The sequence below is a fragment of the Semicossyphus pulcher genome, unplaced genomic scaffold, assembly GCF_022749685.1.
Source record: "Semicossyphus pulcher isolate SPU_LCO1_2020_fin unplaced genomic scaffold, fSemPul1.0.p SCAF_11, whole genome shotgun sequence".
Classification (NCBI taxonomy): Eukaryota; Metazoa; Chordata; class Actinopteri; order Labriformes; family Labridae; genus Semicossyphus; species Semicossyphus pulcher.
The window spans coordinates 17738575-17792416 of NW_027211615.1; the positions used below are offsets into that span (position 1 = coordinate 17738575).

Consider the following 53842-nt stretch of genomic DNA (forward strand, 5'->3'; position numbering starts at 1 on the left):
AGCGGAGCATCATACATTAACAGTCTGCAGTAGAATTGGTTGGAAATGTAAAATAATGTTTAATACTCTCCAATAATAGTTCTCCACTAAATTAATACCTTAATTAAAGTCATGTACAAAATGACATAAACATTGTTTTTACTTCTTAAGCACCAAGCTGCTCCACTGATACAGCTTGCTTTGGTTGAGAGGCTTCATCCATCTTTGTTATCTCCTCCACTGAGGCTGTTTTTCAAAACACACACTGGCCCAATTACCCCATAAATCACAGTGGCTGTGAAAACCCATCTGAGCCCTCCTAATAAATGTAGGGGCACCTCGGAGCGAGTCAGTCACGCCCTGCAGAACGAGCAAACATAGGTCTCAACATGGCAGGAATCACTGCAACTGTCATTTAAGAGGTGATCAGGAATCAGGAATGACAACAAGAAGAAAGGCTTCATTTAAACAGCAGTTGTTTATAGCACTCATACCAGACGTTTTGATGATGTTATCTGTAGTAAACACATGATTGTGCACAAAAAAAAAGCATCAGTGTTGAGAACCTCAACTCTGCAGCGTTTTTGCAATCACTAAACAAGCAACACTCTGAGGGTACAAGTGCATAAACAATGCAGAAGAGCCAAAGTGTTTAAACCAGGAACCAGATCCAGAAGTGGGCCCAGAGCAGCAGTGTGTTGGCAGGCCAGGGAGCTCTTGTGGGCTGACCCTGGCAGACAGGATGTCATTATTATGAAATATAATAAAAAAGGACTACTGTGTTTGTGTGTTACTTTTATTCTTCCTCTCCAGGCAGCCATCTTTTTTAGTTTTACTGTGCTGCAAAACCTTATCTACAAACTGGCATATTTCATCATGTTGTGAAATACAGTCATTTTTAGCCTTTTAACTGTGATTTTTTTTTTTTACGATTATCCAATTGTTTGGCTTTATAAGAGAATTTACTCAATCCGTGAAGAAACTTAAATTCCTCATTGTTTTTTTTAAATTCACAATCAGACTGTGAGACATGCGTCTTTCACATTCAAGGGTGCGCAGATGATTGAGCTGAGTTTTTATAGAATGTAACTTGTATTCTTGTGTGGTTAATTTAAATGCACATTAGGCACAATGAAACTCTGAGATTACACAAACAAGTTTAAAGAGTGCATGCAATAGCATGTATTGCAAAGTGTGTATCAATGGTAGTAAAAGGGCTACAACACATACAAAAGAATGTATGGTCCTGTTCAAGCACTGTAGGCTACACACACGTCTTCAGAGGCAAGACTGTGGAAAACTTGGGCAGTAGTTCATGAGACTAAAAAGCTTCCTTAATATATAATTTAATGGCCTAAAAAGTTTTACACTTTTTAACAATTCAATATAATGCAAATTAATGCAAATTTAGAGACCAGACCTGTATAGATAAAAATTCCTAGTGTTTGCTTTAGCTTTCATTACTCATGAGTACATCCCCGTTAGAAGCTAGCTTTCTTAAGTATAGTGTATTATGTTGTACATTTATTATAGTCTCTATATATATCTTATTATCTTATTCATAGAGAGAAAAAGAGAGAGAGAGAGAGAGAGAGAGAGAGAGAGAATCTCAATTCCCTATGTTCTATGTTGCAAGCTTTCCAATTAAACTGGCGCGCGCTCTCTATCCCAGCTCGCGCACATCGGGAAGGCGCGCGAATCCAAAAAACCCCAGCCGCTTCACGACTCTGCTGTTTTCACATTTCACTGACTGGAGACGAGGGGAGGTAACTTGTGTCTGGCACTATCATGCAAAGTTTCGCCGGAGTGTCACATCTCGTAATGGTTCTTTTGCTGCAGCGGGTACCTGCGCAGGTAATACAACGTATCTCCACTGCTATCTTAAATGCTACTTTTTTTTTGTAATATTGCTAATAGCAATGCAGGTCTGAGTTTCTGGTGTTTTAGGAACCGTTTTGACATGTATAAGTAAAATATCATAACTTAATATTTGTAATTTATGATTTGAAATACAGTTAACGCTGTAATACTCTACATGCTAATGCTTCAAAGAGCACGTTTTTCTTTATCAGGAGAAGACTATGTTTTTACTTTATTGGCCTACTCTGAACGTGACTCCTATTAGCTCCTCACGTGAAACAGTGAAGCTAACAAGAGTCACATCTTAGTTTTTACTGTGAGAGAACACATCTGTTCCACTCTGCAGCTTTTTTTACACACTCTCTGTATTTTGACTGGCTCTGCCCTAACATGAAGCTATCATCTGCATCCAGAGCTCAGCTAGAGGGGCCTCAGTGATGTAGACACAGTTGCTGCTTTGCATTAAACAGCGCCAGGTCCTGCTCTTAAGGCTGTAATGAGCGTATATCATCCTTAAAATCTCTTTCTGGTTTTGCTCCCTGTATTTGTAACAGCATCTGAAACCAGGACCGACAGACACATTCAGTATCACCCAGCTGGAAATTAACAGCACCGTGATTTGAAGTTTATTTCTGGATTTTATTATACATGGGGCTTAAGTTGAGGTAAATCTATAAAGCTGGCTCTCGTATTGACTGTGGAGTAAAATAAAATCTTTTAATACACAGTGCAGTCCATAAAGCTTGTTACAGGAGTAGTGATGGGAGATGAGTCTGCCAGAATAGAAGGTTAAAGCAGCCTTGAAACATTGTGACATGTAATTTTCTCATTTTCCAAAGTACATTTTCTTTATCTGCATAGTTGAATAGTTTTTTTTAAATGTTGTTTGAAGTTAGTATAGTTTTAAAAACGGGAATAACTCCTATTGTGAGAGTTCACATGCAACCACATGGAGGGAACAATGTATCTTAGAGTGTGACGACTGTTACTGCACAATTAAGTGAGAAGGTCTTATAGGCGTGAATGCTTTACAGAAGGAAAATTTGGAGCGGTCAGTTCCTGTCATGTACCGTTCATGTACCGACAAACACATCTGGAAATATAGATATCTTTGAGAAAGTCCCATTTCTGGGCTGCTGTCTAAAAATCGAAACAGTCACATTAATAACAAGCATGACGACATCTATTTTCCTAATTGCTTGTTCTGTGTAGCTCCCATTATATCTCCCATCTCATCTCCCATCACCCCAGAGGAGGCCTCACTTCAAAGATTTTAAGTGCAGTAAAAACAGCACACCCAACAGTTTTAGTAGCCAGACACGCACTGAAACACACACTTGACATTTAGAAATCCCCTTGGGAGAGATATGAGGGAGGGAGTGAGAAAGACAATGGAAAGAAAAATGCCAAGAACAAAACTGATCTCATGTCATATTTATTTGACAGGAAATAAATAAAAATAAGACTTTGAGAAATGAAGTGCAAAGTTTACATTTTGAACTCTTACATATGTTTCCTTTTTCTTCAAACTAGCGGCTTCAGATGCAACATTTGAAGCAGCTCATGTCCAACAGCAAACCACTTTACCACAACTGTATTGTTCATGCATGTCTGTATATTTTCAGACTAATTACAGCTGTTGTAATGCATCTTTATCCATTGTTGACTCTTTGGCGACGGTACAAACTACCCTTTCAGCATAAAATCCCACAATCAAACCTGCCGTTGCCCGAGCTCTGAAGCATCCCCCGTGTTCCCATCAGTGTGCACGGAGCGAGGTGAGGAGTCAGAAACGGATTGTTGATATTCAAAAGAAGAAGAGAGCCAAGATCAACTTTGCACTTTGTCTTTCCGCTCAATTTGGCTTTCAGAAAACGGGGGAACGTTTCCATCTTGAGTTTGGAAGCCGGGCTGTGAGAACTTACCAAAAGTCATGCTGTGTCATGACACTTTTCAGCGCTGCCTTTGTTTCCTCTGTGCTCATTGTGTGCAAATCTCCCCTGAGTAATGAGCAGCTATTCTTTGTTGTTTTTCTCCGCATACTTTGAAGGTTTTCGGTGTTACAATAAACCCTCTAGTGTTACAATAACTGCGAAATCGAGCGTGTTTTTTGTTTGTGGCTGGCTCATTTTACTGCTTTTTGCTGGTTTGCAAACAGCGGCACAGTGGTGCACCGCGCTGCATCATTGTTTTTACTGGATCATTGGGAGTGCACTGCTTTTCCTCTGCCACAAGAGGGCGTCCTGCAACTGCTCAATCCAACCTTTACTATGACAACTCTGTCCTTATTTTATCATCTGTATCATCTTCCTGATTGTATGCAGCTCCTGTCTAACTCCAGCTGTGTTTAGCATTGTTTGTTATACTTTTATTAAATGAGAATGTCTCTGTTGCAGATTTCAAACCCTCCACAAGACGGCCACTCAAAAGGCAAGCCCTCTACTTGGTCATACCCCTCTGAAAAGGCATTTCCACCTCTTATAAAAGCTTTACAGACTAAAGATTCGTCCTTGTCTTGCAGTGATGGCCTTCCAGGAGGTGTGGGCGAGGAGCATGTGTCGACCCATGGAGCAGTTGGTGGATGTGGAGCAGGAGTACCCTGGAGAGGTGGAGTACATCTACATGCCGGCTTGTGTCCCACTTTGGCGATGCTCGGGTTGCTGCGGGGACGAGAACCTGGAGTGCCAGGCGACCCTTGAACGCAACATCACTCTGCAGGTAGAGCAAGATGTCTTATCAGAAAAGGATATTTCTGTTTTCTAACATAATCTATTTCTGGTTTCCCTTCTTTTGTCTCTAAGGTTATTAGGATTCACCCCATGATTTCCATGCATCATGTGGAGCTCACATTTGTGGAGCATCAGACCTGTGATTGCAGGTAATTCTCTTTCTGTTAAAACAGATGCCAATGATTCCTCTTATCCCACAGCTCATTGTCGGTTGTTTGTGTTCCCCCCTTGTTTTAGAGCCCGACAGAAACTCCCGAATAATAAAAGGTCAGTAGAGGAATGCTTTATCTACCAGACATGAAAACATCAATATCTTCACCGCACTTTGCTCTTCCTCCACAGCAGCAGTGAGTCTATCAGGCACAGACCTCGCAGGAGGAAACACAAGAAGACGGCAAACGGCTGTGGCAAGTAAGAGATGGATTGCCCCCCTGCGGCGCACACAAACACGCACATACACATACACACTAAGTCATAATGTTTGGACATTTACTGCTACATTTATCACTGTTTCCCCCACTCTGTCAGACAGCCAAGGACAGATGAGATTAAACCATATCACAATATATATTGTGTGCTGTGTAGCTCTCCTCTAATCCACACATGAACTTCAGTTTAAGGCCACAGAGTTTTTAGCACAATAATCCAAGGTTGCTGATAGAGCCAACCAAGGACTGCCAGTGTGACGGTTCAGGCTGAGAATAACCAAATATACAGTTCATATGTACATCTTTACCAGCCTAATACAGTCATGGGTTTTTGAAGTCACATGCTTGTCTGCAGCAGCTCAGTCATGTACAGTCACGTCAAATGCTGTGTGCTTAATTTCATCTACATTAAAGCTAGTCTGTTTGCATCCGACCAACCCTGGAGATAAAGGTACACCTGGAGTGTATGCCCTCAAACTCTTCCCTTGATATTGAATCTGATTGAGTAACAATTTAAGGACAAGCTATTCAGAGCAACCACAAGCCGTCATTTTCAGTCAGATTTAAGGGTTCATCTGTCGATAGTTTGTCATTGTGTTTGTCTGTGGTTTCACTCATGAAGGTCAAAAGGTCAGCTTGTGTCACAGGTAATCTCTCTGTGCCTTTCTCTTGTCTTTGTGTGTTGTGTTAACAATTATGAAGTGTGCAAAGAAGGCGCTGCCGTAATAAATGAGATGCCCAATAGTAAAAAGTGGTACTAACAGGCTACATTATGAGTTTAAAATTGTAACCAGGTCTGTGGGGTGTAGCAAAGTGGTCCTCTTTAAAGGAATGCTTCAAGGGTTTAACATGTGATGATCAGTTTACTTGCCTGTATTTGTCCTCATCCTTCCAAGGCATTTGACTGTGGGCGACTGGGACCCCAACAAAAAACTGCTGTAAGAAACAGCCGTCAGACCAAAATAATGACTTTCTTCTTAAAACATTATAATATACAGTAGGTAATTTATATCATATGGAGAAACAAACCTGATTGTTTTGAATCTAGGAGAGTTACGGTAAATGTGCTTTTTTTTTTTTTATGGAATTGTGTTAAAAAAAACTTCAAAATTCATATGTGACATATGTGATTGGGACCCATTGCAAACAAGCGGGACTCGATAAATAGTGCCACCTTATACACTGTGTTCTGAAAAGTAATTAATAAAGAAAACAATGTTATGTTATGTATGTTTCTTTATTTGAACAGGGACAATGCACAAGTAACTCATTCATTTGGAAGTGCAATATTACATATCACATCTTTGTTTAAAACGAATGTGTGTATTGGAGGATAGAATCCATGATCCTCTTCATGTGCACTTTTGCATTACCAAGTTTAGCTAGCTAGCTAATATCTTATATGAGGCGTAGATATGCAGATGTGGTTGAGCAGTCAAATCAGTTGGATTGTGCCCATAACTCATCTGAGCTCAGCAAGGAACACCTTGAACACAAAGACGATTAAAACTATCATAAAATAATTTTAGAAGATATCTGATATATTTGCAGCCTCATATTAACAGTAGATAGTATACACATGATATTTTAATCCCATTATGGGGCGATCTGTACAGAGCCAGTATCAGTTGCAGTTACAGCTCTTTATTTCAAACATACAGGCGTGTAAGTATTTTTGCAAGATGGACTGGAAAAAGAACTTGCCTTTGATCGGTCTTTAAAAGACATGAAGTTTTCCCTTGTTGGGAACTCGACAGCGAGGTCAGCTGACTTAAGGTTTCACCACGTCCTCTGATAAGAAGCAGAGTGAGGGGGCGTCTTATCCAGCAGCCTTAAAAGAGCTGCAAAGAAATCCCTCCTCTGAATCAGACAAGCTTAAAGCCAGACATTGGACTTGGGGTCATTGTGAAGCAGCGCTGTGTCTGATGGTGGTCTGTAGATTTCCCCACGTTATATTTTATCATCCGCGTTTGAAACTGGGTGGTCGTGTTATTCTGGCTGTTTTCAGGTCAAGCTCAATGTTAATGCTGCTCCATAACTTGACTCCTGTTATTTGTAAACCATCTTTAGGGTTAGTGACCCATCATCTCACAGCCCCTCCACCCCATCTTTAGTGGTCGGGGGACCACACAGTTGCAGATGTTTTAATTTCTTCCAGCAGATTCAGGGGGCTCAAATTGTACGATGCTAGTTCAGAACGTAAACTGAGTTTAAGTACAACTTCCTACATAAAACATGCAAAATAAACATTCACTCTGGTGGATTCACGGTGGCTTCATTCTTTCGACTACCCTCAATGTAAATGTTTGGGATTTTACTTTGGTTGTTCAGAATATTTGGCCTTTTCATTCTGTGATGAGAAGTGTAACACACGGAGGATCTGTCTTAAAGGGGGTATTATGCTCATTTCAAGCTTCATATTTCACTCTGTGAAGTAGCTTAGCATAACTTACAGTTAAAAAACCTCTTTCTCACACTGGTGCTCTGTGCAGGCCCTCATACAGCCTCTGCCTGAAACGACTCCGTCAGCTCTGTCCCTTTAAGAAACCCCGCCCCTAGAAGCCCACTTTCTTCTTATTGGCCAAGGCTGCACTTTGTGACATCACAAAGTGCAGCGTGTAGAAAAAACTGTGTGAAACTTGGCGTTCACAGCAGCCTGCAGGCTGAGCTGAGAAGCCTGTTGATTACTCCAACATACATTCACTTTAACTATGGACACCCAACATTGTCACATTATATACAGTATATTTCTTAAAATGTCAAACAGAATAATACCCCTCTTTAAGTGACCTCTGACCCCATGGACCTGTGCTCTGTAGGCCTGTTCTGTAGTCCATCCACAGCAGTGACAAAATTATCAGTTGGGTGGTTATTTTTTACTGCTGACAGTATTTTAGCACATTAGTGTTCACTTACAATTTCGTAAAAGCTGAACTTACAAATTTAGGAAGCTCATTTGTTAGTGAAATGTCAAAATATGGATTTACTTAACTCCCAAAACATTTGCATACTAATACAAGTGGCCATAGTCAATGACATGACTCTCCAAATGGTGTTAAAGATCACATATTCAAATCACAAAACTCCTGCTAAAAAGTGAAGCATTGTGGAAGCTGAGTGGTTTTTTCCAACATGGGGATGTCACTAAGTGCTCTGTAACACAAAACAGTTCCTGCTCATTGTTTCTCCAATGTTTTGATCTGATTGAATGTTCCATTGGACATGCCATTTAGAATTTCCTCTCTGCGTAATGTCACAGAGAGAGCAAATGTTCATATTCGACAACCAGTTCTTCCTTTTTTCTGTCTGAATAAGGTTTGTGTACTGTTAAATACGGTCCTACCTCTGTTTGAATAGCCACAAATCATTTATTTATGGAACCAACAATAAGACCAGCAAAATGCAGTGGGAGCTCATGAATAATGTTGCTAATGAACACCAAATGCTCTGCTGCAACATTGGAAATCAAATGACATTTGGTGAAATCAAACTGGCTAAAAATGTGTATTTCAGAGCATTATAACAGCATCAATTATAGTTTCTCTGCTTGTTTGTTTGTCTTTTTAGGTGCCAGTTCCCTGAAAACAAGATCAATCTTCATTGATCCTCACGTCTGTTCAAAGTTACATTTGGAGAAGTTTGGAGAGGTGAACATCGACACATTTGTGTATTATCCCTCGGTCCATTTATTTGTTTCCTCATCCTGTGCATCCATCAAACATCAGACTTCCAATCTTGTCAATGACACTTGTTTCTTATTTGATTAATTGTGAAAGAAAAAACAATCATGAAAACTTGTTAGACTCTTAGTGCAGTTTTTAATGGACCAAAGTCAATATCTGTTACGGGTTTTTAAATGCCATGGGTGTGGTTTTAAACGCAGACACAGGACACAACAGGTATAGAAATAATTTGGAAATGCTGCCAGCTGATTAACTGCCAGGGGAAAGGATTAAGGGCCTCATCCATCCTGAAGTGTCCCCTGATTAACTGTCTGATCATTCACAGACACCAGTCACAGAGAAGCACAGGACCTTCCCTATCACTTTATGTTCACTGTGACTTTTGCAGATTGACTCCTGTTACAACTCTGTTGTGGCTGCACAGCTACAAAAACTGATAAAAGATGTCTTCTTTCTGACTTTCTGTAAACTGAGTTTCTTTTACGCTGGCTTAAATACATTTGAGGAATAAAATTATCTCAAAATACAAAAAGACTTTGTGTCACCTACAGTTGCACTGGTGGGCCATGAGAATGGGTAACAAGCGAGGACACTGTGAGCTCTTTATCTTGCCTGGCCCTGTACTTGGCACATTGTTATCCACTTATTTGTATTGCATCCGCAGCCCTCCAGAGACATGTGAGATGATAGAGGTGTGGCTAGATATATCAACAAATACTGCTCATTTAGTAGTTCACAAAATGGGATGATAAAACATGCCAGACAACTTTCTGAAGTGAAGCAATAATTAAATGGTATGAGTTATTACACAGGCAGAACCAAATTGAGGTTTTGTATTATAGATTTAAAATAATGCCACCAGGAACTGTAACTTCTACTTTGTTAAAGTATCTTTGTAAAGTATGTAGAAAGCCAATTAAGTTAGTATGTTATATGAAATTTTGTTGGTGTCTTTTCTCCTTTACGTGTGCACACTACCATTAGACCTTTTACCACATGATCGCCAATTTTTTTTTATTGCAGGCATGAAACTTAGCTGTGGGAATCAAAGTATAGTAGTTAAAAGCATCATGCCTACACGTGAGGACGTTTTGTTCTAAGAGCAGTGTTTTGTTTACCTATTCAAACATGCAGCAGAGAAGACTTACTCTGCCTAGGTTAGCTGTAGGCCAGCCAGGCTATTATGTAATACACAAGAACATTACGCTCGAAACCTCCCGTCACGGGCTTTCCCGACAGTACATCTGAGATGCCTGCACTGTACAGCAGAGCACACCTCCTAACTGCACAGTGAACACAATGTCCTCAACTTGCCACACATTTGGCTGCTGTCACGTTTTTCAGCTGCTGGCTTTGCCGACCAATCAGAAGACAGGAAATAGACCAGGTGGTAGGCCGTCACTACGTACAGAAGTGACGTGTACGGTACTCCAGACAAGACCACGCCCATGACTTCCAAATATGGCAGCGTGGCAGAACTAACGAATAGCCTGTTCTTAGCATTTTTCACCGTCTGGGGACCATAGTCGATCGATGACCGAAAGCGTATGGGTGGTCAATAGCCTACTTTACGTTTTGACGCACGCAGAGGACAATTAAAGTGCAGTGGTTAACGGATGTTCCCACCGTGCTCGGCATGTGACCGCGCGGACAGGGGAGGGGCTGTCTGTCTCGTGTATTGTACCGTGGAACACAGAGTTCTAGTCAGCGTAGCAGCAGGGCAACACAGGCAACCGTCGGCAACGGCCACACCAAGAGGTAGACGACAATAGACGCCACGACCAGCCTGCAAAACCGCAGCTCATCCCTCAGACTCGAAGACAGCGTCGTTGGGACAGACCGAAGGACAAAGTAAGCACATTATGTTTCTGTTTTTAAAACGTTTTGTCGTGTTTTTAACTTACTTACGGTGTACTTGGTGTGAGTTAACGCTGTGGCGTCAGTTATCCCGCAACGGCTAATCAAAGTGTTAACGTAAACTGTGTTCGTCCTGTTTGTAGTCTCTTCTAGCTACTTAGGCCGTCTTACATTAAAATATATAATTTTCTGCCTTTTATGTCATGCATAATGCACGTTTGTGAGACCAAGGACTAAACATTATGACTATACTATTACAGATTTTGCAGCGTCTTCTTGATATTATGAGCTAACTAAAAATAACTTTAAACTATTTTGTGTGACAACTTTGAATTTTTGTGGTTTTATTCACATTAGTAAAATAGTACAACACTAAGGGAGGTTAATAGATATGCTGTCTGTACACACCTCCATATTCTGTCATTGACATGAACAGGAAGTTATTTTAACTGTTGTTCTTAATACCAGTCTTTGATGTGCTGATGTAGTTGCAGTGAGACGTTATCACTGCTGCAGGAAGGAGATGAGCACCAAGAGGAAGGCTGAGAGCCACTCAAGGGCAGCCAACAGACCTCGCTTCATGAAGTCTGGAGGCTCCCGGGCTGATTCAGAGAGAGACTCCGGGTTCTCAGGTCAGACCATGCTCTTGCCACAGTGCTTTATGTGCTCAGATAATAAGGTATCTCTTTTTAGTTCAGCCCCAGTTACTCTTCTTTCTGCTCTTCAGATGCAAGCTCGGAACACACGAGCGCTATGGATACCACAGACTCAGAGGATTCACCCCGCCCAGCTGTACAGCAGGGACCACAGAAGTCTGGCTCGGGGCCCCAGCCCTCTCAGCTAACTGTGGTGGGAGGCTCCTACTCCAACCTCTCTCCTATGATCATCATGAACAATGTCGTCCTCAAGCAGGTAAACTGCTGCTACTCAGCAAAACCTTTACTCTGTAACGTAAACATAAGCATGAAACACCATCTGTGTAGATGAACTCACTCTCGGCTTGCACCCAGGCTCAGCCCCTTAACCTTTTAACCGTGGGCAGAGGTATGAGCAGGTCACAACAGGAAAGCTGTGGCCAAGTTTTACTGCGCCTGTGCTTATCTTGAATGTGCCTTAACATTCCAGTCAAAGCAGCCTGGAATTTGACACCAAAAAAAAGATAATCAGCAGAGACATGAAAGTTAGTCAGATGTGGCTTAAATTTTATATAGATTGTATTAAATAATGAAAATAGGAAAAGAGATTGATTTATGGCGGTGTTGGTTGTTTATGTTTATGACTATTATTTTCCCTCAAACAATTTATGAAGCAGACCAGTGTTGTTAGACGTTAAATAAATTAAACTAAATGGAGTCCACAGTGCTCTTCCTATGTAAAGGCTATTACAACTTGTAGGCTTCTGTTTAAAGAGAATTGTTGGAGGCTTAGTTTGTGTCACTCAAACAGAGTTATTTTGTCCTTATTCTTTAGTATTTCACATTGGTACTAGTCATACCTCATTCTGACAGACACAAAGGTGTGGGTCTAACCTGCGTCTGCAGTTTGTCTGCATGAATGGTCTGCGCGTCATACCCCGTCCTCCAGATGGGTTCAACAAGGGTGTCAAGGAATGGAAATCGATTTAGCTGTATTGAAGTACAAAAGTCATTTCAGTGCCTCCGAGGACAAAGAGAGAGAGAAAGGGAAGCATGCATGTGTGGGAAAGTGAGTGAGAGTCAGTTATTATTACATTATGTAATGTAATTGTATGTTTATAGAACTACAATGCAGACAGCAGTCTCTGCTAATGAAAACCAGAGATTCACCTGTAACAGCTGTCTCACAAACGGGTCAAAGACAGGTTAAATGCATGGTCTGTAAACACACATCATATGCCAATCCCTGAAAAGGGAGTTGGTTATCATCATACAAGAGTTCAGGTTGCAATGTTGCCATGACAACACTGTGTGTGGTGGTGCTGAAACTACTACTGAACCTTAATCATTAGAGAGAATATAACACTATTAATAAATTGAGTTATTTGTGTATTTCAGAAACTTAATGTGTGATTCAAATAATTTTAACGTTTACTTTTTATGGTTTTATTTTGTATGAGGAATTTGACTCAGAAATACACATATGCTTAAAACAAGAACAACAAGTTTGACAAAGGTGTAATAAACATTTAACTACCATATACAGGCCTGCAGATATAAATATACTGCATATTTATAGACTAAATGATTTATTGGAAAAGTATGTTTTTGTTCCTGTTTGTATGCTAAGATTGTTGCAATGCCCCACATTTTAAATAGTTTTTCATTGATTTTCATGGTAACGACAAAAAAGAAACTAAAGTGTTAACTAGGGAAGTGTTCGAAGTAGCTCAATTTGGACTTTTCTGCTTTTGCAGCCTGGAGATAATCCTCCAGCCCTGAAGCCCTGGGGATTCAGTCCCACAGTGGAGGTGGTCCAACCTGTGGTCCAGCAGCCTCAGGTGGTCTTTCTCCAGCCTGTGGTCTCCCGTCAAGCTTCCCCCGCATCCAAAGAGGCCTCCTCCAGACACAGACGCCCTAAGAAGTATCTTCCGATCCTGAAATCCTACCCCAAGATTGCACCGTATCCCGGAGACAGCTCCAGTTCCTCAGGGAGAGGAACTGCTTCCTCATCTTCCTCCACCACCTCCTCTTCTTCTTCAGAGTCAAAGAGGGGCAGAAGTGTGACCTCCACCCACCGGGAACACTGTCAGAGAGAGAAGCAGCAGAGAAGTCTATGTGCTGGTGCCCCTAACTCTGGCTCGTCCACTCCCAGTCTTCCTGCGAGCCCCAGCCCCATGTCTCCTCTGCTGCAGAGCCGACTTTCTCTCCACACAGCAGAAAGCAGTGCCAGCAGCAGCCCTACCAGGGAGAGGCCTTCATCAGTTGTCAGCCAGTGTGAGTTTACAACCTCCCTGTCTTTCTCTGAAAACACAGGCTCCAAAAGCCAGACTCTCCCTGTTCCCTGGGGGGATAACCAAGAGAACAGCTCATCGGGAGAAAATGACGCTGATACAAAGAGGAAGCGCTTCTGCAACACTTACAACATCCTGAGCAAGTCGGGCCTGCTCGACATCGCACTCCGCACCAAGGAGCTCCACCGGCAGAACCGGCGCACCCAGACCGACCTGGACCGGCTGAAAGAGCACACAGACCTCTTCCTGCAGGCTGCGTGGAGCGGTGACACCAGCATCTATAAGAAGCTGCAGGCCAGCCTCCAGGAGGAGGAAAAAGAGAGGGAGAGAGCTTCTCAGACCAGCTTAAAGGCAGATTAGACCGAGCCTAGCGCAAGACAATAATCCTTTAGACTGAGATGGGGGGAAAAAGGAAGGCCGGGTTGGGGGTTGGAGCGTGCAGAGACAGATGGACCGAAAGTAATGTGCTCCACAATACATACACACACCCCCAGACTCGATGCTCACACACACATAGTGAGCTGTGGCCTACATTTGGGCTGCCGGCTGCCTGAGGGCCCTGACACACCAAGCAGACCTAAAAGATTTGGTGCAGATACAGACTTTTTGTTGCCTCCTGTCCTCTGTTTAATGTGGCACTTGTAAAGTGTAGCTGATGACAGCCAACATGCACATATGTTCTGCACCTGTGTGAGGGGAAATATTTCAGTCAGCAGTCTGTACATGTAATCCAGGAAACATCAGAAAAGCAAAGCATAGTAGACATAGCATGGCATTCTTTGGCACAGAATGGTCCGACTGTGCGCTCAGATTATGATCTGAGAATATTGCATCGAAACTGTGCCCTTTGCTGTGCTGCACCCTGAAGTTGCAAGCATGTGTTGTTGGAAAAAAAAGGTGACAAAAGCTGAAACCGCACTGAACATCCCAGATTTGCCACGTCGGTAAAAGAACTTTCTCAGACTGCAAGTCCAGATCCTTTTTTTGGTTTATCCAAATTATACCAAGATAGATTTTAGAGAGTCTTTAGAGCACAAATTCACATAAAATATGATTTTTGTAAAGCAGATCCAAACCACATTTTGATGGTGTTTGAAATGCAATTTTTCTCTAAATATGCACCTCAGTCTGGACGCTCTCGCCACTCAAATCTGAGTTCAAAACGTCTTTTGGCGACGCTCACAACGCCACAAACGACAACAACAAATCCAGAGTGAGGGAAGTACAACAGACACAAAGAAAAACAATCTGTGGGATGTGCTAGATGATGGATCTCCAGCGTATGTAGTTACTGACCCCTACAACGTTACCACAGTAACCCATGCAGATAGGTGTGCGATGTCTGGACACAAATCCAATCTGATCACTTGCAAATTACAGTCTAAAAGGTCCGATATGCCTGTAGTCTGAACAAAGCCTAATTGCCCCCGTCACTGATTCAACAAGCTTGTCCAAACAGATAAGGTCCGACCAGTGCGGTCGGTTCAAGACGAGATTAAAGTGCTGCCGAGTGTCTGCTCGGTGTGTCAGAGACATAAAGTCAAGTGAGACAAGATCCACAGCTCCCTGTTCTGCCACACTGACTACATGTCTTCCACTGATACTTCTGCTCACAGAGATCTGTTGCTCCTCAACAATCAAGACCTGAAGCTATTTGGGATTTGGATCTAAGGCACAAAATTATGAATATAAAACTTTATTTTACTGATGCACAATACAGGCAGACAATCCAAAAGCTTGATTTAAACCCCTAAGACTTAAAGTTTAAACTTAAAAAGTGCAAGGCAATGTGTTGTCATCTTGGACTGAAAAAACATCACATCACAACAAAATGTCACAGTACATCATATGATTAGGTTGACAATTCTGTTATTGAAGTGTTTTGAATCATTCATGGTGGATCTAACAGCTGTGATACTGAAGCGTTGCAGTCACAGGGTGTACATAACTATAATTATTAATATGCAGCAGCCACAGTTATGTAAAACTGATGCTTCTGACAGGCTTGAGGGAACACTCTCATGTCACGCTGAATGCGTCCACAGCCTCTCACCAGTCAGCATCCTTAAAGAGACAAACATTTGCCTAAAGTGTCTTTTTTAGTTCTGCTGCATTTTCAGACTTGATGTGGAAGATTTGGCACGTCTCGTTATCGGCTTCAAGTTTAGCTTTCCCATCATGTTGACGGCAGCTGTGCTACAGTGCAAACTGGCTGGAGGAAAGCTCTTAAGAGCCATTAAGATGCTTCCCTGACAACATCCCAGCGTAAAGGGTGCTTCCTCTCCTTCTACATGTGTCAGTGACTTGTGTGTGTGTTCTATCAATTGTTTTTTTATACACGATTTAATTTTATTTAATGTGTCACTATTGTCCAACTTACGTGCAGACTTTTCTGTTTCCGTCTGTATGAGGTATTCATTGTGTGAACCTTCTATGACCATCAGAAGGTTTCTTCACGTCAGCTTTCACTCAGAGACACAGAGAAAGTCCAACAATTACAACGTCCAAATTGCGACCAGTAGTAAAGTTTTGTATGATGTTTATAATTAAGGCCTTAATATTTATACCGGATGCATTTGCACCAAAATAGTCTGAGAGTCTCTCTGAAGCATCTTTGGGCAGAATTTAACGGCAGCTATGGTAGCTTGTGTGACACCGGCTGCAGTGCAGAAGTTACAGTACTTGAAGTGCATTGTGAGGCTAAAAAAGAAAACAAAAATAGCAGTGTATAAATACTATTCCAATAGTACAGCCATGCATAACCATTATGTTTTTGTTTTTTTACAGCTTCCTCAATATGCATCATGTTTTTGCATACTCTATCTTTAACCTTGTGATGATGTTATGATTTTGCTTATGCTGATTTAAAAGGGATCATGTTTAATTAACTCAGAAGTTTGGGTTCTTTTGTGAATGAATTGTGGTCGTTCTGAACAAAGAAACTTTTGCTGGAACACGCTGATTATTTTTCAGCTTTGATTTTGGAAACTGCCTGTTAAGTCAACAGTTGTGTTAGTTTAACTCTGAATAGGGCACAAGAACAGATAGTACGATCTTTATCTTAAAGAGCTCCTTGTGTCTTTCCACAACAAAGCACTTACAAGTTACCCAACAGGTTTTCTTTGTAGTCATTGAAGTTTCCAGAGTAACAAACATGCCAAGGCCATGTCACAATGACATTTTGGACTTTTCTACTTTGTTTAAATTGTGGCAGATGTCCAGACGACCTCAAATTCATTTATAGAAGAACCTTTTTTTTTTTTTTACTTTTTTCTTTCTGTTGTATATGCTCATATATTTTGTTTGTTTTTCAAACGTCAGTCAAGTTCCAGGAAAAAAATAAATTCTTACATGACAAATGAGCAAACGTTACAACCTTTGTTGTTAATCTTTTTTAGCTCTAAAATTAAGGTTTGTAAAAGACGTGGCTGGCTCTTTGCTAGAACCACAGATCAGTTATTAGTTTTTCTATGACGTGTCCTTTTAATGACGGCCTTTTTCAGACACTCAGCCAGGACAGCAACAAGACTGCGCGCACAATTGTGCTGTTTTTGCTAGCGTTTTTGAGCTCTAACGGCAAAGTGTCTTGCACTGTAAACATCTAAAATCATTACAGAATTAATTTGAACTCTTTTGTGGACCAGCTCTTCATCAATCAAACGCATGAGGGACACATGATGGTACTGGTCAGTGAAGTTTTAGCTGATAATAGCACAACAACACCGGTCGTGTCCATGTTTATTTAGAGCTTTCCTTGTTTGATGCCATCTGCTTTTACCTTCGCACATTTATCTCTCAAAGTTAGCATACAAACACGCTGTAGTCAAAAGTTTGGTTTGTTTACATGGATCCACACTGCTGTGGGGACTGTCTTGGATCCAGTCCATGTGATGGACTATTGACTGAACTGTATCAAACCATAAGTCTGATTATATCTACTATTGTATCTGCTACATGCTGTGTCATGGACTGCCGTTATTATAAAATCATTTGATGTCTGAACCATGAAAACAAAAAATGATAGAAAAAGAGTAAAGACTTTGTATGCTTGTACAGAATGACACCTGTGATTTTATAACACTGGATTTTGAGTTTTTCATGTAAACGTCGGCAGCTTCGTTTCCTCAGTGCATTTCAGTTTGCCTTCTGTCATTTTTACAGATGCTGAAAATGTTTGTGAAAAAGGTTGCGATTGTTTTTATCAACATGTTTCAGTAGTGCACCAGCAACATGATCAGGAGCCCAGTAATCCATTTAGTAGAATCAGGCAAACTGAATGTAGTGTGGCTTACTGGCAACCTTTTTTCTATTCTGAACTTATACGTGTAAAGTTGATGAGACTTACCACTGTGGAGGATTTAACCAAAACGTGGAACTTGTTATGAATACTGATATGTCAGCTATCCCAATCAAAGAACAATAATGATTAAAAGGGGTTGATGTAATGTAATTTAGGGCTCTTTTTGTACAGTTAAGTTTTAAGAGACTCATTGTTTGTGTAATAAATGTCATTCCAAAGAACATGTTCTTGTTTGTTTTTGTAGATATCACTAAGAAAAAATGTTTGTTACAGCTTCTAAAATATATTAAATCAATTCAAATATCACTTTGGGTTACAGGAGGAGGAGCGTTATGTTCTGAATCTTTGATAGAGGTGAGAAAGAGGGGGACTGAGACATTTATTTTCAGAGATTTCCACACACCTCTTTCATCACACTAGCAAGCTGAGAGACAGCAAGTAATTTGCAGACATGACAGATTACACCTCAGGAGCTATTCCTCTGCTGTGAAACATTTTAGCTAGAACTCAATGCTTCTTTGTTTTACACTGTAAACATATTGAGGACAAACCATTAACTTTCTCCAGTACACCTGGCCTCCATAAAGCTTTAATTTAGCAATGTTTTTAAATGTTTTGCATAAATATTTAGATTGAAAGCTCTTAGTAGAACCCTGTCCAGCTGTCTAATGAGGGCAAATGTCATGACAAAAGACAGAATACTTTTTTGTACCTTCCTGTAAGTCTAATTCCCCCTCTGATTAAATATTAACCTGAGGAATTAAGCAAATGTTGGTCATAACTGGTGATGCCTCCTGGTCAGATAAAAAAAAAGTCAAACATATAATTCACGTTTCATTTTTCAGGTATTTGGGGATGTATATTTATCTATTTACTTAACCAAAAGCAACAATGCCTCCATGTGTATTTGATTCAAGAGTGAAACTAATGTAGTTTACAGTTTTCACCACTAGGTGGCGTCGGTGATACAGCATCACCTGTGTGGGAAAACGCGGAAGTGCTCTGACATTGTTCCATCCGAGACTCCGTAGAACAAACCTGCTACTCTGTTTTGGGACAATTGTTTTCTATCTGCTGTCACGCTGTAGCTTCAGCTGGACAACTATTACAGGGTTAACAAATAATTAACATGTTATTTAGGATTTAACGGCATTAAACATTTTCGTCAGCGGCCAGGCTTTGACACCAGCTAACATCTGTCTGTTAGCCCCGGTAGCTAGTTTATTAACTGCTAACCCTGCTAGCTAAGTTAACCACGCAATCTTGTCATCTGTCTCTTTCATCGTTAACAGTTGAGACTGGCGCAAGGCTTTGTAGCTTACTTTACATTTAGATACATTGTTAGTTCGGCGAGTTATTTTCACTTTTAATAAAACACTTGTAGGTACTCGCTGTCCTCTTGTAAATCAGAGGATAATCTGACGTCTCGTCCTGTTGTTTGACCGCAGATTGTGTGACGGTTATGACTCCAAGATGACCTGCAGCCTGCGTGAATGACCGACAGAGAATCTCACACTCAGCAGGTCACATTTGAGGTAAGTGTTATTTTGTTTAGACTTAAGCAAATGTTAACAAATGTGTGTGCGTTTGATGGATCAGTGTTATTCTTATTATTCTGCAGGTTTCACACAGGGTGACCCATGCTGTCTGATGAGCTTGACTCCAAACCAGAGGTAATCCTATTATTATTATTATTTTTAAATATGAAACGAACCTCACATCCTGACTGTTAATTTGACGTGGCTCTTTTCGTCTTGTCCTCACAGCTGCTGGTGCAGTTTGTGCAGAACGCGTCCATCCCTCTGGTTCAGGGTCTGGAGGACTCTGAGTCCAAACACTCCTGTCTGCCTCTGTTGACTCCCACTGAGAGCTCACTGTGCAGCCCTCTGGAGCTCACAGGTCAGCATCTTATCACTCTCCTCCTGTCCATTAGTGGCATAAATACTAGCAGTGGTATTCAGAGTTAATGCATTTCAGTGAAACCATTCCACTAGTGATTCGTTTTTTTAATAAAACTATCTCCTGTGTATTGAGCCACGTAGTTTAGCTGTAGTAGAACAACTATCCATCAAATGTTTGACAGGTCCACTGTCAGAATAGCATACAAAACAGTGTAGCTCAACAGCAGATTGTTCACAATATGCTGTGAGTTTACAATTTGTAGTAAAAGATCTCTGCTTTATCATGCATATAGTTATAATTCAAGAAGAAACAGATTACTTTTGGAAAGCTTGAAACAGTTGTGTAAGTGTCTTTATCCACTGCAATTAAAATACTTTCATCACACAAAGCATCAAACTGACAAAAAGCTGAATTGTCAGAGCAGAAAGGTTTCACTTTTAAATGTTTGTATTGAGTTAAGGCTACATCTGCCACACAGTTTCTGAATCATTCAAAAACTTTATTTGAATCTATTTGAAAAGATCTCCAAGTAATATAAATTGTATTTTCATTTTTATAATAACTATGGATGTGATTATGTCCTAATGAAAATGTAAAAATAGAAATGTGAAAGCTGTTGCTTGTAGTGATGAAGCTGCAAAGAATTATCACCTATTTCTGTAGCTCCCCTCATCGTTATGGAGCCCTACAGCCAGGTCAGTTTTGGTTTAGCTGTCTGGCTATCAAATGTACTATTTTGGTCACCGTTACTGCTCTCATGCAGCTGTTATGAGGGAAAACCCAAACCCAATTGTAACAACTGCCCAGCACCTGACACGTTAGTGTCTCAGTGTCTCAGTGATTCATCTCTGAAAATAGTGGAGCATTTAGCAGCAGGTATTTCCAGCGTGAGTTGGTGGTGACCCAATCCCTAAACCCATCAGCTATCTTTTGACGACGATATTGCCTCTGGGAGTGGCAGCCAATTTTTGGGGGGCTTCTGGTGTAGCCAGATAGTGATAAAGGATTTCCAGGCAAGACTTTCTTCTCTGTGTGCTGCATTGTTTACAGTCCGACTAGCGAGTTGAGAGGCGAGAATGGAGTTGGAGTTGAGATACGGCATCTAGGAACGCAGTGGCATGCAGATATCTGTTGATGGAGAGTAATAAAAAGCTAAATCGCGATGACCGCCGATGGCATTGCAGCAGATTGCGTTCCGCCTGCTTTGCTCTCTATATGGACTCTTTTTCCTGCATGCAACCGAAGCCTACTGAGACACGATTGGTCAATACTACTCGGACTACGAGCGTACTACAAACGCAAACCAGAACACTTCCGATACCAAAATCTTGCGTCTACAGATTCTACATGTTTATTACATTTACCTGCTGGATGAGTAAATCAACAAGTGCCTTCTCGGTTTAAAGGTGATGTTATGTCAATATTTTATTCAGAACTTGTTAAGCTCTCATATATCCCAGCAAAAATATTAGAACCTTAACCCAAATCATCTTTTTACTGCATCTGGATCCAGTTCTGCATCATCATTCTTAAATTATTGATAGTTGTGGAAGAAATGTGCCGTGTTTTTAAAATGTAAGTAGTCCTTGACTAACAGTGACTATGTATAATAATGCAGTTTTTAAAACATCTTTGGATCTGGATACCTGCACTTCTATGGTTGCAGCAGTTTTTCCATATTGTTTGTTTATATTCTTTTAGCTTTACAAAAATCCCCATGTGTAGATTTGGATCCACGTTGTTTTCTTTCTATTATTAAAATGATCTTTTACAAGCTCAAACTCTGCTATGGAAAGAAGGTTTTTAGGTATAGCTATAAAGCTAATTTACACCTGTGGTCCCTGGGCAGGAAGATTTAAAAACACACATTACAATACAAACAATTAAAAACAATACAAATGAATAAACAAAACTAAAACAAAAGTGTTTCACATATAAAAGGTGCCCTCGAAATAAATCACAGATAAATTTATATTCTTATCAAATGACACTGTGTGCATCCCATGAATGTGTTGAGCTCATTTTTCTTAAAGGGGCCTCATGTTTGGGTGTTTATTGTTCACAGTGAAAAAGTGAAAACTGCATAATTCCGTGTTTTTCCAGAATGACATTTTTAAAAAGGTCGCCTCTGAAATGGGCCATTCAGAACAGCTGCAGGTTTCTACGTAGAACCTTGCTTTCGCTGAAATCGACCAATCGACATTCACCGTCATTCACCTCAGGCTGCCTTCTTGCACGAGCTTGTGGTCAAGTCAAGATTTCAACTCACCATTCCGATACCTCCTGGCGATTCTGACTCGTACATATAAAGCCGAATAACCGATCCTAGAGCAGCCATGTTTTCTACAACTATGAAGCGACAGTGCAGTGCTGCTGCTCCCCCCCACGTGGGACTGCGCCCGCACACAGTCACTCCAATTACTGTCTACGGTCTGACCTTTGAATGGCAAATAGACTTGTTGGTTTCAAGAGGAAGGAGAGGCTCTGAAAAAAAATGTAATTAAAATATGTACACAATTTGTCTGCTAGTCCACACTCATGCCATTATTGCAGTCACTGTATGTCACTGTATGTGTATGATTGACATGCAAAACAGAATAACCAAAAGCTTGATGATTTGGGGTGTTCATTTGCAGGTAACTTTAATCAGGAATAAAACACGTGTTTTCTCCTCAGATGGAGGCCTGAGCCATGAGCCTGAGAGTTCTCCCTCCCTGTCAGAGTTCGGAGGTGTGTCAGAGCGAAGCCCTTTAGTGGTCCAGGCACACTCCCATCCCCAGGCCTCACCCAGCCCCCCACCCATCCTCCATGACCTGCAACAGTCAGACAGCACCTCCTACGTCCTGCTCAACCTCGCAAAAGGTAAATAAACACTAAAGGACCACCAACCAAATGTACACCTCTCATACACCCTCCTCCTTCCTGCAACAGTTAATCAACAAGTGATCAGCATTTCCCCATCTTTGTTAGAATGAATCAAACCCTTACCCCTGCACGATGACTCACTTTCTGATGGATTTCAAACATCGTTTTCAAAAGGGTGAGAAGTTTTACATCAAAACTTTAAATCTGTTCTCGTGCTTGCACTTTGTGTCTCGCACGGCTCCCGATTCTACACACAGCGCTGAAAAGAAATGGGGTGACACATTTTCATGAAGAAAACTGTGAATTATTTTGGCTGGAAGAAATGATCCTTGGCAGGCACATTCTCTTGGTTCATCAGCCCTCGGCAGCAGAGCCAGAAAATTAATTTTGGTCCCTTGACATGCACCTTTTGTGCAGCGCGCTGTGTTCAGGCTGTGACTCAGTGAGCGATGTGACGGATAGAAAAGACTCTTCAGAGGGCAGAATCACTTTCTGTCTTTTGTTACATTAAATTCAAATGGGGAATAAAAGGGGGGATTGTGTTGTTTTCAGGGTGTTTATGTGTGTGTCTGTTGGCTTGCATCCTCCCTTTCAAAGTAAAAGCGATAAATTGATCCCAAACTGCTGAGCTTGATGGGAGGACGGTAATGAATTCAGAGATGTGACCTCGAGGGACCATCAACGATCCTGCACACTTTCGCAACGGCCTTGAGTTCCTTGTTTCACGGTGATTGTCCTCCTGCCTTTTCTTCCCTCGCAGGCATCACAGCTTCCTCCGAGTCGCTGATCTTCGCCGCAGATGGGGCCGGGGAGGATGACGACGAGGGGGTCTCATCAGGGGACTACGGGATAGATGGCAGTGCTCCCTGGTATCTGCGGGTGCAGGAGCTGGCACATGACAGCCTGATCGCCGCCACCCGGGCGCAGCTTGCGAGAGACGCCAAGGCCAGCCAGGACGCCCGAGCTGCAAGTGTCAGTAACGGTAAAGTGACTTTGTCTTATCGACGCGAGAAGCAATGTCTTCTTACAATAAAAGTGGAGTCAGATTAGCTCTTTGAAAGAAAACACTTTCACAGATGTGTGCAGTGCGGACGGCAGAAAGCAATCTGTGATGCTTAAGACTAAAATTAGAAAAAAAAAAAGAAGTTTAGACAGAAATTAAGTCAGTGTGAAGGAAGCAGCACAGTTTAGTGAGGAGATAACATCAGCCGGTCTACTTACGGCAGGCATCAAAGACAGAAAGAAGAGAAATGAGGTCAGCGATGAGATGAAAATGTGGTGTAATCAGCACCGACTGAATCTGTGTTCAGCACTCCTCATCAGAAGTCTCTCAATCAAAATGAGTTTGTAGCTTTGTCTCCACCGATTTACAAATCTGACTGAAGATATCCAGCGGAGTCGTCAGCGCCGCATTATCGTGAAACATTGATCACGCTTAAGTACTTTTCGTTGTGCCGTGTCTCTGGTGATTTAATGTGCATTCAGTAATGTGGCTAATGCAGGCTCAGGAGAGGGAGGGAGGGTGTGAGGGTGCAGAGAGCTTGGAACAGGTTAGACAGTGGAGAGGATGCACAGGTGATCAGGTAAACAAGCCATCAGGAAAATGTCACATGGAGGATAATGGAGCAGCTGATGGTTCTGAGTAGTTTGACATTTTGCAAAATATGCTTATTATCTTTTTTAAGAGTTTTACATAAGAAGAGTGATACCACTCCTATCTCTGTTTTCATAATATGCTAAATACGAAGCTTCCTTAAAGGAGCAATTCGCCCCTGGAAGAAGCCGCTGTCAGTCATAGCTCTGTAATCGATAGAAGCAGTAATATTTGAAAATGGAGCCATAGCTGTGGAGAAAGTTGTACAAACAGCTCGTGGTTTCACCCATTCTACATTCCTACAACACCCAGCGTGCATTGCGCCCCTCCCTCTGAAAGGAACGGCCCAGCGAGGGAGTGAAATATTACCGTTTTCCAGTCAAGGACATTGATCGCTGCAGCAATGGCTCAGAGCGGGACAGAATCTGAAATACAACGAGAACATGCAGAGGGAGTGTCTAAAAAATCTTCAGGTCTGCAGTTGACATTTCAAACCTGACGATTTTGTCTAAAAGTAGCACAATCTAAACACTATATTTGCTCCATTTTTGGTAACGGCTATAAATAAAATATGATAAAAAAAAGTGTTTTCAAACTCGGCTTGGATTGTCAGGAGTTGTTTACTGCAGCTCCTCCACTCGCCAAAGAGTCCTCCTCATGTGTTGCTCACTCAGTTCAAAGTTATCCTTAATCTCCCCTCACTCTCTTCACTGTAACGCTCTCCTCTCTGATCCCAACGACACCCGTTCCTCTCCTGCAGCACAAGGGGCCGTAGAAAAGCTGTTGACTCACGCCAGGAGTCTGCGCTGCATCATAACCTTTTTTACTCTCCTCCACAGGCTGCCTGTTAGATAAAGATTTCACCCGTGACATCAGGGCACCATGACTCCTAGCTTCGTCTCTGATCTTTGAACTCCCTCTGAGCTAAATTGCAGCCAAAGGTCCAGGCTAGAAAAAGGATGGGAGAGTACATTTTTACTCCCATCTCTGCCTGCTCCTCGTCTATTTCACTGTAGAATGTATTTTCTTAAATGTTGCTTTCCTGCACTTGCTAATTCTGTTTTGCGGTTTTTTGCTGTTAGGGGTGGGAATAACAGGGTAACTCACGATACGATACGCAATACCACGATACCCATAATCTGACGATACAGCAATTCTGTGATAATTGATATATTGCATGACAATCATATCATGATACATCACAATATTCGATTTACTTTACTTCCTGCGGATGTAGGTGAGGACAGCGGACAAGCAGCGGAGGAGCAGCCCCGCCTACTAGCTGCGAACAAAGTATCCAGAGCCTTATAGACAGAGAGTCGCGTCAGTGGAGGTCCAATATGCTCCATGATCCGCCATCGCAATGTCGCGTCTCTCTCTCTCTCTACGGCTCTGAAAGTACCGTCACTCACTCAGTCAATCAGTCAGTCAGTCAGTCACATACAGACCCATGTGTAGGGCTGACCCTGCAGTCAGCCAAAAATGGGTTAAATGCACATGTGTGAAAATCAGCTTTTTACTTCACAATAATCATTCCTGTCTGTGTCTTATAATTTGCATACATTGTGTTAAGTGTGGGAATCGCAGGGTAACTCCTGATACGATACGATACGGGGGACGCGATAATATGACGATACAGCGATTCCACTATAATTGATATATTGCAAGACAATCATATAATGATATAGAACAACTTTCTTTAACCTTTTACCCTCATTCATGTCATAAGCACCACCGTGAGGAGTCATGAAGTAGTGATGCAGGGAGTCAAAATCGCAGGGAGATCTGTTTAAAGCGCCGTGTACAACCTCTTAACTGTATGTTAACATGTGGTGGTGGTTGAATTCCAAACATGCTCTTGAAAGTTGCTTTCATGTCTTAAGTGAAGGTGATATACAGTTAATAGTCTGAGCTGGACAGGTTGTTCTCTTACCTCCTCAGATTTCTCCTGATTTCTTTTCAGCTTATTATATTTCGTTAAGGTCAATAAGAACAGTAAGGGAAGGAAAGAAGGAGACATTTTTGTGGATTCATCCTTGAATGTCTTTGATCTGATTTCCCAACCACAATGAAGTGTTACAGATAATATAAGGTCTCATTCTGAGCCTGTGTGGCAGTTTTTAAAATGGGCTACACATACTTTCCCGTATTGTTAAATGAAATGTCTGCAGCAGCCTGTAACTGGGTTCAGTGTGGATCTGAAGCTCTCGTATCTGAGCCGGTGTAATAGCTGCCCTCCCACCAACTCGCATTAGATTAGACAAGTTTCTTTCAGCAGTGGGGTATCAGTTATGGCTGCATTACTGCTGCGACGCTGTAAGCAAAATTGGACCTGTTAACAGCATTCAGAGCGGGGAGTCCGAGCAGGTGAAAAGCGAGTGATTGCATTCAGCTTCAGGTTGTTTTCTTTTGGCAGCAGTTGTTCAGCAGGTCTCAGTCACTACCCGATGATTAGCTTTTTATACAGCCGGGCTCCAGAGGCCGACCGCCTGGAAACTCCTGGATTGTTTTTCTGCACGAAAAACCCTGCTCACTTTCCTCTTCTTGTTGCCTAGGCGACCACGCGCACAGTTTGACAGCAGAGGGGGACAGGAGAGAGCCGCTGCAGCCGCCTCGGACCGGCCGCCCCCTCTCCAAGCAGATACTCCGCTGCTCTTTTGAGGGATGCTGCAGGACGTTCACCTGGCCGGCTCATCTCAAATACCACCTCAAAACACACAGGTAGCACATCACACACACACAGGTAACACATCACACACATGCAGGTTACACATCACACACATGCAGGTTACACATATCATACACAGCAGATGAACATAATGGCTCCAGGCAGCAGTTCCAACATGTTGCTGCAGCCAAAGCATCAATATTCAACCCTGTGCAAAGCCGGGCTAATGTGGAGACATTTACCAAATTGAAAAATAATATAACAAGCTAGCAGGCTAATACCCTCATTACACACTGTCGCTTTAAAATGTAATATGTGCAATCAAATCTTAGCTGTTAATAGAAAGTCGAAGCCATTATTACCTGTAAAGCATTCGAAGGAATACAGAGGTTATTATTAAACTTTGTCCTTTTTCAAGAAATATTACAAAAAAAAGGCAGAAAAATAACAATTTTAAACCATTTTTAACAGGTTTGAAACCTTTGTTGTGCATCTCCTGTATAACGGTGGAGAAATCTGGGTAAATACTGATTAAATATTTCATCCTCAGGCTTCTGAGAGTAGGTGTGAGCGCAGCGCTGCAGATGTTTTACAGCCGAGTGCTCACAGTGTTTCCACAGGTTGTTAGTGTTTGAGGCAGACAGGAGAAACACAGCTGAGACTAAGACAGAAGTGTGAACTCTCTCTACACCAGCACAGAAATGTACTTGTGGCTGCCCCCGTCTGACCTCCTGGTTGGGCTGATGGAAAATAAATCTTGCGCACGGGAGACAGCGGGGGCTCTAATGTCTGGTTTTCCTCTCGCAGGAACGACCGCATGTTCAGGTGTGGCGCGGAGGGCTGCGGGAAGAGCTTCTACGTGCTGCAGAGGCTGCAGGTTCACATGAGGACCCACAACGGAGAGAAGCCCTTCATCTGCAAGGAGAAGAACTGCGGCAAGAAGTTCACCACCGCCGGGAACCTGAAGAACCACAGACGCACACACACAGGTGGGGAGCGGGAGGTACACGCGTATAAAAGCTCCAACGTGCCGGAAGCAATAACTGACTCAGGCCATTTAATGCTTCCTCGGTGCAGTCAAGGTAAAGATGTGAAGAGTCAGCAGCACTGGCGCCTTTAGATTCACTGCTGATATGAGTAACAGTGCTGTGTCATATTTTATTTAAGGTGACATTAAGACTTCTGATGGGCTCATCCACAGTCTGCTTCTGCTTTCTAGGGACTCCAGCTACGCTAAACAGTGTTTATACTTCTCATAAGTCTGGAAGAACCGCTTTCTATGAACTACATTATACACTTAGATGGATTTAGAGTAGGGCTGCACGATTTTGGAAAAAACTGATATTGCGATAAATATTTTTGTTCTGCAGTATTTATGGCATTTTTTAAAACTACAGGGAATTATACCAGATAAACGCAGTGTGTTTTCAGGTCCATATAAACAATTGACAATCATTTATTTATTTATTTGGGACTTTTAAGTCTGTTTTCTTCTAACAAAATAAAACCCCTCTCCTACTTTTACCTCTCTTGCTTCAGACTCTGACACTCGCTTGAAAAAGTAGAAGGAGGTCAGGTGGAGGGACACGTTCTTTTTTTTAAATTAATACAAATTAATTTGTGTGCTGCAGTTGCGTTACTTATACGGTATCACCTACCATGTCTAGTGAGGTTTTAATGCATGTTTAATCAGCATGATCAGCTCGGTGACGGTTACTTTTTGAAATGAAAGCTCACGTCTCCTGCTTCCTGTCGACACACACATCCTCGGTGTGTGTGCTGCAGGTGTAGCAGCTAAAAGTAAACACTCTTCAGCATGTTCGCTCAGCATTAACCAGCACCGGGAAGAGATGCGACTGATAACAGGAACAGTCTCACCTATAAGCCACCCCGCCTAACAGAATGTCCGCCTCAATCATCCCGCCGACATGATCTGTGACGGCAGCAGCGTCGCGTGCTTGTTTACAGTTTACAGGCAGGAGACACACAGACTCTGCAGCTCAGCTGTCTGTTCACTCTGTGCCCTGATGAAGAGCTGCACGAGTGTGATATCAGACGGACCTTTTCTGTCGATTAGTCCTTAAAAACGATCATTTTGCACCGAGAAACAATAAAGCAGCAGCTTGTTTGACTTGATTTGCTTCTCTATCGCACGTCCTGTGATGTGACTGTTGCACATGCGCACATCGCAATTCCGATTGTTAAAGGATATATTGTGCGTGAGTTTATATATAAACACCTGTATTAAACATGCCTCCAATATCGCCTAGAATAACAGTATTGGAGAGTGTATACTCTGCTGCGATTCGTCAGCCTCAAAAAAAACCAACCTGTTTCTTTGTTGCTCCAAAACAGTCGCCTACACTGCAACTACTGTTTTAGAGCCGTGAAGAAGAACTCATTTCAGGTCATTTATCACGCGACGACAGCAAACAACAACAGTTTGATGCTGGCAGAGAGTGTAACGTTAGTCAGAGTTGGCAAATTGTCAACAATTTGGCAACATTATACTCTGGAAAATCCCACCGGTAGAAAGATGATTTGTACAGCGTGCATGGTTTCAGTTTTCGAGGGCTTGCTCCAGTGTTGTAGAAGTCCAGACTTACAGCTGTTAATAATAACATGAAGATTTATTTAATCCCAATGATCAGATTTGTACTCGGTAATAGCCGATACACAAGTTGAGGAATCTGTAGTTGGATGAGATTATGTTTTAATTTATAAGTGAGTTTGCGAAATAGGTCAGCTGTCACTGTGAGCGCCATAAAGAAGAACAGAAGTGGCATCTTACACCTCCAGAGCTTATTGAGCTGAAATCACTTTCACATATACTCGTCTGATAAGTCAATGCAATTCTGCAAAGTAATGTATTTGTAACTCTTTGTAATGTGTGTGTGTGTGTGTGTGTGTGTGTGTGTGTGTGTGGTGGGCGGCTGCTTCCAGGAGAGAAGCCTTTTCTGTGTGAAGCAGATGGTTGTGGGCGATCCTTTGCAGAGTATTCCAGTCTCAGAAAACACATGCTCGTACATTCTGGTGAGTGGGACCCAGTTTACAGCTGGAACGGCCCCGGCGCTGTTTTTGTAATTAGCGCGCTATACGATTCACTATACCATGATGCGCCTTGAAGAGATGCGCCCTGCACCGGTTCAGAGCGGCATCACAGGATTTCACGTCTCTTTGTGTTTGTGCGTGTCGTCTTCCCAGGCGAGAAGCCTCATCACTGCGGGATCTGTGGGAAGACGTTCTCTCAGTCGGGCAGCAGGAACGTCCACATGAGGAAGAGGCACGGAGAGGAGGGGCTCAGCGGGGAGAGCAGAGAAACAGGTCTTTCTCACTGGCATTATCTTTTTCTCACACACACACACACACATACCCGGTGCAGTAGAAGGTAATGCTAATCCGTGGATTATGTAGCTTCAAGCAGCCCATACATTTTACAAAGTGCACAGAGAAAGTGTTGGTTTAACTTACATTTAGGAACATTTCTTGAATAATTAATGCCTTTTGAGCAGTTAAAAATTCCACATTAGGATTTTTGTTCTTCAGGCTCAGTAGCTGAATTGTTTTAGACGCCTCATATCTCTGGAAAAGCAGAGATAGCAGAAGTGTGCTGCAGAAAAAAGGCCTGTCAGGCATCTGTGATGGGGTCAGATTCCTCTGTAATCACCAAGTTACAATGGCACACTGACTCTAATTCATGTCTTCAAGCTCCTTCTGCCTTCACCTTACAAATTACTGAGATAAATGAGTGGGTGCTTGTGTAAATCTCCCACTGCAGCTGTGGGAGATTTACCCCGGTTCTCTCCTGCCTCTATTCTTAGCATCGGCTCCAGTACCTCTTCAGATTAAAAGCGTCTCTCAATGAGCTCTTTATGTTCCAACATACGGCCTAATTGTACAAAACCAGCTTAAATTAGGTTGTTGGGTTTCTTTTGGCGTCAAACATGAGAGCAGACAGAGTATTTTCCTCCTTGTCACATTCCTGTAGCAGTGGGAAGCTCGGCAGCTGAATCACCACAGAGGAAACGGCTGCCAAAGCTCTAATTATAAACAGCAGATTTATTCGGGTCAGCCTCCCCAAAGAGGCTGGTCTTTTGTAAAAAAGCAGAGCAAAGAAAGATGCAGCTTCACAACAGAGGGGTACTTTCTGTGTTATTTATACCCACTGAATTATTAAGTCGACTTTGTTGGAATAAGGACAGTCCTAAAAACAACCCAAAGAAAAAGGCATCAAAAGGTAACTTTAAAAGTTAGTGATAATGAGCAGATCTCAGTTAGGAACATGATTTCTCTGAAGCTGTTTGCAGTAAATCCTATAAACGTTTTAAATGCAGCAGACATTTCCAGGTCTGGATAAGTAAGGACATTTTAGCAATCAGTACTTTTCCACCAATATTATGTATGTATATTTAATCATGCTGGTATCACTGCAATGGCAAATACTCAAGTCTGACTATCAGAATTAGGCTGGGGAAAAAATGGCATCTCTAATCCACGCCCAAATAAGTCTGAAAGAACATTTAGCAGTGTCTTTAAAGTTCAAATATAAATGCCTCAGAACTAACCAAATGTTAGGGTGTCTGAACATTTTGTCATGTAGTGATCAGAAAAGGAAACAGTCAGTCTTATCTGAGTTAAAGAAACATCACAGGGGTAGGTTCATCATTTCCACGGACATTGAATCAAAGAAGTCTGTGTTCCTTCGAAAATGAGATTGTTTAACTTGTTTAAACACCTTTTCTCTTCTTCATTAAAGAAGAGACTAAATGTAATAAGTGGAAAAATAAGAGTAGAGGTGGCAGCGATGAGTTTACTTCCTCTGTGGGCAGAGCTGATTGACAAAGGAAGGTAATCCAACAGGCCGCGCGGTTAGCATGGTTAGCGCTGTTGCCTCAAAGCCAGGAGGTTCCTGGTTCGAATACCGGTTTGGACGAAGTGGGCTTTTCTGTGTGGAGTTTGCATGTTCTCCACGTGCATGCGTGGGTTCCCTCCAGGTGCTCCGGCTTCCTCCCACAGTCCAAAGACATGCTCATTCGATTCATTGGTGAAATTTGCCCGTAGGTGCGAGTGTGAGCGTGAAAGGTTATCTGTCTCTATGTGTCAGCCCTGTGATTGACTGGCGATCAGTCCAAGATGTGCCCCGCCTCTCGCCCAATGAGAGCCGGGATAGGCTCCAGCCCCCAGCGACCCTGAACAGGATAAGCCGCGTAGATAATGGAAACATGGTGGACGGTTTCAAATTGAAAGTCTGGGATCATAACACAAAATCAGAATGTAACATACATGTAACAGTTTGATTGTAACACATTTTTTAACATTAACATTAAGTTATTGTACTCTGATTTCATATATGTCTGAAATAGTGTTAGCGTGTATAATGGTGGTGTGTCACTCTCCATATGATTCTTCATGTTGGCGAATTGGAAAAGAAACAGTGTGTTTGTGTCTGACAGGAGAGGCCCTGACACAGAGCAGCCTGCTGGAGGCAGACGGTGAAAATGGAGACGATATGGTCACAATGACGACAACTGTGGAGCCTATGAATCTCCACCACGCCATGCTGAGATCACCAGGTGGGTTTGTACACCTCTCAGCACAAACACCTGCTGTAAACAGCGATTAAGTGAAGCTAACAGTGCGCGGGTGCTGAGTCGACCTGAGGTGCTGCTGGCGTCCCGTCAGGTGTTCTTCAGTCTTTGCTCTTTGGGTCGTCTTGAAGCTGATTTCCTGTAAACTTTCAAAAGAACCAGCCAATCAGACGTCAGCTTTCAGGCCTCTTTGTTCTCTAACTTTGTGCTTTCCTGACGTTGCCTTGAAAAGACTTCAAAGATTTTAAAGTGGCGGCTGTCAAAGTTGAACAAACAACCTGTTGGCAGCTCGCTCTTCTTTATGACTCAGTTGTTTAATCGTTCTTTAATAGTCTGGATTTTGTAAATACAAAATGATGTAATAGAAAAAGTATTAAAAATCGTATCCTCATCTCTTCTTACGATCGTTGCCAACCAGCTCAGTGATGACACATCTCTACACACTATACCTCACCCAGCTCGTAGATTCAGGGTGAACCTCTCTGAATCTGATAGATGTAACACCTGCTATTTTGCTTTGGGCACAAATATACATATGTTTTATTATTGTGAAGCTATTTATACTCTGCGGATGTTTCTCTCCCAGCTGTCGCCTTGTTTCTTCTTCATTAGAGTCCTGATGTTTGTCCCAGAAACACTTCTGAAGAGATCGCCCCATTGCAGCTGGATGATTTACTCTTTGACCATAACTTACAATAGTGTCATGATGCTAATTCAGTTACACTCCTTATTGGTCTAATGCTGTCAAATTCCCAAGCACCTTTTTAATTATGTTGTTCATGTTAACATGGTTGTAATATTCATCTGCCTTTGCCGTGCCTCTACTTCCGTCTTATTATAATGAAAATGAGCTGCTCTCCAATAGACTTAGTATATAATGTTGGCGTGATGATTGTTATTACTTTATTTCTTTGGCTGACATCCCCACATCTTTGTCCGGCCGGATTTTCTATGATCTTAACTTCAAAGAGATATTGATAACATTTGCCAAACAGCAGAGAGCTGCTCTGCTAAATGAGAATGAGGGTCACAAGTAGACTTTTATTACCTAACACAGCACTTAATAGGGTACTTGTGTAACTTCTGACAGTCTCCACTAACAGAAACAGAAATTAGCTTAATTGTACTCCTGTCGTGTGAGTTTTTACATCCCCTGTAGTGCCATTAGCCTAAAGCTAAATTGTTATTCGATATTTGTCAATTGCTCGTAAATGTAGTTTTATTTTTTGTGTGTAAAAACATTTTGTTTTATAGCATTTATACATTGATTTTAATAAGCGCAACACTATTGTCTCTGGACAACACATTAAGGCCAAAAGAATTTACCCCCTTTGGATCGCTTTTATAGGACTTGTATAAAAAATATGTGTCAGTTTTTGCTAAATTATCCTGTCAGCATTAAAACCAAAATGTAGAACCAGGTAAAAAACTTAAGGACAAATGTCGTAGAGCTTTTTCCCTAGAAGGTATATTTCTCCTCATGACGACAGCAGCTGGACATTTAGAGTAGATACGTGAAGATTGATTGACAGGTGACTCACTATAAGTCATGTGGTTTCTCTTTAACTTCCCTTTGTGTCCCTCCCTCCAGGCTCGGCAGACTCGGTGGTAGTTCTCTCTCAGCCGCATGAGTTGGTGACCATGACGACCGAAGGCCATGCATATGGAGAAGATGTGGTGGCACTGCTGTAGCCTGCCATAATGAAATATTTCACACACTGCCATTTTCTGCAGCTCTCGACTGACAGAGAGGACTAAACATAGATGCTTATATGTACATAGATTAATCACTGGCTTCACCCTGTAGATACCTGTAATTAGCGACTGATGAGGCTTTTATTTTGTGTGAAATGGCAGTGACGTTTGTACAAACAACCTTTCTCCTCAAGTTTTTGAAAACAAATACTCCCAAAGAAATACTGAGACGGGTTTAAGAGTTTATGAAAATATAATGACCATGCATTGTTCTGTGCAGCATCAGTGTAAACACGTCTGAGGTTACAATGAGGTGATGATATTCTCTGATGGAGCTGAGCCCCACTTATTCTTAAAACTACACCGGCTGATTTTTCAAATTGAAATGTACCAGACACAAGAATATATAATTCATTATCTGTATTACTAATAAGAAAACCCCTGACTGTAAAAGCTGCTCAGGCACAGTATATCTCACTGCTGCATGTAAACACTGGTCACAGCACAGCCTCCCTGTTTATCAGCCTGAGTACAACACAAAAGCATCCATCTCAAACTAAATGCCCAAAGCTGCTTCACTCGCTGTGTCATTTAACTTCTTCCACTCAAAGTGTCGACCTCCAGTGCTCCACTTGTTCTCTGAGTAAGGCACACGTTGCTCATTTACAGCTCAATATATTAACACTTGAGAATAATTGCTTTTTAAATGAAATTAAGAATTACTCATGAGGTTAGAAGAAAAACAAACAGCAGATGTCTGGAGCCATTAGATAAGGTAGTGCAGCGTACTCTTCCTCCTAAATCAGCAGTTTGTTCCTCTCCTCCTCCTCCTCCTCTTCCTCCTCCTCCTCAGTGGATCTTCAGGTTGTGGAAGTGGTCCAACGTGGCGCCTAAAGCCCAGCTTGCCTCCACGTTGTTCACTTTCTTGGTCAACTAGGAGGGGGAAAAAAATCCAACACCAAATCACTCAAATGCCTTTTGTATTTATTGAAATAAAAAAGTAACATAGTTTTTGTCTCATTCGTGCATTTCTTCTGTCAGGATCCTGATTTTTTCCTTTTTGTGACGTAAGGGGCGTCACTATTTTTAGCTGATTATTAAGCGTGAGCTATAATTTAAATAAATTGCTTTTTTGTTTTGCTTATTAAATGTCACTTATGCGTCATATCACTCGTATTATCTAGAATCTATTTAAATGGTAGTAACGAATGCTGAATGGAAGCTGTTTTATAAGTGCTTAGTCTTTTAATAGGAGTTAATAGCTTATGATTCATACAACTGGGACTCTGAGCTACACGACTTTTCCAGGAGAAATTTATAATACCTCAAACCCTTTGGAAATAAAGCTCCTTAAAGTTCTTTTCTATTCCTTCTGTTGCTACAAAGCCTGTTGATTGTGCTTTGCGTAGCGTCGCCTCACCTGGAGCATGGTGCTCTCCTTGAAGCCGAACCCGTCCTTGAGCAGACAAGTGATGTAGGTCATGTCCATGCACAGGAAAGAGCTGATGGGAGGGTACTTGGTCATCTTATTGCACACTGGGCAGACAGAAGGGGAGTCATGTCTGTTAGGTTGGGTAATCAGTCATCTGTATTCGGCTGAGAGGATGAAGGCAGGATTTCAGATAGCAGCGAGGACACTAGTCCAGACTATTGAGATGCGCCCTGTGTCTCAAGTACAGGGAGCAGCAGATCTGTCATTGTAATGATGCATTGCTTCTCCCATCTCACCCTCTTTAGCTCTCTTCTTGAAGTGTCTGACCTCCAGCATCCCTCCTTGGACCCCATCTGCAACAGAGAGGTTTGGTCATGCTCATATTTAAAATGCTTTACTACTCATTACGAGAGCAGATGGACGTGTGCATTTCCACAATACTAATAACGGAGCTGCTGCCCTTTCAGCTAAGACTGGCAGAGGATAGCAATTTATCTAATAGCTACACACCTATAGCTCGTCAAATCCACAGAGACAGGTGCTGATGACTCACATTGTCCTGCCTCTGTCTAGCTCTGGGACTGGTAATAACATCCTGCTGGGTCTGTATAATTATGTAAGGTGTGTGTGAGAGTGCGCTCACCGATAAGGCCTGCATCCACCGCTCTGTCAAAGTAATAGGAGAAAGCGTAGAAGACGTTGCTGTCTTCCAGCTCGTACGGCTGATGAATAATCCCCTTCACCACCTTGAGTACCTCCTGATAACAGAGCTTGTATCCTGAATAACCTGGAGAGGAAACAGAGACGGCGGTGTGAATTATGCATCTTACACTGGAACAACAAAATGAAATGATGCGTAATACCGCTAAGTCTATTTTAATGGGTTTTAAAAGCTTTGCTGCAGATGTTCGGTTTCCATCACAAAACTTTGGGTTTTTGTATTTGCTCAAAATTTGTCTTTCTGATTTACTCTGTAGTCTAGGTGTAACTCCGTCACAATGAAACTCAAAGAAAGCTCTATGTTGAGTCAAATCTACAGAAGGATTATACTTTACATAAACAGGATTTTACCATCTGGGTTCCCGCTCACTTGATAGGTCAGCCCTCCAAAGCTCCATTCATCCCTGAACTTCTTTGGCAGGCAGGAACTTTTAAAAACACGCCACTCCAGCCCTGTGAGAGAACAGGCATGACTCATTTAATCTTCTACCTGGCTCAAGTGCTTCACAAAATAGTCACCATGGTCTGAGTCTCAAGAACTGGGGACTAACACATTAAACCCTGAGGCACTATGGTGATTCATCTCAGGGTCTCACTTGAATTGTTTTGAGGAAAAGGGAGAGGGAAAAACACCAGGCACTGCAGTGTCTCCTTCAGACACAAGCTCACAATGAACACAGCTTATAGCAACCCTTTTCTTATGTAGCAGCACTGTACCTTCTGCGCCCAGAGCGCCCAGTGTGGCCAGTCGCGCTGCCATCAGTCCACTTCCAAGGTAACTGGATGAAGGCAAAGGATTGTTTTATAGTGACAAGAACAAGCAGGAACAGACTGCGTATGTAACAACCAAGTCATTCTGAAAATAGGCCAAACAAATGGTCAGCCTATTATTCACCTCCTAATGACTAACAGATAACACAAGTTGTCCTGATTAAAAAACAGATCAGAGTGAAGAAAAAGAACAACGTCAGCAGCATTTGTAACATCACTGATCAATAACTGGAGGCTTATTTAGAAATATACAAAATCAGCTTGAATAGAGATGAAGGCAGGAATTAATTCGATGCAGTTACAAATAATTCACAAGTAGCACTATGTTTTATGAAACGTGCATTAATCATTGAATCTGTTACCTGTGGGTGTATAATTCAAATGTTGAGTTTAAGATGTCAAATCTGGCAACGTAATCAGCAACAGGAACACTGTCGATGGTTTTCTGCAGTGGAAGATGAAGGACATGGTTGGTTAAAGAACTAAAAATGTAGTAGTACATGTACACATACTGGAATTTAACTTGGTGTTTAGGTGCAGAACAATAAACACAGAAGTAGAATTAAAATAAATAAAAAGCTATTAACAGTAGTACTCCTACTGTCAGTGAACTTAAGTAGAGTAAGATAGAAAATAGACAATAAGAATAAGATATAAAATTGACCCAACTGACCCTGAGCTTTGGCAGGAAAGTGATCTGTGTGGATCCTCCTCCCAGATCCAAGATGCCCACTGTCTTCTTGGTCTGTGCTTTCAGGTGACCTGAACACATTTCACACATTATTCTCGCAGCCACAACAGAGAGGAGCTAATCAGTTACACCTGAGATGCTATCTTCAAAAAGGCCAGTTTGATACAGAATGTGCAACCCAAAAGAAAAAAAACACAACGCTAAGCTTGATAAAGATCACAGCTTTCCCCTTTAGGCAACAAAATCAGAGTTATCTCATTTAGCCTGTATTTGTGAACCAGGGTCTGTAATAAGACAGAGATTCAGACAGCAAGTTAAATGTAGATATACAGTAGCTGAGCTCAGAAAACACAGCATGATCAGGAACATATTCTGTGTTTTAAGTATCAGAGCGTGTAGACGCAGGTTTACAGTACTCACCCGTCAGGAAGTTGACAGATATCCAAGCAAGGATTCCTACATTAAAGAGTTTAGAAACCGAGAAACAGAAAATATCAGCAGGAACGCACAATTTCGTTTTGTAAAGCAGGCAACAAATTTCCACATAAATTACAGTGGTTACAGGATATACATAAACACAAGTGCAAACACTTGAGTATGAGCAAAGATAGGTTGAAATGCTGACAAATCAATTACACTGCACCACAACAGACAAAAACAAATTTCCAGCACATAATCACAGCTTTTAAAGTCACAACAACTTTGAGGTGAAGAGCGACTTCATTTTCTTAAGAGTCATCATAAACGGCAGCGATAATCTCCTGCAATTTAGTTAAATGTTTGCAGTAAACAGAGATTCCTCCTAGAAATTACAGCCCACTCTGAAAGTAGGGCAGAGGGATCTCTGATGCCACCTCCAAAGCACTGCAGAGAGAACATGAGTGGCTGTGATTACTGACGAAAGTGTTGCTTGTCGGGGCAGAGGGTGGGCAGACGTTACCTTCATTTGTGCCGTTCATTATGCTGACGCTGTTGTCTGGGACCGAAAAGGGAGATTCATCAAACACATGTTGAACCTGTGGAGGGAGAAGAGGAGAGAGGAGAGGGAGAGAGACAGGGGGAGCAGCAGAGGAATGGCCTTAATGTTATCTACTGTAATGGTAGCTCATCCAGAGGTGCCCTCCGCTTGAAGGGATTAATTAATTCCCTCAGGGGGATTAATAAAGTATCACTTATCTTCCAAGGTGCCCCAGGGCCATCCATTACTATCTTATCCCCTCCACTCTAAGCTCCCACCACTCTGATAACAATTCTCTTCCTCTTGTGTCTGAACTACCTGCCATCGCAGAGAAAATGTTCCTTTCTTTTTCCGCCCGCTCCACCTCGGGATAAGAGGTTGCACTCTCCTTTGAAAGTAATGTAGCGCCTAACAACTCCCCTACGATAAAAAACTTCACTCCACTTTGCAGAGCTCCCAACAGTATGTCACGGCTCAGTACCACTACATTGTTCTTACCTGCTCCAGCAGAGCCTGGGCTTTCTCCGTGGCCAGCAGCCGGAGTCCAGCTGTGGCTCTGAGCACCACTGGAGTCCTCTTCCACTCCAGACGAGGTACAGTCTTCTTGGCCACCTTCAGCAGCATCCTGACTGTGTGTGCGGCCTTTAAAAACAGCATGAAACATCTCTGCTCACAACTGACAACAGGGTTACTAGACTAGAGCTGAGAAAACACTTGCAAGTGTTACATATCAGTCACTTGTGTGTCACTTTGCTCTTCTCACTTCCTACCTTCTTTCATTAGTGAAATGCGATTCCCCGCAGAGGGAAGCTATCAGCAGTGTTTCTGAATACAATGTAGAGCCAGCAGACCTTTCCCTTCGGTTCAATATCATTGATTAGATTTGAAAATGAACTCACCATTTCAGGGGAGTCAGCATATGCAGACAAACCCGGCTTTATGGAGTGGAACATCTCATTGTCCAAAACAGGCAGCGCCGCTAAAAAAAAACAAGATCCACCCACATCAAAACTTCAGCAGCTTTGAAAGCATTAAGACACTTAAATCTGCTTAGAGTACATATGCAGAATATATCTCTTTATTCGAAATGAGGCAAGTTGACTCGAATAGGATTATTAAAAAGCTAATGAAGTCAAGTGTAACCTCTGTCCACTGAAGTTAAAGCCTACAAGTGTACAGAACTGAAAGCTGAGGATGTTAATAAAAAGAGCTCATAACTCGGCTGTAAATCAATTATCTTTATTAGTATTTCAGCAATGCAAATGTATTACATAACGCCGTAGCTAGTGTAAATAAACACATGATTTCACTTGCCTCTAACCCTGCATGCAGGTATAATAACATGAGTACAAGAGCAGAAGGAAGCAGGTCAGAGTACTACTCGGTATTACCTGAGTCACCCTGGATGAATGTGTACACATGAATGCGTGTCCCCGTGCTCCCTGCATCAAACATCACCGCGTAGAAGATGCGGCTGTGGTTTGCTGGCCGGCTGAGGCTGGGAAGGATGCTCCCGATGCTGTTGGTCAAATCCAAGAGAGAGGTCCTGACCCGGGCTCGGCTCAGGTCTACGACAGCGAGCAGGAACAGGAGTGGAAGTGGCACGGCGAGCTTCATCTTTACTCTGGAGAAAACACAGCAGATTCTTGTTAGAGTGTTGCACTATTATTCCATTAAATAAGCATCTCAAACGGTTGCTGACTGGTAATGGGAGTTGTTAAATTACAGCATGACAAGCAGCAGAGGAGGCAATAGAGTAATTGACACCAGGGTATTTGACCACTCCCCCATTAGACTTCCATGCCAACCCCACAGAGACATATCCTAAAATCAACTTCTCCACCTGCTGAGTCGACTCCCAGAGACGCTTTAGAAAACATCACACTGTAACCGTGTTGCACTTAAATTGGTGAACTTTAATCCTTTGATCTCGATGTTTGATCAATACGCAGCAATTCGAGCGTGTCTCAACATCTCTCTACAAAACTCAGATATGAAATGTGAGGAATTATGATGTCTTCAAAGCCTCAGTCAGACGCTGCTGTGTGGGAGAACCCTGCTGAGACAATGTCACCCTGCTGCTTACATAGAAAAATAACACACAGGAGATAGTATTACTTGAGAAATTTTACTGCCTTTGAATCCCAATTTAGGTATTACAATTTAGCAACTTCAGTGGTGCTGCTGCCTGAAGCAAGTTAGAAAAATGAATAAAAATGCTAAAATTGGACGTGCGACTTTTTTTGGAAACTACTGAATGACTTGCAGATAAAGGACTTTCTAACAACTGGAAACCCTGGCTCTGTATTTATCTATTTTTCAATCACTGAAGTGTTTCAGAAGCTAAAAGATATCCATAAAGATTAGAGTTTAGTTTAACTTCTCAAGGTTGTACTTGGCTACTCATTTGATTGTGTGGCCTGGATGTTTCCTTATATGAATCCTGTCATTGCTTGAAAAGGTGAGAAATATGTCATTAAATGAGGTTTCACATGGCCTATATAATTAGCAGCTAGAAGAGCAGATATTTAAAAAAACTTCACAAGTCTGTTGATATGTCCACACGTGATTATTTTACTGATGTCTCCAGTGACTTGTATCAATGTAAATCTGTGACTCCAGAATAGACATTATGCTTTTAAGCAGTGTGAGAGAAGAAAGTGAGTCTGCCTTGTAGAATAATGAAGAAAACCTTGCTTGATTCACTCAGTTTACCTAACAATCATATAAAGTTTTTGCAATGTTTCTTCCTTGTCGGTTCCTTAATAGCTTAATTCCCACTGCTGACTTAGGCAGTAAAAAAAGACAATTGAGACTCTGCTCTCTCAAATCAACAAACAATAAAATACAATGCAATGTTCTCACTGCTGCATAGTTAAATATCAATATACCAAGCCATTGAAAGTTTTTTGTAATAATCATGTGTCTTAGTTTGAAGTATGAAGGCTTCGGGCTGGATTAGGATGCTGGATTTTTCTCAGGTTACTTTCCTCACTTTTGGGCTTGTGTGATAAGTTTTATGACTGAAATAAACTAACATTTACTGTGGTATTAACAGAGTGAAGCTGCAAATTCTGCATAAAATAAAGTGCTGCAGTGTCCATGAAGTTAATCATCCACTATCACAGATGCAATTCAACTAACGGTGTGTATGTGGACAGGGGCAGCATGTTTTATTAGGTAATGTCCCCTGGCTGGATGTGAATATAGCAGATTAGAAAGCTCTATAAAGGAGCAGGCTCACATCTGGTTATCGGAAGTGCTCAATTCATTTAACAGGGTCGGTTCGTTACAGTACACTTGTAAAAGCTTTTTTAAGGTTAATTTTGCCGTCGAAAGTATTGACAGCTCGTTAGCCGTTGGATTCCTATGGTTACCGTTGAACGACCGTTAAAAAGCTAGGGTTGCCGTTCAACGACCGTTAACTTTTGTAAACTAGGTTATTTTAACTTTAGACAGCTAATTTTGGCGTCAGTACAATGTCATTAACAACAACTTTGGTTAAGTTTGACGTGATTGAGCGTTGGCTAGCTTCTCCTTTAATTCTTAGTCAGCTTTTATAACATATGCTAGCGTGAGTAGTTTAGAGAAAGCTAGCCGGTGAAGTTTCGCATCAAGCTAAGTTAGTTCGTTAGCTAACTTTCGTACGGTACAGCGGGTTCCTTAAAGAGGTTAAAGTGGTCACAAAACACTTAACACATAATAAAGAACATGTACGCTAACTAATGAAGGTGTTTTCTGTAGGCTAAACACAGTCCTGGCTCACCATGATGTCCGACTAGCAGCAGCAGCACAGCAGCTGAATCCTCGTCACGTCACTCGTGTTGTGATGAAGTTGTATTGTCCTCGTGCAGGGCTCACACACCAATAAATGTGAGAATACAACATGCTGAGTACCGAACAAACGGACCTAATAGAACAATATGAGGCTTATTCTGCCAGTGGGAAAGCTATCAGTGGCAGCTGTATTTGTGATGTTTAGTTTTTACTGGCAGTCAAAACAGCAGGCAGCTCTCAGCAGCTAAATTATAGGTTGCATTGCTGAATCAGAATAAGTCAAGTTCAAACATTATGTGCTTTTCATCTGTTGAGTTCAGACATGATTTCTGCACTCCGTTTGCTACAGCATACTTAAATGTTGTATTTAAGTGTAATGAACAACATATAATTACAACACCAATCAGAATTCAATTGAGTCAAATTACAGTGCCTTTATTAAACCACAGACTGTAATACCCTTGATATTGTCTCCTTCTTTTCAGTCACAACACCAAAGAGAGAAGTCAGAGGGACAAAGTTTGAAGTGGCTCAGACACATTGGATGAAAAGATGTCTAGCACATGCTGTTCTGTAACAGTTTTTCATAATGGTTTACCAAGTACATCAAATGCCACTCTGACAATACAGTACAAAACTGTGAACCTCTATCAGACACAGAAATCACATCAACACACAGTACACAGCAGAGGATCCATGATGAGGACAAGAACCAGCACACAGTATTCTAGTATCAATGGAGTAACAGAATGGACATATCGTTGTTCCAATGTAGCATTTGTTCGATGAATGTCTACTTTTACAGTATCTATAGTAAGCCCTGCTGAACAGAACAAGCTGAAGAGTCACAGTGGATACAAGTGGAAGACATTTGTCGTTAATGCTTTAAAGGCAAAATCCCTGAACCTTTTAGTGTATACTGTAGGTTTTAAAGAAATTTGACACCAGAGAGCAGATCAGTCATCATCATGATTAAATCATAGTCCACAGAGTGGGAACAGAACAGAAAAAGAGTCAGTAACAAACCAATGAAGATCCAGACAGCACCGTTCATATCTGCAATCTAGTTGATTTCGAAATGAGGTTGAATTAGTTTTTATGTGTTTGTGCAAAAAAATTGTCTAAAACGTCCAACTAATAATCCCCAGTAAAAAGGGACATTAACATTTTCCCCCATTCCATCCATGTTTTTTTTTCTTAAGGCATATGAGGAGTCAGAGTAGGTTCTGCTGGATGTGCTTTCAGTTTAGCTTAGCGTCCCATTGTTGGCATAGTAACAGCCGGGCTGGTCACAGTGGCGTCCTCGGCCTTCCACTGCGAAGTCACAGTCTTGATCTGAGTGTAGAATTGGATGCCCTGGTGATAAGAGACATGTCATGTTAGCTCCCCAGCACATGTCTACGTTTATATTTCTATGAACCACTGAGTGTCATAGTGCTTTTGTTATTTACCTGCTTGCCGTAGAAGTTGGTGTCTCCTCTGAATGAGCCTCGGGAGCCGGTAAAGGAGAACATGGGGAGGGGGACGGGGATAGGGACGTTCACGCCAATCTGTGAAAATGCATACGTGTGTGAATAAGACACTGTACATAATAACTGCAGGGCAACTATAAGTTGTGTAATGTGGTTGGCAAAACTTCCCAAAACAGTTTGCTTAAAGTGATAATCTTTAAGATCTCAGTTTCGTTCCCGTTGGTGGCACCTACGGCAAAATTCAATCAGTGTTGCATGTGTGACGTCCACGGTCGGCTCCAGTTGTAACTCTGGATTTTCCTCACTGACGGTCGCTTTCCTTTTTAGACTGTTTGCCTTCATCTGAGCGTCAAACTTGTTTCTTTTTCTTTGGATTTTCACTTATTGTTGAAGTTGTATCTGTAGTCATCGATCTTTTCTTTCTTTGTTCAGCCATAGTAGATTACTGTTTACTCGCAACACTTGCAGAGACCGGAAAAGCAGCCGCTTAGCTCCGCCTACCCTCTCTGGCAGACCAACCACTGCTGGGTGATGGAAAGCGCGTCACTAACTGGGCGCCGCTTGTGATTTTTTCTGCGAAAGTCACACCTGACACCCGGTCCGTAATACTGCAAATGCAAAGGCTTTCATCAGTGGGCCATAGGCTCAGTCACCATCGTGTTACCTCATTCGGCGATAGATAGTGACTTAACAGACATTTATTTTAATGAAATTCTTCAAGATTATTACTTTAACAAGACAAATTTGACAGATCAAACTAATGTCTTTTATCTTCACAAATTAAGTGCACCCCATGCTAGTTTGGATTTCCTTTAAGAGTAAATGTGAGGGAGACATTTATCCTAATAACTCTTTAAGAAACAAGGTTGTGAATAATGATTTTGTAATCTATCAGCATGACAAATGTTAGTCTAAAATTGCACATCGACTCCACTGGAACAAGACTAGACTGTCATATAGTTTGCAAATTGGCTGCAAATTGGCTCCTTCTGCGTCATTAATGTGAGTTTATCCAATACTCTCTATGAAGTGGCAAGTGGTACTTGACTGAATTCTAGGTTGACAATGTTCTAATTGCTTGCTTTCTCTTAAATTTTTGTATGAATAAAGCAATTACTGGTAAATTCTGAATGAAAATGTGTCCAAAAACTGAAAGAAAGGTTAATTTCTTTCCAAATTCGTCTTAAATCAAACACTTTCTGCTTGCTCTTATAAATGAACTTTCACAAACACCTTTGTAACATGCCTTTTATGTACATAAAAGGGCTGTGCTGTTTTAAGCGACTTTAACGGCACAAAAAATAAGCTTGGTTTGAAAAGGATGAACAGTTAAATGTTGGAGAGAAGAATCAGCACGGGGTGTTTCACTTTTATGAATTCTTTATAGCATTCTCCTCTGAGCCTTCATGTCGCTCCAATAAATATTCCCACTTCACATGAACAATGTGTTTCCTCTTTTTGAAACAGAACGCCTCCCACACAAATCTGTTTACTCATCAAAGTGTCACACAGGTGATTCACAGAGGACCCAAATAACACCAAAAGGTGGCTGTCAGTTTGGATCCTGACAAAGAATTTGACAAGCAGTGTTCTGTTATGCTTTTGAAACAGAGTCTCTCACCTGGCCAACGTCCACCTCGTGTGTGTATTTGCGTGCCGTGGCTCCGTTGTTGGTGAAGATGGCAGTGCCGTTGCCATAGGGGTTGTTGTTGATTAAAGAAATGGCGTCATCGAGACTGTCGGCCTCCAGGACGACGAGCACCGGTCCGAAGATCTCCTCTGTGTAACACTTCATGCCGGGCTGGAGAGAACAGAAGAGAGATCACACCAGAGTTTCCTCAGGCATTTAACATCACCTATTACTGAAACTACATGAGATTTACTGATAACAGAAAATGTTTCAGAGAAAGCTACACGATATTAGGCGAATGTTTTTTAAGTCTGTACTGGCAAATTGTGTGTGCAAGAGTCCAAAGGGCCCAAAAGTCAAAGCTTTGTCTCACTATTAATAGTAAAAGCATTTCATCTGCTTCATTTGCTTTATAACCTGGGACACAACTTCCTAAAGCTATGAATACAACTGGGATGTACTACTTCATCTCAATGACTGTATATATAGATGGACGACGCGTCTCCATCTCACTGTACAAATTTGATGCCAAAATAACCCCGTGACGGGCGCTGTCATCTTGCGATGCTGACGTCATTTGAAGCCAGAGTTGCACAGTAGAGGTCAATGTGTGGATCCGCCGTAGCCTCTTCCACTACCCAAAACACACACTTAACTTACCAAAAACAAACAGCAAAGATCCCACATGTGGATGTATTTAACAGCAGAACAGCTTCTTAGAGTTGGTCTGAAGCAGACGTTCACAGATATGTAAACTTCAGTGACTGTAGTGATTGTTTTAGTTACGTCTCCTCTCGCTGTTCCTCCTCTACTCTGCTAATCAGGAACAGATCGGCTGCAGGAGCTGTATTTGTCAACAGAGCTGTCAATCATCATTTTTACAGCATCAAATAACCAATTAAAAATAAAAATTTAATTGCCGTGTATTTTGATTTTATAGTTAGATAGAGATGTTTTGGCTTCACTTTCAGGGAGCTGTCATGTCGTCCATATATTTTACAGTCCATGCTTCATTCTAACATTGAGCCTTGGATTTTGACCCTCTTGCTCATGCATCTGTTGCAGTCCAAAGCGCAAAATGTGAATATTGTTGAAGAAATGGATGCCATGGAGATACGAAATGCATTAGCCAAGCTTGCACTAAAAGTGCTTAGAGACTCAGATGTTTTCAAAGTAGAGAGTATTGGTATGTTTAACCGCAGTACAAATATTGTTGGGTATGTAGTGCAAAGAAGGCCATTTAGATGCAGCCAAAGACTAACCGCTGTGTTCATTCATTATAATGAAGTAATAAAAATGTTAAAAGCTCCACAGAAACTTGTTGAAGTTTAACCTTGGCAAAGGACACATTTTCATTCTTGCTTAAAATGCATTATTCAGAGAATTCTGTTTAAAAAAAATAACTGTTAGACATTTACAGTGATTGACAAAAGGAGGCCAATGTTGCACTCTGTCTGAACCAAGTCTCACCTGAACATTGCCCAGGATGGTGGGTCCTACAAAGTTTCCATTTTCATATCCTTTGACGACGACATTTCTCCCATCCAGCAGCAGTCTGGCACCTTCATCCACCCCACTCTGGATCAAAGACTCCACCCTGGCCCTGGCTTCAGGAGAGATCAGGGGACCCACATCTGCTCCAGGCTGATCGCCTTGAGGACACACAGGTAAAATGTCTCTTTATGAAGGCATTTTATATTAACTGATATAATTTGAAATGTTTATCAAAGACATTTTTACACTGTGATCAATGAAGTTACCTGCATTTACACGCAGGGACTTTGAGCGCTCCACCAGCTCTGGGAGCCAGTCACGAGACTCCCCTACAAAAATAGCAGTGGAGAGAGCCATGCAGCGCTGGCCAGCTGCTCCGAAAGCAGCACCCACCAGCTGGTTGAGGGTGTTCTCTTTGTTGGCATCGGGCATCACCACACCGTGGTTCTTGGCTCCCTAAAACGGGAAATATAGGACACTGCTCTGTAGGGTTTCTCTCCAGTTACACACTAGGACATCAAACAGACGCAGAATGTGGATAATCACCTATGTTTCATTTATCAGCAATTGACAGCTGAGCACTGTGCTGTTGTCTTGGTAACCATAGTAGTAGATATTTTGCATATGTTTGAGCCCATATGGGAACAGCTGTTATAATTTAATACGTGGATTATTATGGAAAACAACCACTTCAGCCTGGTGAGACTGACAACCTTCATGTAAGAGGACGCATGTAAAGGATGTTACACAAAGCCGTGCGAGTTCTGTTGTACCATGTTGGACTGCACTCTCTTGCCGTTCTTGGACCCCCGCTCGTAGATGTGCTCTCCTGCCGGGTTGGAGCCCACAAAGCTGATGGCTTTGATGGCCGGATGGTCACAGATGAAGTTCACGGCTACACAGAGACACAAACAGATATTTAAACCCGCTCTTCTCCATCTGTGCTGCACCCTTAAGGCAAAATATGAACACACAAAAGGTTCGGACCCAGTGATTCAAACCCTCGTGCCTCGAACGCTTGTGAATTAAATACAGATATAAGCTGTGCACATTATGGAAATTTCCTATCTACACACTGCCAGGGGGTATACGAGGAGTGTTTGAGTCATCCTTGGACCTTTACCCAGCGCTTATTATACACACAGATTATGTTTTTCTCTGAATGCACACAGAGACGCACACTCACCTGCGTGCTGGCCGTGGATGATGTTGAGAGTACCATCTGGTGCCCCGGCATCCTGGAGCATTTTGGCGAGGAGCATGGTGCATCCCGGGACCCGTTCAGAGGGCTTCATCAGGTAGGTGTTGCCACATACCATGCCGATCGGGAACATCCACAGGGGGATCATGGCAGGGAAGTTGAAAGGGGCGATGCCGGCGCACACTCCGATGGGCAGGCGGTAGGTGTAGGTGTCCATGTCCTTGGTGATGGAAGGTAAGGTCTCGCCCAGCATGAGGGACGTAATGCTGCAGGCATGCTCAACCACCTCTGGGGGGTGAAGAGGAAGGGAGAGGATGACATAAACAAAAAGGAAAAAAAAGGTGATATAAGGCGTGTCTAAAAGTACACACTTATGGGACAAACGTTACTTTTAATTGTAACCAAGTTTGTACTGGACTTCAGCGTTAATCTAAATATACTAAAACTAAATACTCTTTTGCAATACTGAGCATAGTAGCTGTGGATAGTAGTGGATAAGCCAGTAAAGCCATCTAATGAAGACTGGTGTGATATAATTCATGAAATCTTTACAATGGAACCGATCGCCTTCTCAATGAGGCTTAAGAGTAAGGGCCGGTGTCCACTAACAGTCTTTTGCTGACTCAATATCAGAGTGCTTCTCACGAGCGCTTACTGTTGCTAGGTTACGCAAGTTGTCTGGTGGCACTTCCACTTCCCTTGGTAGTGATTGTTAAGTCTGTTTCAAATCACTCTGTATGCTTAATATTTACTTTTATTCAAGGAAATTTTACAAAGAAAACTAATAGATTAGGAATCATGTCCTGTAGTTAGCAGATGCTCTAGACCTGGAAATTGTACCCTCGTTAAAACGATGCGCTTCCTCCCCGCCATTGTTGTTGACAAAGTTGATATCAGAAGTCCCGCCCCTTCTTGATTTTGATTGATCAGTGAGGGAAAAGTGACATTGATTAGCACAGTGATGTTCCAGGAGTTGAACTATTTTCAACTCAGAGCACTGTGAGCGCTTAACTGCATTGATTTGTATAGAAAATAGGCACTGCCAGCACAAAAACGCCCTTAGTGGACACAGGCCCTTAACGGAAAAGTAGAACATATTTCACAGAAACGCCTTTCTTCTGTTTAAATCTGTTTATGCAAGTTATGTACATGTGTGTATCTCCTTTTTTCCAATGGAAGGAAAACCTGTGATCTTTTTTATCTTCTAAAATGATACAGCAAAAAAGCTCAAAAGATGAATCACTCTGGAAGTTATCTAACTTAAAAAATATTGCAGAGGTAAACATCGCATTCACAATAAATTACTGGATACCTCTCTGGAAATTGTAATGAGATGATAATATGATTTAATATCTACATTACAATGCATTATGCCCAATATGCAGTTTGGACTTTAGCCTCTTGAATAAGTATAAAAACTACCTGTTAATTCATTTCTTTTCCCTGTGAGTAAACTGTAATAGAAGCCGTAAAATCTTCACGCACTATCGGTCCCAGTACTGTGGGAAATCTCTAATGCTGGCAGCACACCTGCAGATGTGGCCTGACGTTCAGCTGATAAGTTAGTGAGTAAGCTGCCAGAATCGCTGGGGCATCCCGGAACTGGGAGCCGTACCAAGTACAAAATAAACGTTGGCAGCCATGTCTTCATATAACACAAATATATCTTCGTTTATTTTCAAGTGTGCGCGGCTCTTTTAATTTCTCGACATGGTTCTTGTTAATGCAGGTTTGCAAAAAGTGAACAAGGAAGTGCAGCTCAGGACGAAGAGGGGAGGGGGGACGGCATGATTATCTTTATATAGGATACCACTAAAAGCCGAGCCTGCAGAGTGTTTTAGATAAAAAACAAACCAGGAGGTCCCACTTTAACAATGTATCACTGCAGGGATACCGTTTCCCTATCCATTGTTTGGTTATAAATGGACACTCTGAAAGCCTCTATGTGCCAATATGGCCAAAACAGAACCCTTTCCCCATTATTAATTTAAAAGTGAGAGGAGTGTTGGGTTTCACGCAAATAATTGACATCCTGCAGCCACTTAGTTCAGTCAGGCAAAGGCATAAAGGGTAGCCAAAGACACAGACTTTTCATCAGGAGATACGGATACTATAGACAACAGTTGGACCAGGGGAATTTGATCCCTGCTGTATATTCACCTGCACTCTAATCTAATCAGGACATCAAAACCCAATAGCACACCAGGAGATCTCTGCTTTACTTACGCAGTCCTCTAAACACGTCTCCTTCTGCGTCGGCGAGAGTTTTGCCCTGCTCCAAGGTGATCATTTTAGCCAGCTCTTTCTGAAACATTACAGGGAAAACACTTTATTCAAGGCATCAGTGGGGGAAAAACAAGATTTACACTAGCGCTGCAACGAATAATCAATCGAAAGAAAATGATAATCAATTTATTGTTCCAATTAGGACTGTTTGGAAAGGGGATGCTGTTTGAGGATGCCACTTTGGGGCTCTCTACAGACGAAAAGAAGAATAGATTTATCATTAAAACAATAGGCAGATTAATCAATAACGAATAACAATTACTTGCAGCCCTGTATGTACACACACAAACTATTTCAGTCCTCTCTGTATTGTCGTAAGCATGCAAGTGAAAATAATCCCTACAATGTTGTCCTTGATGAGCTGCTGGTAGCGCAGGAAGATCTGCTGCCTGCTGAGGATGGAGGTCTCGGACCAGGACTGGAAGGATCGGGAGCAGGAGTCCGCGGCTGCCAGCATCTCCTCCTGGGTAGCTTTGGGAACTCGTCCCACCACCTCATTAGTGGCCTGAGGAGCGGGAGACAGTCGGTACAGACAGGTTGACTTAGAAAACAAACATTTGGGTTATTAATATTAATGTATTAATGGTAATATCAAGTAATGACTTCCCCTGCTCTATCCTTTACAGGTTTTATTTTTATGTGAGGCCGTTTCTGCATGCTATTATCACCAATCACTACATTGCTTGAGGCTTAAATTTGACAGCTAAACTACAGCAGGGCTGGACTTTTAGAAGACATAAAACCCAACTGGCTGTGCAGACTGGACTCTGATTTATCTCGCTTTTTAAATAAGAGATATTTGAGTTATTTTCCCCTCGCGAACGATTAAGTTACTATTACAAACTTGCAGTGGTTATTTGCAGCCACATGATATTAGAGCTCTTATTAGTGCAGCCTCTTCACAGGTTGAATATAGTTCATCTGTGAGTACTTACGGGGTTGTGAATGTCAAGCCATTCAGAGGTGTTGGAGTCGACGAACTTGCCGTCAATGAACAGCTTGGTGGTGGGCTAGAGGGTCACAGAAGCATATGATTGAATCCCACATCATTAGGGAGTTCATTAAGGACATCCATCCATCGCCACAATATACACAGTGACTGTCTTCAGCATTAGTATTGAGAGTTTAGAGTGTCCCTGTTCCAGTTGCTGTCACTTAATCCCACTTAACATACTAATTCTGAGCATGCTGGAGTAGTGATACATTTCAGTCAGCATGCAAATGTAAGAGAAATGTAAGACTTAAAAACAGACATCATTTCTTTAGAATATCAATTTGCTTTCCAAGTCGCAGTTTGATTGACATCTTGCTGCATATAAATGTACCATTAAAGGTAGCATATTTCATTGTATTTTCAGACCTGCAAGGATGCACCTCAAAGAGGCACCTGAGCCTTAGGTATAGTAGGTGGTGGCAGTATGCAGCCTGAAAAGCAATAGTTTAAATTGGCAATAAAACATAAAAAGACATTTTGCATGCTTGAATTTGAAAATCAAGGAAGAACCAACAGAGGAAATTAGGAACAGGTCCAATATAAAGACGGCAAATAGTCTCAAAACCAGCTAAGTTTCGATTGCAGCCAATTTACTTCGAGAATTGTTGTTTTTAAATGTAATCATGAGATAATGCTGCCTGCTCACAATTCAACAAATAAAGTCTAAGAGCTTGTGAATTAATTAATGTATCATTAATATAAAAGATACAATAATTTGATGTATATACGCATAAGTATTGGTAACTTAAAATGCTTTAAAAATATTCAAATACTCCTGTCTGGATTTATGCTTGAAAAAAATCAGTGCCTGAAGGGGTAAGTGCATTTTCTTTGGCTTGATTTGTTGGTTCAATGACATTTGGATAATTGCAAAACCTTAAAAAAGAGACCGATTCCTCAACGATGGAGACATCTTATGAAGAGCCAGACTAATGAATGGATCAGATTGTTATAGCTTATAGATTTATCAAGCTATTAGTAAAAAGAAATACTCATAAATACCATGATGTGTTTGAGTCAATTTTGAAAGAGCCTCTCGGTTTAAATTTTTGTTACTGAAATTAAACATTCAGTTTCATTTGGGCCATATTCTTTAAATAAAAAACGATGTGGTGCAGCACGATTGGGAGCTTCATGTTACCTGAACATGTGAATTGTTTCATCAATATAACAAACTTTGCAAACATTTTAGAGAACATGGTGTTGTTTTTATAATGTAGGGTCATGTGTGTCCAATAATGAAAATATTTCACAAGGAAGGAAGTGTGGTATTAATGGAAGTATACAATACGAATTATGCAAGGTGGCGAGTGGGGGCTCTCACCACTGAGGAGGAGTAACAGCGACCCAGTTGGAGGGGGACCTGCAAGAAATGAATACCACACCATTAAGTCAACTTCACTTCATATTGGACTCGTGGTCCAAGGTAATGAGAGACAAGTCTGACTTCTCCTTTGCTTTTCACTCCTGTTGACGTGACGCAAATGAAACCTTCCCTACTTATCCAACTTAAATTGCACATTAATATTAAATACTTCCGAAGAAGGAGGAGATGGTTGTGTGCAGCGTGCATGTCAGGCAACGACTTTGTTAGCTAACAGATCAGCTTGTTAGCTATTTTGAGTTGCATACGCGTCAATCAGTAACCAACTGTTATATGGGAGATGGACAGGAATTTGTTTTACCTTCTTGGTCAAAATGGACCGAAGGAGAACAGCTGCCATTGTGCAGGGTCAGGTTTCTCTTGTCCTGCTCCAAAGCCCTTCAACCGACCCACAAAACACCGGAGTGCTAAGAGAACTTCAGCTAGCAGAAAGGTAGCAGAGGACAGAGCGGCGGGATACAAGACTGCGATTTATAAGACATACGGGTTTTGATTTTTACCTGCTATCACCAGTCCACATGATTTGTTGATCTGTGGAAGCTACACAGCGCGGCATTCGCTGGTTTCCTCCATTGTGGGCGGGACAGACCCGAAATATAAGCCAATCACAGCGCGTAATTAACAAACCGCCCTTAATTACATGAAGCGGATTGGCAGTTTCTACAAACACGGTCTGGAGTCTTTTCTGTTACTCCACTAAGGCTTAAAAACCTTCTTCGGGAACTTTCGGACAAAAAATGCTGCCTTTACAACGCCCTGAACTATCCGAGACGTACCGTTTAACATGTATTTATAACTAAGCTAAATGTGTGAAGGAAATACTTATCAACACCTAGTGACAGGTAACAGTTTCCATGGCAACATGCTTGCAGGCAACATGGAGTTCCTACAGTGGAGTTGTTATGATGTTGCAAGATGGATTGAGTCTTTAGGATTCCCACAATACAAAGTAGGT

At 41.8% G+C, this 53842-nt stretch overlaps 5 protein-coding genes across 6 annotated transcripts; 3 read left to right on the forward strand and 2 right to left on the reverse strand.

Moving 5' to 3' along the window:
* The first annotated feature begins 4362 nt into the window (after positions 1–4362).
* On the forward strand, positions 4363–9178 carry pgfa (placental growth factor a). Its single transcript, XM_069684823.1, has 5 exons — positions 4363–4557; positions 4641–4717; positions 4806–4835; positions 4911–4979; positions 8564–9178. Exons 1-5 carry the CDS (start codon positions 4363–4365, stop codon positions 8598–8600), a joined length of 408 nt encoding a protein of 135 aa, XP_069540924.1. The 3' UTR covers positions 8601–9178.
* Positions 9179–11059: 1881 nt separating this feature from the next.
* On the forward strand, positions 11060–14015 carry cipcb (CLOCK-interacting pacemaker b). Its single transcript, XM_069657696.1, has 3 exons — positions 11060–11168; positions 11264–11448; positions 12929–14015. Exons 1-3 carry the CDS (start codon positions 11060–11062, stop codon positions 13823–13825), a joined length of 1191 nt encoding a protein of 396 aa, XP_069513797.1. The 3' UTR covers positions 13826–14015.
* Positions 14016–18792: 4777 nt separating this feature from the next.
* On the forward strand, positions 18793–35076 carry znf410 (zinc finger protein 410). Of its 2 annotated transcripts, XM_069657159.1 has the most exons (12): positions 18793–18877; positions 19214–19300; positions 19387–19438; positions 19532–19664; positions 22344–22529; positions 23293–23514; positions 26682–26847; positions 27602–27783; positions 29738–29827; positions 29999–30118; positions 32248–32367; positions 33974–35076. In XM_069657159.1, the coding sequence occupies exons 3-12, from the start codon at positions 19406–19408 to the stop codon at positions 34072–34074; spliced, it is 1353 nt and encodes a 450-aa protein (XP_069513260.1). In that variant the 5' UTR covers positions 18793–18877; positions 19214–19300; positions 19387–19405; the 3' UTR covers positions 34075–35076. The 2 variants fall into 2 exon arrangements, with proteins under 2 accessions (XP_069513260.1, XP_069513259.1); XM_069657158.1 differs by having other exon boundaries at positions 18795–19300.
* Positions 34314–40266, reverse strand: LOC138584960 (ectonucleoside triphosphate diphosphohydrolase 5-like). Its single transcript, XM_069657160.1, has 13 exons — positions 40041–40266; positions 39549–39628; positions 39148–39291; positions 38632–38707; positions 38112–38147; positions 37674–37762; positions 37363–37445; positions 36947–37008; positions 36581–36682; positions 36153–36296; positions 35806–35862; positions 35498–35613; positions 34314–35010 (listed from the first exon to the last, which is right to left on the reverse strand). The coding sequence occupies exons 1-13, from the start codon at positions 40264–40266 to the stop codon at positions 34927–34929; spliced, it is 1299 nt and encodes a 432-aa protein (XP_069513261.1). The 3' UTR covers positions 34314–34926.
* Positions 40267–42845: 2579 nt separating this feature from the next.
* Positions 42846–53319, reverse strand: LOC138583504 (methylmalonate-semialdehyde/malonate-semialdehyde dehydrogenase [acylating], mitochondrial-like). The gene is made up of 12 exons (XM_069655399.1): positions 53189–53319; positions 52828–52866; positions 51445–51519; positions 50853–51014; positions 50450–50528; positions 48209–48511; positions 47796–47917; positions 47289–47478; positions 46999–47180; positions 45520–45699; positions 43878–43976; positions 42846–43782 (listed from the first exon to the last, which is right to left on the reverse strand). Exons 1-12 carry the CDS (start codon positions 53225–53227, stop codon positions 43678–43680), a joined length of 1575 nt encoding a protein of 524 aa, XP_069511500.1. The 5' UTR covers positions 53228–53319; the 3' UTR covers positions 42846–43677.
* Between the last annotated feature and the right edge of the window lie 523 nt (positions 53320–53842).

Coding starts and splice junctions, on each gene's coding strand:
- LOC138584960 (XM_069657160.1), bottom strand. CDS start 40,266: ATGAAGCTCGCCGTGCCACTTCCACTCCTGTTCCTGCTCGCTGTCGTA. Junction 37,763..38,111: donor ATCTGTCAACTTCCTGACGG/GTGAGTACTGTA, acceptor AAATGTGTTCAG/GTCACCTGAAAGCACAGACC. Junction 36,683..36,946: donor GGGCGCTCTGGGCGCAGAAG/GTACAGTGCTGC, acceptor GTTCTCTCACAG/GGCTGGAGTGGCGTGTTTTT.
- cipcb (XM_069657696.1), top strand. CDS start 11,060: ATGAGCACCAAGAGGAAGGCTGAGAGCCACTCAAGGGCAGCCAACAGA. Junction 11,169..11,263: donor GAGAGACTCCGGGTTCTCAG/GTCAGACCATGC, acceptor TCTGCTCTTCAG/ATGCAAGCTCGGAACACACG. Junction 11,449..12,928: donor ACAATGTCGTCCTCAAGCAG/GTAAACTGCTGC, acceptor CTGCTTTTGCAG/CCTGGAGATAATCCTCCAGC.
- znf410 (XM_069657159.1), top strand. CDS start 19,406: ATGCTGTCTGATGAGCTTGACTCCAAACCAGAG. Junction 22,530..23,292: donor CCTGCTCAACCTCGCAAAAG/GTAAATAAACAC, acceptor CTTCCCTCGCAG/GCATCACAGCTTCCTCCGAG. Junction 26,848..27,601: donor TACCACCTCAAAACACACAG/GTAGCACATCAC, acceptor TTCCTCTCGCAG/GAACGACCGCATGTTCAGGT.
- pgfa (XM_069684823.1), top strand. CDS start 4,363: ATGGCCTTCCAGGAGGTGTGGGCGAGGAGCATGTGTCGACCCATGGAG. Junction 4,558..4,640: donor AACGCAACATCACTCTGCAG/GTAGAGCAAGAT, acceptor TTTGTCTCTAAG/GTTATTAGGATTCACCCCAT. Junction 4,980..8,563: donor ACGGCAAACGGCTGTGGCAA/GTAAGAGATGGA, acceptor TTGTCTTTTTAG/GTGCCAGTTCCCTGAAAACA.
- LOC138583504 (XM_069655399.1), bottom strand. CDS start 53,227: ATGGCAGCTGTTCTCCTTCGGTCCATTTTGACCAAGAAG. Junction 47,918..48,208: donor CATCCACGGCCAGCACGCAG/GTGAGTGTGCGT, acceptor GTCTCTGTGTAG/CCGTGAACTTCATCTGTGAC. Junction 47,479..47,795: donor AGAGAGTGCAGTCCAACATG/GTACAACAGAAC, acceptor TTCCCGTTTTAG/GGAGCCAAGAACCACGGTGT.